A 72,089-nucleotide genomic window follows, 5' to 3' on the forward strand; every position below is an offset into this window, starting at 1 on the left:
AGTGCTGGGCTGGGCTAGTCTGCTGCCTGTGTAATTGGCTGATTCTGATATATTTCACCTGGCAGCTCAGCTAATTCTCCTTGGTTAACTTCCTACTACTTCTTTTCCTTCCTTTTGCCTTTCTGTTTCCGCCCGGGGCAGCGCTACGCAAACAAGCGCAAACATGCGCACATGCGTGCACACACTGTGTGCATGATTGCAAGGAGTTTTCTATCTTTTAACAGTGCGCACCTTTGGTTTGAGGCTTTCAAATAGGACAACTGTAGGCACACCTCTTGCAATCCTGAGCAACTCAAAGCAAACACAAGCCACTGTGCTCCAATTAGCTTACAGCCTGTCTGACACACCCCCTCATGATGTCACCTATATTCTAGACTTCTACTCACCTACTCCTACTCTTACACTCTTGGGGCATGCCTCACATGCTGGGGAAAATTGGGATTCACTATCTTTATCCTCATCTGCATAGGATTGCCTAGTAATGCATGGTTACATCTCTCACACTGAGCTTCACCCCCTTAGCAACCACTACTCAGTGGCCATGTTGTCTTCAGCCTGCCATTCACCTGCATGGCAGAATAAGCTTTTTAGTGAAAATGCCTATTTTGGGCTTTTTTTAAATTATTTTCTTGTTTTTATAAGCACCGCACATTTGCAAGGTGCTGTGCTATGCTTAAACATCGGAGATCAGGAAAAAAAAGTTAAATTGTTATATTTTTAAACATTATATAATGTCAATGGCCTTATATTTGGCCATTGGCATGCTTCCTCAACTGTATGCATCTTTTATTTGGAGCTGTCATAGCTCCGTTTAGCTATTTGCAGAAATGTACTCCGTTACCAATGGAGTACATTTCTGCAGTTAACACTAATCTTCCACGGACAGGTTAGTGTTTCCTGGATCGCAAATTTACCTCATTTGCATGGCTTTCACCAGCAAATGAGGTAATTTGCATACCATGACGCTGTCCGTGCAAGAGTAGCTTTAGCAGCTCTCGTGCATGCCCCTGCTGGCTGTACCTGGATCACATGGCAGACATATTGCCAGCGTGAGCTCCTACACTCTTCTTGCACTCTGTGCAAGCTTTCATAAGTCCAGGGGAATGTCTTTGTTTAATGGAGGATTGCTGTTCTTCCACAGGTTGTGGTATACTGCTTCTGCATTTTGATGTACTGTGCATGCGTATGGAACTTGCGTTCTTCATACCCAGTCCATCAAGGCTTTGAAACGGAAGCAATGGAGAAAAGAAAGTCTCTGTTGCTCCGTTTTCTCTCTCTCTTTTTTTTTTTTATTGTAAATAAAATTCAGTTTATACCAACAGAAAAAGTCCAGGTGACCGAACCTTTTTCTGTTGGTATATTGTAGGATTTACAACGGGCACACTGGCTGGGCTGGCCAATCAGCGTGCACGTTTTAGAATATTAATAGGGAGACATTGTATAATTAAACAATAATCTACAACTGTGCGTGGATATATCAGGATTTACCCACGGTTGGCTTGCTTTGATCACAGGAGAGAAGGCTGAGAAATTGCTTACCTTTCTTAAATAATGTCTTTGCCTAACAGAGCTGTAGTGTTCCTCTGCATTTTTCCTTGTTTACTGATGTACTGCACATGTGTATGGGACTTAAATTCCCATGCTTACACAGTACATCAGTACAGTGCAAGAGAAGCATTGGAGAAGAGACAATCTCCATTGCTGTTTTTATTTTAATTGTCAAGATTTTATTTGGGACAGTGCAGGAATACAAGGAAATCAGGTACGTTTCTGACTCTGATATTTTGCTCTGGCCCCCAGCATACACCAGTAGAAAATCTGGCTGCTCAGCAGTACTTCAGTGGATAGACTTTTTTTGGTATTTCCTTATTATAGTGGCCTTGGCCAATGCAGTGAATAACCACAAATGAACTGTCATTTAAGCTTTTATTATCCCAGACAAACACCCGTGCATATAATTTATGAACAATGAATTCACGCATCTTACTACAAGAAAAAAGAGCAAAACATACAAGTGTCATTGCTGTTCATTGCTAGTAGGTGTCATGCTTTTCTTTCAGCTGCAGGACTTGATGGTGTGTACTTGATGCAGTTAATTGCTTTTAAATCACTGCGACTGTTTGTATTATGGTATAGCAGCATCTGAAACTAGTTTGTTACATACTGTCTCCCAAATGAAACATATATTTGCTTTTATCTATTTGTATAAATAATACCCGAATCCTCCAAAGTTGAATTATGGCAGTTCTGGTTGTGCAGCTCTGAATTACCAGTTCAGTATTCTACACACAGTTTTTATCTTGCTCAGATAGTTTTCTTTCTCGTTTTTTTTTTTTCAGTTGTGGTGACTATACATTGTGAAATTAAGAGCTGTTTTGAAATACAACTATCTTTTGAGAGAGTGTGCTTGAATTTCGAAAATACTTTAACCATTCTTTAGGATTTAGAATCATATTAGTTCATTTATGGTTAGACATGCGAGAAAGCCAATACTCTTTACCTAACTATATTGCCAAGGCTGCTATAATAAGGAAGTACCCTTCCTTCTATTAGTATATGCTCGATTTAAAATCGGCTCACTATTTGGACTTTCCAATCAGCATGCTTGCTTTTGAATAGTAATGAGCAGCCATTGTATAAACTAGTACGATCAGTGCTGAATACATGGGACAATAACATCTTTAGATTTAGATGACATTCCCTTGGTATTCAGCTTATGGGTTTCCTACATGATGATCAAGACAGAGAATTATAACCCCCAGCTTCCCAGGTCACTGATTACATTTTCATTTCGAAGTGGGGTATTGTGAATGTTGTGTTCTATGGGGTGTTTATTTTTTTGCCCAATGTGACAACTTTGCATTTTAAGCATTCAATTTAAGCATATTTTCAAACACCTGACATTGTTAAGTGTCAGTTCCTGTTAGAGTGTTTCTGTGTAAGAGAGGGATTTGACAGTGATTACAACTTAATTAGCTATAGGTCTTAGTTTTTAGTTTGTAGTTCAGAGAAGTAAATACCAGACAAAGGCAGTCCCAGCACTGAGTCATAGGTGACACCACTGGTCACCTCTATGTTCCCTGATGCTGCCCCTATCAGCTGTAGCATGTAGACAGAACGTCTTTTAGCCAATATGCTATCTATCCTATCACATAGGGGTTGTAATACATTTAGTAGCTATGCTAGCATGGAGGATAGTGTCAAATTCCTGGACCAATAACTTGATACTGTAGATGGATCTCTACTTATGCACAGATCAAAGGCTGTGGTGTTTCTAAGGAACAACCACAAGTTGTCATAGAGCAGGCTGTAGCATCTTGAGTAACAGACATCACAAGGGTTTCACAATGATTTGTTCACAGAACCCTTGGGTACTTCTTTATTATAGCGGCCTTGGACGATGCCCATTACATTCCTTGTTCACTAGAATGTACGTATATGGTTTTCCTGCATAACTAGTGTGAATTACTCTATTATTGCTTACATTTCAGGAAAAACAAAAATTTAAATGTCCCTGATTCATTGACACTTGTTTATTAGCTATGTCATTAACCAGCACACACATCTCGACATCTTAGCATAAGAATTTTGTATGAAGCAAAAAACTATGATAGAGGGCAAAGGCTGAAAATCAGGGATAGCTTTTAAATATTGTTCTTGTAACTTAGAATGTTGGTAGAATAACGGGTTTTGAATTAGCATGAATTTTATGAAGTCTGAAACTCAAATGCAGCTTTTCTGTCTGTATGGATTGCTGTTTGAATGTGGGAAACCTCTTACTTGCACAGAAATCTAAACCAGAAACTCATGTATTTTCCTGCTTATTTTTGACTACGGACTCGATTAACTTTATTTGAAACTTGAAGTATCCAGACATGTTTAAAAGAACTGTCTGTCATCTACAGCAATTTAATGTTTTTAGTGTCTTAGTTCATTGATGCCGCGGTGCTATGGCAGTAGCGTTGTTACCTCACAGCAAAAGGTTCTCCCATTCGATTCTCGGCGTGGCTTGGGAGTGCCTTCTGTGTGGAGTCTACATGTCTTCCCCGCGGTTGGGTAGCGTTCGAAAGACATGCGTGTGTAATTGGCCGTGCCTTCATTGAAGGTTGGGCATCGAGCTGGCACCTCGCCGTTTTGTAAAAATCTGCTACCAATCATTAGTGGACCGGAGTTCCGCTGTGGTGACCCCTTACCGGGAAAAAGCCGAAAGACAAACAACAAGTGTATTAGTTCATTGGTTCATAGGTATATCATAGGATAACAACCACTGGAGCCTTTCTGGTAACCTTGGTAGTAATACATAATCCCTGAACTGCATTGCTCAAGACTGCTATCACCAGGGCCGCTATAATATGGAAGTACCCCTTTCTCTATGTACTTTGCATAAAAGATATATAGTAGTGCTAAAATAATACAGAACTATTTCAACATGCCAGTAACTCTGAATTAGTTTCTGTGTGTTTTGTTTTGTTGACTCTACTCTTGGAGAACTACAAGAAAGCTTCCTGTCCTTTGATACCTGTCTCAGATAGTCCACCTTGTATGACAAGTCAAGGATATATGGGGATAAAACCTTTTATGCACTAGAAATCACCTGGCAGAAAACGGTTCCACAATTAATATTAATTGTACCACATACCTTATAACCAAGAAAGCACTTTGAATTAGCTCATGTTCAGCTGAACGTACATGCACACAATTACAAGAATGATAACTGGACATAAATGTACTTGTTACAACAATTACTGACCAAAACCAATCAACTGCTGGGGAGAGCTGTAAAGGAAAAACACACTTGTTTCCCCAAAAAACAACATTTTGAAGGCAGACACAGACTTTGTTGCTTGGATATATTATACTTTCTGACCTTGTACATTAAAGAAGGACTCACTTCCTGCATTCTATAACAAAACAGTTTTGATTGGCAGCAGTTCCTCTTACCAAACACAGTGTTGCCTTATATATATATATATATACAAACAAAAAAAAAACTTATAAGGGTTAAGAGTATACTATAAAACTACATTTCCTCAGTTATGCTTTACTTGCTAAGTTGATACAAAGTCACTGTGCCTCTTTACTATTCATGTCTGTATAGTACATCTATCACAGGGTGCTATCTTCTGGGATTAAAATGTAGCCTTATAGTCCACATAACTTGTAATAAGCATGGTGACTGAGCTATAGCCACTGTGCACCTTGTACATGTAACATTTTCCTGTATGCTGTAGGAAGCAGTCAAGACTGTTTCATTAAAAATCCTCCTTTCAGATCACTTATTTGTTAAATAGATAGCTGGATTTGTCTGTGGACCTTTTTCAGCCACAACCATGGCAAAAGGCACATATTAATACAAGAAAGTAATAAGAAGGAAAATAATATAAGGAAACATTACAACACTTAGATTACATTTGTCAAAACTAACGTTGACTGCTCACTGTTTAATATGAAGCCTATTCCCTGTTTGTCCCTGCATATTTTCATCTCATACCCGACGTCTGTCGCACTGCACATCTTCATCTCATTCATGACCTCTGTCGCACTGCACATCTTCATCTCATTCTTGACCTCTGTCGCACTGCACATCTTCATCTCATTCATGACCTCTGTCGTACTGCATATCTTCATCTCATTCATGACCTCTGTCGCACTGCACATCTTCATCTCATTCATGACCTCTGTCGCACTGCATATCTTCATCTCATTCATGACCTCTGTCACACTGCACATCTTCATCTCATTCATGACCTCTGTCGCACTGCACATCTTCATCTCATTCATGACCTCTGTCGCACTGCACATCTTCATCTCATTCATGACCTCTGTCGTACTGCATATCTTCATCTCATTCATGACCTCTGTCGCACTGCACATCTTCATCTCATTCATGACCTCTGTCGCACTGCACAGCTTCATCTCATTCATGACCTCTGTTGCACTGCATATCTTCATCTCATTCATGACCTCTGTCGCACTGCACATCTTCATCTCATTCATGACCTCTGTTGCACTGCATATCTTCATCTCATTCATGACCTCTGTCGTACTGCACATCTTCATGTCATTCCTCACCTCTGTCGCAATTAATTTCTTTTCCTAAGGGTATGTAGCTTCTTATGAAGCTGATAACATTGATGAGTCAATTTCATGGTCTCTTTTCTTCAAGTGGTTGTCTTAATGAGACTTTCTGCTTTCCTACAGAAAGACATGGCACCCTTCTCCCTGTTTTAAATCATGTCCTGAAATACTGCCTTGGGATGGAGCATACATTTGTCACTACATTTTTTCCACCTTTATGCTTGGTCTTTGCACTAATAGCATAGATATTTCTTTACTCCTGTGGATCCTATGTATGTATGTTTGGTAAATACACATACGCTTGCATCATATAATGTGTGTGTGTGTGTGTGTGTGTGTGTGTGTGTGTGTGTGTGTGTAAATATATATATATATATATATATATATATATATATATATATATATATATATATATATACATGTGTATATATAATATGTGTTGGTGTGTGTGTATAATAATGCTTGTAAACTCCCATGTGTCTGTGTTCCACAGCTTGGCCTCTCACTCTCACTGCAGTAATGACTGACCATTTACTTATTCACTTGAAGGCTAGCACTGCATTTTGTTTGCATTACATTACAAGCTGTGCTCAGATGCATGCAATGCTAATTGTTATTGCACCTAATATGCACTAGAGGTCATTCTTAACAAATTTCTTGCATTACTTTATTCTTAGATACTCAGACTAGAAGTAGCTAAAAACAAAATCTGTAGATTTATATTTTTGGAAGCTTGACTTGCACAGCATTGCAAGTGAATTCTGGATGCTAAATGGCTGCACTACTATTAGGTTCACTGCTTTTTAAAATAGAGTTACTTCCCCATTCTGAAGGTGAAACTACCATTTAATGAGAATTAATGTTCTTTCAGAAACAACAAAATGACAACCTCTCTGGCATGCTCGCACTTCAAATCAGCTATGCCTTCTCCAGGCTAAATACAGCCATCTGGAATCACTTAACAAAGTGAAGGACCAGAAAACCGCAGTTGCTTTCAAAGAATATCAGAGTCAGAAAACCGATTCCTCTGCATCTGCTGACATAACAGTGATTAATTTCACTGGGCAAGGTCTAGCACAAAACAATGTAAGCAGCTGCCTAGGGCCTAGTGCTAGCTGGGAGGCCCCATGAATGTGAGGTGCACTACTACAAATCCAGGTCCACATTTCTTCACTCGGTTTTGATGTGTGACAGCTCTAATTTCTTCTTGCATTGACTCAAATGTAGAGCCAATGAGAGAAAGAGACTTTCTGGAGCCTGTCACAGTCAAAATGGAATGATACCAGACAAAACTGGAATCTAGTACTAGTACAATCTTTTGAAAAAGCCAGTATCATTCATTGCTGAAGACATTGCCATTTTTAATGTGAATCTGTTAAATAACAATCCAGAGGTGTGCCTGTGCATGTGTGTGGGGGTGCATCTGTGCGTGTGTAGAATGTGTGTATGTTTTTAGGTCTGCCCTCAGGTAAAGCTCTGCTTCAGTCCTCCTTGCTTTTGTATAATGTTTGTAGTTTTGGCTCAGTTTACCTTCACCCTTGTAAAATATTTTTTTGTTAAATGACTGAGGATTACTGTCATTACCACCAGTCATTGGAGCTCTATAATTCATATTGTTCAGAAATGCACATCTCTCTTATCTGTCCATAATTTTGTAGAACATTTCTGATATTGTCTCCATATGTTTGCCATCCCTCATAAAACATTTGATTTTTTTCTGGTAAATCACTGAGGATTACTGTTAGTAATGCCAGTAATTTAGTGTTTCATAGTTAATATTTCTCACAAAATGTATGCTCATGCAACAACTGTTGCTTTGTTAACTTTTAAACTGAATTCAAGTTGTCTGGCACTTATGCCTCTGAGCTTCACTGCTTCCTGTAGTCAAAAGTACAAGGTTTGGTGCCTTCCACCTCCATTTGCCTTCTGTGCAACTTTGAACAAGTCTCTTAATCAGGCAGTGCTCTGAGGTCACCCCTGAAAAGGAAAACTTTGTCCACTTGGTTTATCTTGTTAACAAATTGATAAACTCATATTTATTTTTTCCCTTTCTGGGCCATTGCCCCCATTATTTTTGCCTTTGCCTGGAATCCTTGAGCAAAGAAGTTCAGAGGTATTTTGATGTTCCTAGTGAATCTTGTCAATATCGGGCAAATTATTGTCGACTAAAGTCACTATATAATGATGAGAATGTGAATTTCAGACTTTGTATCCTTCAGAAAATGCTTGCTAATGCAATGCTGGTTCTAACAACTTGTTAAGTAGATAAGAGAAATTTAAAATCTGTTTCCAAGTTGGGCCTTTGTCTCTGATTCTTGTGCTAAGGAGTACAGAGGGCAGGGAGGAGTTATAATGGTTCTGACAGCAGTAAGTTGAGATACATTTCTGGGACATTATTTTTCCACTATGATTCAACTGAAGTGAGATTAGATACATTTCTGGGCCATTATTTGTGTATTCATTAATTCATTCATTCATTCATTCATTCATTTGACCTCAAGCATATATCTGAGGAGTGTACAGTCATAAGTGAAAGCAAATGATGGTCACGTGTATGTGTGAGCACCCATGGAAGGCATAGTTGTGAAGGCTGCCAGCCTATCCAGATAGAATTTTATAGATAATTCTGTCATTTGCAAATATTAATGTAAGCCACAGGCTTGTTGTCTTAAATGGTAAAAATAGTGTTACATGTGGAACTGCAAAAATGTAACAACAGTGCACTCTGCTGACCAAGTAAAGCATGTTTTGACCCTTTGATGTAAACACGGTTCCGGATGGCCTAGATGAAGGGATTCTTGCTGTTGTGTTGACCAGAGTTAATGGCCAGAATTTGCATGCATAAATGTCCTTTATTGCCCTGGTTTCTGCCCAGAGGTAAAGAACGTAAATGTAGTTTCTGTTAGGGAAATGTGAAGAATGATGTAATGTGAACCAGGAATGTGATTTTAAAAACAGAGAGAATCAGAGGGCATTAAGCATTTTTGTCTTGACCATCCAACTCATCAGCAGTCTGCATGTGTTCTATATGTAAGTTTATCTTAGACTTGTGTATTCTCTTAGAAATAGCTAGAAACTAGAAATATTATACTGTGTTTTTCTGTGATGTCAGAACTGAACTGCTGAATTATTTTAAGTATTTATCTGAGATCTCTGAACTCTTGATTAGCACTGTGTAGTAAAAAGTATTGTCTTGTGTTTTGACTATTTATTATTAAATATTTTTAAACCCTTTCAACTGTGAATGTTTTTTGTAGAGATAATGTAAGCTCTTTAGAGTACTTGCAGGCCTTTGGTAAAATTGTACAAAGCCACTCCTATAGCTTTAGCCCTGGGCTATACTACCAATTGGATAATAATATTGCACAGTATTAATTGGATACCCTTTTAAGGGCCTTTGATTAGCTAATAAATACTAGTGGGTGGTGGCAAGTGGTACTACCTTTTAGACTGGGCAGAAAAGGGGCACAGCTGGAGAACCTGTGCCAGCCTTCCCCAGGAGTGTCTGTGTGGTTGTATAAACTCTTCTCAAAGTGTGTGTGTGTGTGTGTGTGTGTGTGTGTGTGTGTGTGTGTGTGTGTGTGTGTGTGTGTGTGTGTGTGTCAGCTACTTGGGCAGGGACACAAAGCACTGGTTGGACAGAGAGGGTGCTGGAGGTTTTAGCTTGCCCACTAGGCTGAGATCTGGAACTTATAGCTGTGCCAGTGGGGAGTCTTATTGGGGACCTGGAGAGCAAGGGAGCGACTAGCCCCAGACTGACTGTGATCTCTGTGTGCTCTTAAGGGAAATTGCACTTTACTGTGTGTATTTGTTATCCTTTCCTCCTATATGAGATGCCCCTCACTGGTGTTAGTGGTGAGGATTGAGGCTCCTTGATTGCTGGGCCAGAGCATGGGCATCACATATTAATTGGTGGCAGCGGTGGGATATCCACACCACATATTAATTGGTTGGCAAATACTAATTGGCTTGTAGTGGTGTGGGTAGACTGAATTCCTGTAGCTTGTGTACAGTGAGCTCTGACGGTGTTTTGTACTCTAAAATCAGCCATGCAGTGAATACTCAGAGTTCAGATTGTTTTATTTTTTTTTGTTAGCTTAGTTAGTCAGGGTGAGCAGGCAGCATGTCATCAGAGGAGTATGGAAAGCTGACAAGGAGCCAGCTGGCAGAGATGTGCCAGGCTAGGGGACTGGTGCATGGAAACCTACTGCCCTGGGTGCAAAGTGTTGGGGGTGCCATTGTCCATCCATCATCCCATTTGGTCAGCTCTTTAGTGCAATACTAGCTTTTAAAAGCCTGTATTGTATTTGTGATCAAACCTGAGTGCTATAGCGCTCTGTGTGTTGTCTAAACTATAGCAGTTTGCTACAGTTTAAAGGTAAAAAAATCTATTTTTTTAATTAAAAAAGAGAGAGTGCTGTAGCACTCCATGCAGTGTGTAAATTGTAACAACTGTTTGCTACATTTTAGCAAGTAGTTTGATACAGTTTAAAAGAGGAATTATTTTTTAATAAAATGTGTAAAAGGTGGGTTGGGGCAGTGCACACAAACAGGACCTGAATGGCTGGGTGTCAAGCATCTGGCCACTGTGCCAGTAGAAGGAATGACTGTTTTGGCTCTTCACTTAAGTACTGAGAGGGTGGAGGACTTGTTCTTTGAACTGACACAGGGTACTGTTTGAGCCAGATATACTTCTGGCAGTATGCTCCATTCCCTGATATGTTTTTTACAAACTGAAACAATTGTTGTTCCTGAACATACATTGTAAAGTTCCTTACTAAAGTTGTCATAAATTTAAGTCCCTAGCTACAATTTTCCCTCCTGTGTTTCATGCATGAAATGTACAAATTCCTCCAGGTTATCAGCCCTTAACTTTGATGGTCTGTATAGTCCAACTATTGTTATCTGCTCCAGGGTTGTCTTTATTGTCACAGTTACATCATCTATTATATTGGTGTTTATCACTGAACATGTAAAGACAACGCTCATAACAATCTTTAATCCCTATCATAACACCTCCACCTGTTTTTTGTTAGACTGTCTGTTACAGTAAAAACATTTATACCCCGACAGACCTGGTTTCTAGTCATTGTTCTTTAACCATGTTTCGCAAACAATAACACCAGTCTTGTGGGAAAGTAGCACATTTTCCAATAAAAAAAATCTTTTATTACTAATGTTCTTACTATTAAAACCATCACAGATGCATCGAATGCTATCATCTTTGAACTGCTAAATTTCTTACCTGGCAAAAATCCTGTATTGCTTTAGTCAAATATTGCAATGTATCTGCAGTAAAAATTCTCTTCCATGCCTTGGCAAGTGCACAGCCTTAAAACTGTCTTTCTGCTTTTCCCGGTTAGGGTTCGCCACAGCTGAACTCCGGTCCGCTAATGATTGGCAGAGAATTTTTACAATGTCAAGTTGCCCGCCCGGCGCCCAACCTTCAAGGATGGCACATCCACACATGCACACACCTACCTGCATGTCTTTAAATTCATTCAACTGTGGAGAGGACATGCAGACTCTGCATAGAATGCACTTCAGCCAAGAATCGAACCGGAGAACCTCTTGCTGTGAGGCTACAACGCTAACCTCTGCACCACCACAGCATTCTGTCTAAACACACAAGTGCCCAAAACTAGGCTTGGATGCTCTAAACATTTCTACTTTTTAAAATGGGCTATTTTATATGTAGGTATTTACCCAAAAATGTTTTCATTCACACTGACCTGACTCTGCATTCTATATGTCATTTGTGAAAAGTATTTAGATAGCAATGCTCCCTACTATCAATCAGAGAGTCCTTGAAGATGAGATCATTTGAACCAATGTGAATAAACAGTTCCATACTTCCTTACATTAAGGAATTCTAAAGCCCTACTAACCTCCAGTATTTTTGTTCCTGGCAAGCATAACACAATATGATGTCCATTAGCCTCTCTGGAAACATAAATATCATATCCTTTAATAATTGAATCTCCAGTTACTAGTATGTAATTTCTGACCAGATCTGAAGAATCTCCCAGTTCTAATTTAGTAATGTCTGCTCTTTCAATTGTTACAAAGGAATGATTTTCATCAACATTAGTCTTACTAGTCCCACTGTTTGCATTGCTTATTACATTTGCAATCAGCTGTCTTTGTATTTCCACAGCTTGTGCCATGTTATCAGCTTTGGTCTTTTGCTTCTTTTTTTCTTAGAATAATGTTCTTCAATCCTTCCACTTTTGGCTTTCATTTCTTCCTTTTAATGTGTTCCTTGCCTCTTTTTTATCTACTTTTTTCCTATTGAAAAATTATGTCAATATTTGTAGACTGTTTTCTGAATAAACAATGTTATCAACCACTGTAATCTCTGTTAGATAAAGCAGTATCCTTTTTAATAATATTTTATCTTTGCATTATATATATATATATATTAATAACTTTCTTTTTCCTCCTAGTTATTTGCTGTGACCTTCCTTTTTTTCACCTCTTTTCTTCTACATGCCCTGAATCCTCAGATTACTGAATGCTTGTATCCTGAATTCCAAAGTTGTCATAGGTAGTATAATCTGTAATAGGGGTTGTGTGATCTTTACTAACAGTGGTCACCTAATTCCTAAATGTGTTCTGTTTTCTCTTTTACTAATATTATTTATCTCATCAGCACAGTCATTAATATATATGACAACCATTTTCCAAACTGTGTCTATCGCACAATTGCAATCATCACTCAGTGAGTTGAGATTACCTACAAATAAAGGTAAGCAAATCATCCGGCTTTTGGCATGAGGGACAAGCCCCCCCCCCCCCCCCCATGTACTAACTGTTACCTTTATATACAGTGGGTATAAAAAGTTTACACACCCTATTAAAATGCCAGGTTTTAGTGATATAAAAAATGAGACCACAATAAATCATTTCAAAACTTTTCCCACCTTTAATGTGATCTATAAACCTGTACAATTCAATTGAAAAACAAACAAATCTGTTAGGGGAAAAATATATATAAAAAAAAAAGTATAATAAGCTGGTTGCATAACTGTGCACACCCTTAAACTAATACTTTGCTGAAGCACCTTTTGATTTAATTACAGCATTCAAACTTCTTGGGTAGGAGTCTATCAGCATGGCACATCTTGACTTGGCAATATTTGCCCACTTTTCCTTGCAAAAGCACTCCAAATCTGTCAGATTGCGAGGGCGTCTCTTGTGCACAGCCCTCTTTAGGTCACCCCACAGATTTTCTATTGGATTTTCATCTGGGCTCTGGCTGGGCCATTCCAAAACTTTAATTTTCTTCTGGTGAAGCCATTCTTTTGTTGATTCAGGTGTATGCTTAGTGTCATTGTCGTGTTGAAAGGTGAAATTCCTCTTCATCTTTGGCTTTTTAGTAGATCCCTGAAGGTTTTGGGTCAAAAGTGACTGGTATATGGAACTGTTTGTAATTCCCACCACCTTGACTAAACCTCCAGTTCCAGATGAAGAAAAGCAACCCCAAAGCATGATACTGCCTCCACCATGCTTCACTGTGGGAATGGTGTTCTTTGGGTGATGCAAAGTGCTGTTTTTGCACCAAATGTGCCTTTTGGAATTGTGGCCAAAAAGTTCAGACTTGGTCTCATCAGACCATAACACATTTTCACACATGCTTTTGGGAGACGATGTATTGTTTTGCAAATTTTAGCCAGGCCTGGATGTTTTTCTGAGTAAGAAAAGGCTTCCGTCTTGCAACTCTACCTCATAGCCCAGACATATGTAGAATATGAGAGATTGTTGTCACATGTAGTACACAACCAGTGCTTGCCAGATATTTCTGCAGTGTCTTCAAGTGTTGCTTTAGGTCTCTTGGCAGCCTACCTTACCAGTTTTCATCTTGTCTTTTCATCAATTTTGGAGGGATGTCCAGTTCTTTGCAACAACACTGCTGTCCCATATTTTCTCTGCTTTTTAATGACTGTCTTCACTGTGTTTCATGGTATATCCAATGCTGTGGACAGTTTTTTGTACCCTTCTCCTGACTGATACCTTTCAGCAATGAGATCCCTTTGATGCTTTGTAAGCTCTCTGTGAACCCTGGCTTTTGCTGCAGCAGACAACTGAGTAAATGTCAGGAAAATCCTACTAGGACAGATGAAGTTTATTTGGGGTTAATCAGAGTCTCTTTAATTGATGGCAGGTGTGTACCCAAAAAGACTTATTGTTGTGTCTTTCGGCTTTTCCCAGTTAGGGGTCACCACAGCGGAACTCCGGTCCGCTAATGATTGGCAGTAGATTTTTACGTGCCGAGTTGCCAGCCCTGATGCACAACCTTCAATGAAGGTATGCCCATTGGTTTACTATCATAAATTCGAAAATCAGAACAAAACGTGTCTGCATTTTCGAATTTATACATCGGAAATTAACATTTCCAAATTTACCTAAAGTCGAAAACAGCTGTGTATTGTCGAAAATGTCGCTTGCGACATTTTCGGCAATACACAGCACTCCCACCCGTCCCGTACCTACCTACCTAACCAGCCTAAACACACAGTTATGCAGGGGGGCAAGCCCCCCTGCACCCCCAGCCCCCCACACCCCCCAACTTAATATTCCAACTTCGAGATCGCACTACAGTGAGGAAAGGGATGTATTTCCCTAACCGCACTGTACCGCGATCCCCTCACATGAGCGAACGTTAGAATTGCGAATGCACAGTCCATTCGTAATGGTAACGTTCGCTCACATCACCTGCCGAAATATGAATTATTCGAACATCTGTTGTTCGAATACTTCATAGCCGTGCAAGTGCACGTCGGCATTGTGATAGTAAACCCGCCCATTCACGCATGTCTCCACACAGAAGATGCTCTAGCTGAAAATGGAACAGGACAACGTCTTACTGTGAGGCGACAATGCTACTGCAGCACCACCAGTACCCAAATAGACTGAATGCTGTAATTAAATCAAAAGGTGCTTCAACAAAGTATTAGTTTAGGGGTGTGCACAGTTATGAAACCAGCTTATTGTATGTTTTTTATTTTTTATATTTTTCCCCTAACAGATTTGTTTGTTTTTCAATTGAATTGTACAGGTTATAGGTCACATTAAAGGTGGGAAAAGATTTGAAATGACACACACACACACACACACACACACACACACACACACACACACACACACACACACACACACACACACACACACACACACATATCATTTGGTACACTGTGCAAGATACTTGTACTTCAGAAATCATTAATGATACACTCATTTAAAAAATCCATTTTCAGCTACAAATTATTAAAGAATTTTAAAAGAATAATTGAAATCAGTTACCATAGAATTCAAAGAAATGAGGAATCACAAAAACCATGTGCAACTGAGTATTAAATGAAGTACACTGCTCTAAACTTGTACAAGGGGAAGTACTTCATAAAGTCATCACTCTGACCTCCTTTACCATTTGTGCCAGTCATACTAAAATGCTGGATGTCTTTTACATTGTGTGCAGTAGCTTCTGCTCACCATCAGTCACAGTCACATCTTGTTATAACAGGAAAAAAAAGATGTAAAAAATAAACTATAAATCAAAATATTTTCTTACCAAGAAGTTGCACAATAAATCACAAATTAGCATCAAATTGCTTCAGGTAAGCTCTGGATTGTCCTGACTACCACCTGAATTTATACATGACTCTGCCCCTTGGGATGGCTCGAGTTTGCATGTTCATAGGCTCATAGGTTCATAGGTAGGTACTAGGCTATCTGCCCAAAGGCATTTATAAGCCTAGCCAGAATGTGTTGGCTTTCGCCACCCCCTTAGATTAGTTCCCTGTGCCTTTGTCCAGCAGAGCCACTGAAGTGATCCCCGGGGTAAACTTTCTGTTTCCCATCCACTCGTCAAGATTTCTTTTGAAGAGTGTTAGCAAGGAGCTCTGCCTAATGTAGATTGGAATCTTGTTCCAAAGCATGGGAAGTCTCTGGATCAGGAATCTATCCCTCCAGCACATCATATTTATTGTTGTGGTGAGGTTTAGATCCCTAGAGTGTGTGGCTTGAAGGGATAAGGTTTTCTTTAGGTGGAGCATGTCCATCAATTTTGGGTTGAACATGGCCTTTTATGTCAGGCAGAGATCACCTCTGAGTAGGTGGTATGCAACCGAGTACAGCTGGAGTTTCTTCAGTCGAGCTGCATAAGGCATCTGTTTGAGGTCAGTGATCCTCTTGGTGAGGTACTTCTGTGGTCTTTCCAGCTGTTGCAGCTGTCTTGTAAGGTATATCCCAAATGGGGTGTTGTATTCTATGATGGGTCTGATGAGTGATGAGTAGAGGGGCACAATGACCTCTTTTGATCTGGATGCAAACCCTTTTGTGATTAGGTGGGCCACGTAGAATGATTTTCTAACCACTTTGGCAATGTGATTATCAAAGGTGAGATTACTATCTACTTCGGTCCCCAGATCCCTTATTATGTCTTCCGTATTTAGGGGACTACCACCTATGTGGTAGTTTGTGGGTACTTTGTTTTTTCCAAAGGGGATGACTATGCACTTTATGGTATTTAGCTTGAGGCCATGATTTTGACACTAGGTATCCATCTCAGTGAGACCCTTTTGGAGGATGTCTGTGACAGCCAGAGAGTCAATGATAGCCCCTAGTTTGCAGTCGTCTGTGAACTTTGTCAGCCATAGTCCTCCTGTGCTTGCCTATACCTCTGAGAAGTATATGCCGAACAGGAGGAGTCCTAGGACTGAGCACTGGGGAATGCCACTTGTAACCGGTTTAGAGTCGGACCTAGCTCCCGCAACTCTCACCATGTGGGTTCTGTCCAAGAGCCAGCTGGCAACCCATCTTGTGACATAGGGGTTTATGTTCAGGCTGGTGAGCTTGTCTATAATACCAAAATGGTGAGTGGTGTCGAAGACCTTAGCGAGGTCTAGGTAGGCTGTGTGTACCACCTTTCCCATGTCTATAGCCTTGGTAACTATCTCAAAGAAGTCCACCAGGTTTAGGAGGCATGATCTGCCCTTAACCAAGCCGAACTGAGTAGGGTCCAGTGTTTGGAGGTTCCCAATGACTCTGTTAATGAGTTCCATGATGATGCGCTCCATAGCCTTGCAGACCAAGTTAGTCAGGCTTATAGGGCGATAGTTCCCGGAGTCTGTTGTGGCTCCACCTTTATGGAGCGGAATAACCGTTGCTGTGCACCACTCAATGGGTACGTAGCCTGTGGAGAGGCTGAGTTTGAACAGTGTGTTTAGGTGAGGGGTTAGTTCATCTTTGAGCTTGTGTAGGATGCAGCCTGGGACACCGTCCGGTCCCATTGATACTGTATTTTTGGCTTTGGAGAGGGCTGTTTTAACTTGAGTGTCTGTGACTTCAGGGACTCTACATTCTTCTGGTATGGTTATGCGCCCTTTTGGGGGTGAGAGGGGGGTAAAGTTTCCTCTGAACCTGTCTGCCAGGATGTTGGTGATATCGGTCGGTTCAGTGTATTTTGTGCCATTCTGCACTAACTCTGAGCATATCTGAGCCTTGCCACTTAGATTCTTGACATAGCTAAAGAATGCCTTGTGGTTATCTTTGGAGTCCTTGGCAATTTTTCTTTCAAAGCTCACCTTGGATGATTTTATGAGGGATCTTAGTTTCTTGCTGATACTGATCAGGGATGTCTTCCCTTCTTGGGATTTTACTCTTTTCTGTACTAGTTTCCTCCTTCTATTGTATAGCTTGTTTGTGGCAGGAGTCCACCAGACTGGTTTCCTTTCTTAGAGGAGTGAGTCTTGGTTTTGCTTGGGATGGCATGATCCATGCATTCTTGTAGGTGCCCGTAGAATGCATTAGTAAAGGATTTTGCAGCTTGGACAGCGTTATCCTTCAGCATGGGGGCTTTGAAACTTTCCACCTCAGTCTTAAGTAAAGTGAAGTTTGCTTTTGAAAGGTTTTTCACGGTGGTTTCCTTGTCTGGGGGTGGGGGTGTAATTTGGATATCAAAAGCGATTTTTTTGTGGTCAGATCTAACCAGCGAGTGGTTGACCTCCGGTGTGGAACACCCGGTCGCCCATGTTGGTGATGACCAGGTCCAATATGTTGTCAGCTCTGGTGGGAGTGTTGACCAGTTTAACAGGGTTTATAAATTCTAGAAATTGTTGGGCAAGGGAGTTAGTACTTGAGTAGTTCTCCCAGTTAATGTTTGGGTAATTGAAATCACCCAATATTAGGGTATTTGGTAGGACCTTTATGTTTCCCAGTGTTTCCAGAAATGTGAAATGGGGGTCCTGGGACATGGTGGGTGATCTGTAGCAAGCTACAATTTGAATTGCAGTTTTGCCCGTTGTTAGTTGCACGTGGATGATCTCTGAAGCATCGTGCTGTGCCACTAACCTGGAGGTGTGGGTATCCTTGATGAATATGGATATGTCCCGGCCTTTTGTATTTCAGTTTGGGTTCTGTGGCCAAAATGTATAGTATGAGTTGTAGCCTGGTAGTGCTGAGGTGCTCTCTGGAGCCTTAAACCAGGTTTCTGTTACTGCACATATATCAATTTTCTCCATACTGAGGAGTGCCTCGAGTGCATGCATTTTGAGGTTTAGACTTCTGGCATTGAGTAGCATTACCCTCAGTTTTTTGTTACTTGTGCTATTTATGGAGGTGGGTTTGTCTTTTGAGCCTTGCCTAAAAAAGGCACTATGGGGGTGGCAAAAGCCTTGGTCAGTATTCAAAAGCCTAAGGGTGACAGGTGCAAGCCATCTCTAGCGAAGCAGCGTGGCTTGTTGAGCATGTCATCCCAGGCAGACAGACACTGGATCCCCTTTGAATGACACCAGAAACTTAGCCAATTGTTGAAATCGAGAATTTTTTCTTTATACTGTGGTATCATTCTTGTTGAGGGCAGGATGCTACTCAGGGTCAGGGTCATACCGGCCTGGGCTACGTTATCAGAGAGCTCTTCCATGTCTCTTTTCATATAGTCCAGGGAGGTATGATTCAGGTCATTCACGCAAACATGGACAAGGACAGAGTCATATTTGTACTTGTTCTGGAATGACCTGAGTGCTTGTGTTATGTGGCGGATCCTGGCACCCGACAGGCAACTAACAGTAATGTTCTCCTTATGCAGCCTAGTGAGTGGGACGTCAGTGTGCCTGACTATAGAGTCACCTATTACTAGTATGTTGGGTATGTTATTTTGCCTTAAGGGCTGTGATTGCATGGCACACTGGTTTTGTGAAGTATGTGTTTCTTGGCTTGTGTTTGGGGGGTGGAGGTTGCTTGTATGTTTGCTTTGGAGGTCTCTGTTGGTTTTGCAGATTTTTATTTAGAGCCTTCGACTATGTTTTCATATATTTATGTATGTTATTTTCCGGCGCTGGTTTAATGGGTCTATGTGAGACTGGTGGTGTGATGCAAGTGTTTCCCTTCTCCTCTTGAATGTCTGATCCAGTCTTGGGTTGAGAGAGCCTAGCCTTCAGTTTGGCTGTATAATTGCATCTCTCGCATGTATTAGTATTTGGTGGTAGGAGGAGAGGGTTGTCTGTGTACATGAGGCAGTTGTAACATTGCCTCAAAATGTCCAGATTCACCAGTTGGACTGGAGAGTACACCTGAAACTGCCCTTTGGACATGCCTGGATAGGTACAGTGAACTGTTTTACTGGATGGCTGGTAAGGTCGAATAGAGAGCCTTGTCCTTCTGTACAGTACAGGAGGGTCTAGTGCTAGGGCTTATAAGTGCTTGCTATAAGTTTTGAGCAAGTGCCGGGCTGAGAAATGAATGGCTTGAGTACTTAAGTTGAAAGTTTGTCTAGTTCCAAGGGAAAAATTGAAGAGGAGACTTTGTGGAGCCGGGAATAGTTTTACCCTAGCTAACCAGTGCTGCCCAGCGAGCAAAACCGGGAAAATACGATATTTATAGCAGGGAAATGAAATATATAGAAATTAGCCCAAAATGGCCAATAAACTACTCATTTCCTGGCTGAAACCACTCCTCCAGGGACAGATAGGCTGCTCAAAGCTCCCATCTCTCACAGGTCTGCAGTCTATTTCTTTCTAACAAGAAACAGTAAAAAACAGAGGTAAAATATAATTCAGCATAAATCTTCTCATAACAAGCAGTTGCACAATATTTATTTATTTTAGTTATTTATTAAACATTTGTTTACCAGGAAAATCTAACTGGGAACAAGCCAATTTTCAATAGAGGCCCGGGGAGAAATGCTCCAGACACATGTCTTTGTAATGTGGGAGGAAACCGGAGCACACAGAGGAAACCCCCAATTGCTTTATTCTGTGCTGATTTCTACTGTAATTTTGCACATATAAGTCAATATATCTTATTTGAAACTGTAAATTCATTTCTTCTGGCAGTTGTAAAGCTCTGCTTTGTGTTTTAAACTCATTCTGTATATTCTTTTTAAAGTCTATACAATTTACTGGCTGAAAGTGATCAACAGACCAACTCACGTAACTTGTTTATAAATATTAATTCATTAATTAGTAATTAAATACAAGCACATTGGATCATATACTGTATTCTTTTCAGCTGCTCCAATAAGGGTAATCATTTCTTGCCCTCTATATTTACTTTGTAAGCTGTATTTCTGCTGAAATGTGATAATTCCATAGACAGAAATATTGCATTTCTTGTCAGTCAAAGCTTTAAGCAGCCATTTGTAGGATGTTGTGAAGAAAAGGCTAAACAAGCATGTATATAAGAAGCCTTGGGTTTGCGTAGTGCTGCTCTTTCTGCAGTGGTGGTTAGCAGTGCCTTTGTAGAAATGCAAAAGCCTAAAAGCTCAGTTCTTCCCTAAACAGCTGTCATTGAAATCCTTTCAAGCTTTTCTGCTGCTCTAGGAGCAACTCAGTTGAGCACTGAGCATCTTTGCCTTATTGATCGACCTTAGCCTACAAAAAGTATAGGTTCCTGTTGTAGTCTGGGCACTAACAGCACAGTCCTGTCAAATTAACCAGTTCCCTTCCCTAATAATACATACATTAAGAGCTTGTTATCATGGATGAGCAGTTTCCCATCATCTCTCTGGCAAACCTGATAACCTGATAGACATAGGCATCCTGATGCAATATAGCAATTGCCTCATGTATACTGACAACCACTTATTCCTGAAACAAACAAATACTTTACTTGAGAGATGTAGTTACATGATGAAATTGGCGCGTGTGCACACACACACACACACACACACACACACACACACACACACACACACACACACACACACACACACACACACGCATGCACACACTTCCCACACTAAATAAGGACATGACACATAAACCCAATTATAGGGAGGTACTCACTAGTAACTTACCAAAAGATGAGAGGCCTCCCAAATGGAAACCACTTACACACATAGTAATTCAAAAGTCAACCACAAGACATAATAATACACACATCAGTGTCAAAATAAGCCCATAAGGCATAACACCACAAAACCTAATGTATTGGTTATAAGTGACTCCATAATGAGATACACGGATGTTCCCCTCATCAGGCTGGATAAAGGAGTGGGTTATGGTTAACTGCCTATCAGATGCCAGGATCTGTCAAGTCACTGAAGCACTCGTGTCACTCATCCACAAGTACTGGTATGACTCCGTCATATTCCATGTGGGGTTGAATGACTTAAGATGTAGCTCACTGGACTAAATGATGAGGGACATAACTGAGCTCTCAGATTATGTGTCACAGGCAGGTATACGTCTAGCCTTAAGCAACATTCCAGCTTCTCCAAGGATGATGCCACACAATACAAAGATAATTGACTTTAACAATTGACTTTACTTCTGGTGTCAGTCAAAGGGAATCCAGTATCTGTCAGCTTGGGAAGACATGATCCTCAGGCCAACCAGAAATGGTCTGCACCTGTCTCCTCTAGGCTTTCTGATACTGGCAAAGGCATCAGTCATCCCTGTTGTGCCTTTTTTAGGCAGTGTCAAAATAACCAACCTCCCAATGTAACAAAATCCTCTTTAGATAAACTCAAGATACTGCTGATTAATGCTAGGAGTCTAAACAAGAAACTGCACTCCAGTCCTTGGAAGCACTCCTCACTTTGGAAGATGCTGACATCTGTGCAGTCACTGATACATGGTTCAAAGGCACAGAAAGCATCCTGGTCATGCAGGGCTACAATGCCCTCCATAAGTTCAGACCACAAACTGAACCTGAAAGAACCAACGGAGAAGATGTATCCATCTTCATTATGGATAAGTACACCTCAAGACTGGTCAAACAAGATGACTGTCTTGAGCTACTTCATGTCCAATTAACTGTAGGCAAAGCACCCTACCACATCATAGCTAGCAGTAGGTCCTCCACCATGAAACAAGAAAAGCATACCACATACCTGGACTTACTGGAGTCGCTTGCCATACAGCCCAATACCTTACTCATGGGTGATTTTAATTATCCTACCATTGACTGGGAAACATACACAACCACAAAAACGCTGACACAGAGGTTCTTGGACTATGTCAATGCAAATGTTCTGGAAAAACTACCTAGTCAGCACATCCACAAGAGGATCAAATGTCCTGGACATAGTACTAACATGGGAGAGCACTGCACTCTCACCCCCCATGTGATGTCCTCCCTGGTAAGATGGGACTATAAGTCAGTTTCATTCGATATAATTATAAGACCAGATACCCTATCATGCTCAAAAATTCTTAAGAATTTTTCTAAGACAAATTACCTCCTACTAAGTGATGGTATAAGAGGTTATAAAGCCCCCTTGAATGCATTTAGCACAAACTGTTATGCATAGGTGTACACCAATGCCCTTTGTGAAGTCCCTCCTCTGGGCCAGTAATCAAAGAGTTTCAATGCTAACCACTGACACCGTGAGGGACATTCACTTGGAACAAAAATAAATGCACACAGTATTTCCAGATGCAGCTCTCTGCACCAAGCATGATTTCCCTTAAGAGCATTAACCACAGCCCAAGAAATGGCTATGATCCAGCATAATGGAGAACAGCAACAGTAATCCCTCTGCACAAAGGGAGACTATCAACTGACCCTGGGAATTATAGGTCCATAAGCTTAACTAGCCTCATCTGGAAGGCCATGAAAAGCATCATTATGACCTTATTAACAAGGACATAGGTAATCTCCAAACCATGGACCCAACCCAGTTTGGATCTGTTAGCTCTGTGATGGTCGTAACAGACTTTCTAATAAGGGATTCAATCAAATAATGCCAATAGCAGAGCTCTGTGAGTTCAGAACCTGTAGCAAGTCATAGTTCTGTTAGTCCTATGACTTTGAGCTACAGGTTAATGACCTCAGGTAGATTAGAATTTCAGAAACTTTAGTTTGTCCCTGTGTCCACTGTAAAAACTAATTAGTGCACAAGCAGTAGGGTGCAGCAGGGAGAGCAGTACTTAATTTATCAATGGGGATAGTGAAGACACAAGAACAGGGGAAAATAGTAGCAATGCATCTTTAAGCAGGAAAGTGGTGAGCAGAACATAAGAATCTAGCAGCAAAACTAGAACGTAAACAGCTGTAGAAGCACAGAAGCAGAAATCCTGCAGCAGAAATTACAACACTGCCATTATTCAATCAAAACTACAGTGTAAGGCACAAGACTAGGCAAAGATTTACTAGTAATAGTGCTTAGGGAAGAATGCAGTAATAAATGACTAAATGAGGTTCATATCCTGCATTACTTAATAATTCTCCCACAACTGTAATTTGCAAAACTAAGATGCCAGACTGAGTTAAAAATACAAACAGCTAACTTTTACAAGTAATTCTACTTATGGAGATATAAGTGCAGTATAAGGCTCAATACCGTTTGAGATACATTTGGGTTGCACAGCTAGGCTTACAAAGGCCAAAGTGGTCATTAGCCTTGCATAAACCTGTGAGCCTATAATGTATAAATTCTACTCAGATCTTACAGTAATTCATAGTTTTCCCATAACTGCAAATAAAGCTTTAAGACTAATGTCTTCTAACAAGTTAAAAAAGATGCAAACAGAACTTTTTTTAGTTATAACATGGAAAACAGTAAAAAAATAAAAAAAGCACCTCAAAGGAAGGCCGCAATGCAACTTAACATACTCATGTCAAATTTAAGTAAAAGTTTTTTTTTCTTACTATTTTGAACTGCAGAGCTGCGAGACTCCTGGTCTCCATTGGAGTTTACAAAGACAGCAGTTATTCCCAATCTTTTCCCCACCCAAGGATTGGAGAGAGAGAGAGAGAGATCCATTGGCAACCTCATCCTATTCCACCCATCAATCCTGGCAGCCCTGGCATATTCCTGACCTCAGGTCAACAGCACCGATGATGCCTTTCCTATGTGTCACCAGGCCAGCCCTAGTAGTCACTGTACAGATTTGTTTTGCTGGCATATGGAACATTAATTTATCTGCTAGTTTTACATTAAATTATGTAATAAGTGGTATACACATTATCACTAAGATCTAACCATAAATCAAGTTTGTGCAGTTCAGCAAAATGGAATCCATCACCAGCACTCTTGGCACAGTCTTTTTAGTCTCCTTCATTTGACAGGTTACATGCTGAGGAAGAAATGTAGCCATGTTAATGGCAGGCCATCTCATAGTTATGAATATGTTTGCATTTTTGGTGCGTCTATGTGTGGCTGGTGTATGCAGTTTTTGTGCACATGAAACTAATATTGGAATCCTGAATTAAATAATGCGTTGTAACATACTTGTGATGCAAAGTCTTATTTGGAGTGTAATTGAAATTCTGTGAATGAAATGAAATATATTTAAATACTATATAATGAAATGTTGCTCCTTAGAGAGCTCAGGTCATGGCAGAGAAGGGCCTTTAAATCAGTACACTAATATGGATATCAGATAAATAACTACATAAAAGTAAATTCCCAAATGATAGGGTTTCTCATGCTATTGTATAACAGCAACATCTAGTTGTGTTCTTTTTTTAATAGCTCATGTTCATTAAAAGGTCAGGAAAAAGTGGCAGCAAGCACTTACTGGACGGATCAGCCTCTACCTTGCAAACGGGCCTTCCATTCTGTTGTTATGCAGATAACATCTGGGTAGAACCCAAGTTGTGACTTTGCATTTGCATCTTTCATTGCAGTAAAATGGACATTTCGTATTGCTCTTTGGAAAATTGTTAGTCTGTCACATCTTGGAGTGAGTGCCAATAAAATATACTCCAGTCAACAATGAATTTCAATATGTTCTGACATAATTGCAGGCAATGACCTAACATGGTATTTAAAGACGTTTTTTTTTTTTTTATCCTTTTTACATACCAATCAAACTTGACTGTCTGCTCCTTGGTGTATTCTCTACTACCCTTGGGTTTGGGACTGCCACAGCCATGAATGGATTGGGAAGTAGAAGTGGAAACCTGGAGATGAGTAACTTGCCAGCATCATTTAAGATGTCCTCATATGCCAGGGATTTTTGTTGTACCATAACCGTCTGTTTGATGACAATTATTTTCTTAGTATGACTGCAGAGAAAGTAAACAAAAAAATATCTACAATGTTTTATGAAACCAACTTTTTGTGACAGTCGTTAGCCTGCAGTACCTGTAATCTGTGCACCCCAGCATAATACAGATCTGTCACATTAGTGCATCCAGCTTCAGAATGCCATTGTAGCACATTGTTTTTAGGGGTACTTTCCCTTTGACAGATGTGACTAGAATATCCATTAACTCACACATCAGGATGTGGAGTATGGAAGACAGCCAAGTTAGAATTTCCCCGGTGCATTTCCAAGGCCTTAGTTGTTATGTTACATGTCAGCTTGGGGGGACAACAATGACTCTTTAAAGCATCTTGGATATAAAACTTCAGTCTTGTGCAATAGCAATGGAGAAGAAGCCAATCACTGCAAGTTGGTAAAAAAATGAACTCTATATTTGTTACTGGACATTAAATAAATACAATTCAAAACAGTCAGCTGAAGCTGGTATACCACTGTTTGTTTACACATGTATATAATTTAGTTTCTTTTATAAATGTGATTGAAAAAGTATTGCAGAAAGAATATAAATGTGGTTTGATGACCACTGTTTTCTCATATGGTAAGCAACATCATTTTCTGATCTGTACACTAACTGAATATTAAGGGAAGAAGTTTAGCTATGTAGTACTGAACACGTGTACAGTAACCTGACTTATTTTACATTAAACTTTGTGACCGTTTTCAAATTCACTAACTGCTGCAGGAATATTTGATACTCAGATGCTTATACAAATAATTGTAAAAATGTTTTCATTTCTTTTTCAAAGTCATTACAGTTTCCCATTTAATAGGCCAAATGTGTAATATCTGACCTGCCTCTTCCGTGCCTTGCTTCCTGACCCCCCCCCCCCAATCAGTCTATTCAACTATGCACAGCATCTTGGGATTTTTCACATTTTCAGCACTTGTTATCACTTTCTTGACAGGCTGATCTACCTGCAAATCTTTAGCTGCTCATTTTAGGCAATCTGTTCCAAACAAGTGTAGTGTTCAGCGCTTGCCAGAACTGTCCAATGAGAACGGTTCATTTCATGTTTGAAAGAAAATACTGATTAGAATCTGTGATGAAGGTGAACAGGAAAACATGGTTCCTGTACTTCTCTTACAAGAACTTTGCTGCAGCCTTAAATCAGATACTTTAGTCACAAATTGTGATTTGTGCTTATAATCTTTTTAGAATGCTTAAATATATATCTAAGCTCTAATTTTGGCTTGATTCAATAATTCATGCAGACAGAAGAAGATTTTCATAATTTCTCTTTGCTCTCAGAGTTTTCCTCTTTTAAGCTACCACTTGCAACAGTGTAAACACTGAAAGAGTTAAACAGAAAGAAACTAAACTTGAGCCAAAGAAGAATGAATCATAGCAGTTACCAGGTTACTGGTTGCATTTTTTGTCTGCTAGTGAGCACCTGATAGGATACATTTTTACTGCACATATAAAAGGCTGATTATAGCTTCTTTAAACAAAACAAATCACATTTTTTTCTTGAACTAGGAGTAAAATGTCAGAGTAGAGGAACAAAAGGAACAACACAAGTATTAACGCATGTTTCAAAGATCATTCATTTACTTGGAGTCAGGTTTCCATGAGCTTCTGTTAATACTATCTACATTTTTCAGCAACACCATGCCAAAACTCTATTAGTCAAAGGAGAGCTCTGCTTTGCTAGGTGTGTCTTTTTATTCTAGAAGGTTATATGACTGAATATTTTTGGTTGCACAACGTGCATGTAGCAGTTCTGAGAATCAAACTGAAATATGCATTATTTACCAAATGTCTTTACACAGAGCTGCTTTAGCCTTCAGTGTATGCAACAGCTCCTTTGAAAGATTTTGCTTTGACTGGAGGTGAAGCTCAAACTTTTTAGAAGTGTCTGATACATATAGCTTGTGTCACTTGAAGATATTTTCTTTAGTGCCACCATCCTACGGACTGAACAGGAATGAATTACTTATTCTTTCCCCTAACCCAGAACTGTCCACTGCCTGAACTTGTCAGCCATATGAGAATGGTTTGCAAATGGACTGTCAACTCCTCTGAGTTTGAAGTAAATATGGCATCCCTATCATACATGCAAATGACATTACAAATGTTCTCTCCTAGTGCAGCTTAATGCACCCCCAATGTAGCCCACTCTACTGTCTTTGTACTCAGCCCCACTTTAAAGCACACAGTGGCCTGAATACTGCTGAGCACCACGTCTTAACCTGGGTAACTACAAACCCCTCCACTTTGGCTAGGATCATATACAGAATTATATTCTTAACCTTAGATGTTCAGATCTCCTGTAAGTACCCAATCTCTCTCCGCTCTGTAAACTGGGATGTCACAGTCAGATCCTGGCAGATTCAGTACCCACATAAGTTCAGTCTTTTTACTCCTATAACCCCACTGCTTTAATCTCTCCTCAGTTACTCTTGATCATGATTTGACATGTCTGGCAGGAAGGAAGGCACAGGTGATACACTGCAGCAGCCATTCTGCACTCCTCCTTACTCTACCTTAACTTACACAGCACTTCATTTTATTTATTTTTATTTTTATTTTACATTTGTTAACCGGGGGTGTCTGACTGAGCCGAAAAAGCCCTTTTTCAGCAGAGGCCTGGGGAGAAAAGCTATAGAAAAATTACAGATACAATTAGATATTTAGACATGATCAGTATACACACAAATTACAATAGACATGTTTTTACAGTGGTATGCAGCACATCAACAGTTACAGTGGAGAGAACAAACAAGAAAATATTAATTTAAAAGTAAAGGTGATTAATAGATTTGTTGTGCACAGCTGAAATTTGGAACATGGGTAGAATACAGACATAGTACAGAAGTACAGTACATACATTGTACATTAGCCAGTGTTTGTGACTAAGAGTGAAAACTATTATCAAGTACTCTAGGTTTAGCATGTGTTACTGTATGTTTCACTGCTTCTTCACTGCATTCATGGAGTGATACTCCTTTTTTCTAAGCTGTCGGAGGATTGAGGCTTTGGCATGTTAATGCACTGCTGATTCCAGCCAGTGGTACAGGGTTTAAATTTTTCCACCTTAATTTACCTACTGCGGGACTCTAAGTCACTTAACCAGATAGGGCTTCTGGGTTGCCTTGGCTTACTCGATTAACAAATTTTGGTGAAGACATGGGTCCCTGGTTGTAGTACTTGTGAAAATATTGCACTTGCAGAAGTTCAGGAGGTCCAGGGCAATCAAGTGTCTAAACTGCAAGGTAAGAAAAATGGAGACCTTTCTACAAAAGTCTATAAAGCACTAAACAAAGATATAGAGCTTCCCAGGGCCATAGCTCAGTCATTTGGCACGTCGTGCAGGAAAAAAGTGCTTTCTGCTCCTAGAAGTAGGAAGCTGCTAGGTAAAACTGTAACAGGCAGCTTGCTGCAAATAATACTACAAACTTCATTAAGCCATTCCTGCATATAGCACTGTTTATTTTTAAGTGAAATATTCTCACAAGTGCTCTTAACTTTCAGTCCTAATGCTTTTCTTATTAGCAGTTAAAGATGCACAATTATGATTAGTTAAGTTTTGTGACTGTGTTTCTTTAACTAAACTGAATCAAAGATTATAGCAGCAATTTGAAAAACTAAAAAAGTACATTTTCTATATTTTTTAAAGAAGTTAACTGGTCAAATCCCCCAGTAACTGCATGACTCAGATTGCATGCAATGGCAGTTTATTAGAGAAAAAGTGAGAAGGTCACCATCAGCCCTAAAATCCAAATTTTTTTAGTTTAAGAGTTCCTTATATATTTTCAACCTTTTTCTTTCAGAGAATATTGACGCTCTCTTTCTCTGTCTGCCAAACCTCTGCATTCTCCAGTCTGTTTCCAGCCATTCACCAAGAAGAAGCAAAGGCATGTGAAATCCTCCACAGTCTAACAAATCTCATTTTGAGGTATTTGTAAAGCTCTAGAAAGAACTTGCTTGAATGTCCTACCAGTCCTTAAGTTCCCGGTTACTAGAGTTTTATGGGCAGGTATTATTAAGGTATGATGAGCAGTTTTCCTGGCTGGTGTTACTATGTTGTCTGTCTTTTTGGCTTTTGCCGGTTAGGGGTTGCAACAGCGGAACTCCGGTCCGCTAATGGTTGGCAGTAGATTTTTTATAGTGCCGAGTTGCCAGCCCAACACCCAACCTTCAGCGAAGGCATGCCCATTCACGCATGTCTTTCGAGGCCACTTGACTGTGGGGAGAACATGCAGACTCCACACAGAAGACACTCCAGCCATGAATCGGACAGGAGAACCTCTTGCTGTGAAGCAACAATGCTACCACTGTGCCACCGCTGCTTTCTATATTTACTGTAAAATGACAAAAAATGAAAAAAAAAGTTTTTGTATTTTATTATAGTATATTTATTCCACAGTAGTCCATATCTTCACTTCCAAACCTGCCGATTGCACTCCGGCCCTAACAACTTGTATTTGAGGCAGATGCCTCCTTCACGTCTCTTGATAGGTTAGAGACTTTGTTTTGGGTCTTTTTAATTATCAGATAAGCCCAGCTATTTGGAATTTTGTAAATAATTATCTGTCATTTGTGAATATCAACATGATTTATGTATGGTTTTTGTGTTACAAATGTATTAAAGCTGTATGTCATATAAGATGGTTTGTATAGATGTGTGCTGAACAGGTATTTTACAAAGTGCTGTTTGAAATGTATACATGGTGTACCCCAATAGAAGAGAACAGAAATGTACATACACTATTGTAACTGTTTAAATTTATGTATTTTAACAGGGGAAACTGGAATACAGGAGGGTAACTGGCAAAACTTCAGAAAAATAGCTGTAATTAAATTACTTTATGGCTAGGCCATAAAAAATATGTTGTCTTTTAGTTTCAGTGCAGCAAGGGGACACAATGTCTAAAACAAAGGAGCTTTCTGTATTGTGTTGGAAGTGTTTTATTGTTTCATGACTTCCACCATTTGCCAAATATCTGAGGAATAGCCCTTGTCTATGTATTTTCACAGATGGATGCTAAATACTGCTAGCTTTCAGCAGTGGAGGGTTTACCTGGGATAGAGTCAGATGACAAGAAAATATGTCATTCTGCAAGCTATCCCAGCAGTAATATTTGAATTATTAATTTGAGAACTCTCTGAGAGAGAAACAGCATTCTGTATTCTGTCTTTGACCTGACAACAACTACAGAAGATCCATTCACCACACATCTGCCTTGTTCTAAGTAAGTTTCTAGGTTATAGTATTATCTTAGATATAGTCAGAAATATAGGAAAGCTCAATTTAGATGTTTTTCTTTATTTATTTGAGACTGTCCTGCAATGTTGTTTTAAACATTTCCTGTGATTTTGAACTCTGCTGTCACTGTAAATATATATTGAGTATTTTCTAGTTCTTTTAATATTTATTATTAAATATATTTAAAGATTTCATTGTGGCTAATCTGTCTAGAGATATTTAAGTTCTGAGAGTACGTGCATATTTATTAGGTGACACTGTGGGCCACTCCTAATAGCCTTGCTCTTGGTCAAACTACCATTTGTATTGATAGTAACACTACACAGTAAGATTGGACACCTTTTGTTAAGGGCCTTTAAGTAGTTGATAAGGAGCTGGCTGGTGGCAGTTATAGGTACCTTATAGTCTGGGCAGAAGGGGCATAACTAGTAAACCTGTGCCAGCCTTTCCCAGGTGTGTGTGTGTGTGTGTGTGTGTGTGTGTGTGTGTGTGTGTGTGTGTGTGTGTGTGTGTGTGTGTGTGTGTGTTTGTGTGTGTGTGTGTGTGTGTGTGTGTGTGTGTGTGTGTGTGTGTATGTGTGTGTCTGTGTAAATCAAACCTCAAAGAGTGTGTCTGTCAGGTACTTGGGCAGGGTCACGAAGCACTGGTTGGACAGAGAGGGTGCTGGAAGTCTTATTGGGGATCTGGAATAAGAGGGCGAAACCTGTCCAGGACTGACTGTGGTCTCTGTGTGCTCTGAATGGAAATTGCACTTGATGCAGAGAGCTGCATCTGGGAATACTGTGTGTGTACCTGTCATCCTCCCAATGTATGTCCCCCACTGGTGCTGGTGGTGAGGATTGAGGCTCCTTAATTACTGGTTCAGTGGTGGGTCATCACACTATGTACATCTTCAGATATTGAAGTTTTACCCTTCTAATAGAAACAAATGTTCCACACTGACAGCTACACACATCGGCCTGAGATAACCTAAAAAAAAGGTTATCCATGCTAAGATGCATGGTACACTCTGTGTTCTACTAAGTTCTGTCTGGCTTTGTCTTATCTTTATAGATCTCTCAGCTGGGAAGACACTTGAATGCTTTCAGAAAACATTTTCTCCAAGCCATTTCTCTTTATCAGATTGTCTACTACAGATGTGAGAACCAGACACAAAACTGCCAAGCATACATTTGTTTAATAGAAAAAAGCTGTATAATATTATATATTCTTTTTCATTTACTTGCTTTCTCTTAAAACTTATTTCTAGATTAAGCTAATGGCCTTAACCCAGTCATTCTCCTATGCAAGAATGAGAAAAAATCACACATCTTTTTCTTTTGTTGTGCTCATTCAACTAGATTTTTCTTATTCCTCCTCTTTTTTTTCTTTTCTTTCTTTTTTTTACATTGCAATGCCTATATTTCTTTAAACTGAACAAGGAAAAAGAATAAAAGAAAAAAAAACAGGAGCACATATTTACATTAGTGTCCCCATTACACTTAAAAATAACTGAGAAAACTTTATAATTAAATAAGATGCTTAATAGTAACAAGATGATTTAACTACAGGTGACACAGTTCCATAGTGTCAACCTATTATTAAGGACTAAAACCAAAAACCAAGCCAAACAGCAACCAAGAAAAAACAGCAGTTTTCTGTAGAATGTCACCAAGCACAATAGATTCCACCACAGTTAGAAACAAAGTGCAAAAACACAATTTATATCAAAAAATAAATCATCCTTTATAAGCCCCTCCAATACTTCTATATAATTTTGTAACACAATCAAATTTCTATTTTTTCCTTAATAATTAATTTTAAAATATCCAAACCACTATTATTAAAAACTTCTAACAATTCCTTGTGAAAAGTAGAACCTATTTGCACATTGTTAGGATGTTTATACATTCTAAGACCTTTTGGAACAACATTTCTCTTGATACATTCAGAAAGATATACATTTTCAGTATGTAAACTTTTATATTTAAACATATTCTTTGACAGGTTATCAATCATTTTACTATATGAATCACCATTCCTTTTTCCTTTTGGGCAATTCATATCAAGTTTAAAACAAATACTTTTGTTTAACCAGTCTTTTGTTAAAATGGGTCTACCAGGAGAAACAGTACCTGAAATTGTATCACCCATATGTTGCGAGTTAGCGCCAACACTTTCCGCTCGATTAATTCTGTTTTCACAGTCATGTAACACCTCTGGTGTGAAGGCTGGATTAAAAGTTCCACCATTCGGTTCTGAAGAGTCACCGGCGTGTAACCTATCACCCATCAGCTCTCTCTTCCTCTTACTTTTCTGCCCTCTCAGCTCATCATTTCTGCTTCCTGTCCCCTGGGACGCTTGCGAATACCTTCCTACCAGCGTGTAACACAAAGGCGTTAACAAGTCTATCAGCTCAGTCAATTGCCCAACGAGCTTCCTGGACTGGCCAAGCTCATCTTGCCCTGTATGGGTCGGGGTTCCATTCTCCATAATAACCGCTAATACAAAAACGACCAAAACCAAAAACCAAGCTAAATAGCAACCAAGAAAAAAACAACAGTTTTCTGTAGAATGTCACCAAGCACGATAGATTCCACCACAGTTAAAAACAAAGTGCAAAAACACAATTTATATCAAAAAATAAATCATCCTTTATAAGCCCCTCCAATACTTCTATATCATTTTGTAACACAATCAAATTTCTATTATTTTCCTTAATAATTAATTTTAAAATATCCAAACCACTATTATTAAAAACTTCTAACAATTCCTTGTGAAAAGTAGAAACTATTTACACATTGTTAGGATATTTATACATTCTAAGACCTTTTGGAACAACATTTCTCTTGATACATTCAGAAAGATATACATTTTCAATATGTAAACTTTTATATTTAATCATATTCTTTGACAGGTTATCAATCATTTTACTATATGAATCACCATTCCTTTTTCCTTTTGGGCAATTCATATCAAGTTTAAAACAAATACTTTTGTTTAACCAGTCTTTTGTTAAAACGGGTCTACCAGGAGAAACAGTACCTGAAATTGTATCACCTGTATGTTGTGAGTTAGCGCCAACACTTTCCGCTCGATTAATTCTGTTTTCACAGTCCTGTAACACCTCTGGTGTGAAGGCTGGATTAAAAGTTCCACCATTCGGTTCTGAAGAGTCGCCGGCGTGTAACCCATCGCCCATCAGATCTCTCTTCCTCTTACTTTTCTGCCCTCTTGGCTCACCATTTCCGCTTCCTGTCCCCTGGGACGCTTGCGAATACCTTCCTACCAGCGTGTAACACAAAGGCGTTAACAAGTCTATCAGCTCGGTCAATTGCCCAACGAGCTTCCTGGACTGGCCAAGCTCATCTTGCCCTGTATGGGTCGGGGTTCCATTCTCCATAATAACCGCTAATACAAAAACGACCAAAACCAAAAACCAAGCCAAACAGCAACCAAGAAAAAACAGCAGTTTTTTTGTATAATATTCAATATTCTTTTCCATTTACTTGCTTTCTCTTAAAACTTATTTCTAGATTAAGCTAATGGCCTTAACCCAGTTATCCCCCTATGCAAGAATGAGAAAAAAGCACACATCTTTTTCTTTTGTTGTGCTCATTCAACTAGATTTTTCTTCTTCCTCCTCTTTTTTTCTTTTCTTTTTTTTTTTACATTACAATGCCTATATTTCTTTAAACTGAACAAGGAAAAAGAAAAAAAGAAAAAAAAACAGGAGCACATATTTACATTAGTGTTCCCATTACACTTAAAAATAACTGAGAAAACTTTATAATGGAATAAGATGCTTAATAGTAACAAGATGATTTAACTACAGGTGACACAGTTCCATAGTGTCAACCTGTTATTAAGGACTGCACCATAATTATACACTTGACATAAACTCAAGACAGTCAGCAGTGTGAATTATGCAAAAATAAAGGGTCCAAGGCATGAAGACCCTCAGTGTGAAATGGATTACTAAGGCCTATGTTTCTGTAATGTTGGGATTTAGATGACTACATATCAGTCATTGGTGGATACTATCCATATTATATACACATAGTATTAGCAGTTTCCATCTATTGTTGTGAAATGGAGAAAAATAATTAGATATCTGCAAAAAATAATACTGTTAAGCCTTTCCTGTTAATAATATCAGTCAGTGGAACTATGTATAGTGACCATTTTATGATTCAAAAATGAAATCCTGTACTGCTCTACCCTCAGAAAGATAAGAGTACTTATTAAGTGTGGATGCAGCTGTCTGAAAATATCCTTGCAGGAGGCAGGTAAACTAGCCAAAGACAGTAGCAGAAATGCCAACTATGGACACTGAAAGTATATCATGGAATGATGGAACTAATTTAAATGGTATCTAGAGCTTAAGGAGAATCCAATGTAAATAATAATAATGATCTGTCATCAGTCTGAGATCATTAGGCACTCAAACGAGAGCAGTTCTAATACCATGGTGAGTCTAAGATCAGGGCTAGCACAGATCTAGAAGACTCTGCTCCTTTAGAAACTCCTTGAAGTGCACATAAACAAGCATTTGTTTTAATCTTAGCTATGAAATGAAGGTTAGGGATGAAGTGAACATTATTAAGAAGGCTAAGGTTCCACGATGTTTTCTTAAAGACTGGAATTTTCAACTTCTCCATAAATGAAGATGGACAAACTTCAATCCTCAGAGAAGCCACAAATGGCCTGACAAATAAAAAGAATTTGAACGTCATAGCGAATAAAACCAGTATGACTCCACTCGGATCCAGACTGCAGGATGTACAAAGGTAGGGATATAGACTTACATTCAGAAGTCTAAATCTCTCACCTAGTCCAGTCAATAGTCATGTAGCTCAAAACTCTGCAATGTCCCCTTTCACAACTGTGGTAAGTGTCCATTCTAATGCAGGTAATCTTATCAACAAAAATAAATACAAAACCTTTTTCACTTGGACTTTCAGTGTCCAAAATATCATTTGGAAAATGCCAAATAAAACTAAAATATTATTAAAGAAATACTCTTGGCTTCCACTTAATTGAAAAACTTATTTAATTTAATTTCTGAAATAAAACTAACACTTCAGCTTAATGCCTTCAAATATTCCATTAATATCAGTTTAATTCAAACTTTGTATTAGCTGCAGTTAATTGATCCAATCTGGCTAAGAAACAGATTATCTAAAAATCTTACCTAGATATCAGTAATAATCATTATTTTTTATATTTACTTATTTATTTGTCGTTGATTACTGGGAAAGTCTGACTGGGTAATTCACATTTTCAGCCGAGGCCAGGGAGAAAAGCTTCATTTGCATACATTGCATTATACTAAGTTCCATTTAAACACAAAGTAGTTAAATTTCTAATTACATTTATACACAAAAAAGACGTTGTGCACTCACCATAACCTTTCAACTGTGTTGTCCATTTTCATTCTTCCTCAACTGATGGGTTCGGACCTGATATGTCGGATCCAACTCAGCTGCTGCAAAAGCTCGTGGCAACTTTGAGCTCTCAAGTCTCTGTCTTGCCTGTAATGCAAAAACTCCCATTCCCTCAGAACTTGTCTGCAAGCTATTAAAGAAAGACATATGTCTTATACAATCATATATTACTGCAAATCCAAATCTGGAGCTCTGGAAAGTTGAGAAGAGACAGACATTTTGTTTTATTTGCTCAATTTTCTATAAACCATAAGGTTGGGGGTCAGTGGGCGGGAAGTTGAATGTACAACACAGACGGAATGTTATTGTGAGTACATAACTTCTTTATCTGATGTTGTCAATTTGCATTCTGTCCTCAACTGATGGGACAGAGTCCCCAGCTACCTAAATCCCAGGGTGGACTAAAAGGAAGGATATTTATAAGCACCATTGAGTGATGTTTGCTTTGAGAGTGTTGGTGAAGTACAGAAAATGTCAGAAGGAGTTGCATTGTGTCTTTGTGGATATAGAGAAAGCATATGACAGGGTGTCTAGAGAGGAGTTGTGGTATTGTTTAAAGAAGTCTGGAGTGTCAGAGAAGTATGTAAGAGTGGTACAGGATATGTATGAGGGTAGTGTGACAGCGGTGAGGTCTGCGGTGGGAGTGACGGATGCGTTTAAGGTGGAGGTGGGATTACATCAAGGTTCAGCTCTGAGCCCTTTCTTATTTGTAATGGTGATGGACAGGTTGACAGACGAGATCAGACAGGAGTCCCCGTGGGCTATGTTTGCAGATGACATTGTGATCTATAGTAAGAGTAGGGAACAGGTGGAGGAGACCCTGGAGAGGTGGAGATATGCTCTAGAGAGAAGAGGAATGAAGGTCAGCACAACTAAAACAGAATATATGTGTGTGAATGAGAGGGAAGATAGAGGAATGGTGAGGATGCAGGGAGTAGAGGTGGCAAAGGTGGATGAGTTTAAGTACTTGGGATCAACAGTTCAGAGTAATGGTGAGTGTGGAAGAGAGGTGAAGAAGAGAGTACAGGCAGGGTGGAGTGGGTGGAGAAGAGTGTCAGGAGTGATTTGTGACAGACGGGTACCAGTAAGAGTGAAAGGGAAGGTCTACAAGAGGGTAGTGAGACCAGCTATGTTATATGGGTTGGAGACAGTGGCATTGACAAAAAAGGCAGCAGTCAGAGCTTGACGTGGCAGAGTTGAAGATGTTAAGATTTGCACTGGGTGTAACGAGGATGGACAGGATTAGGAATAAGTATATTAGAGGGTCAGCCCAGGTTGGAAGGTTTGGAGACAAAGCCAGAGAGGCAAGATTATGTTGGTATGGACATGTGCTGAGGAGGGATGCAGAGTATATTGGGAAAAAGATGCTAAGGATGAAGCTGCCAGGTAACAGGAAAAGAGGAAATCCTAAGATAAGGTTTATGGATGTGGTGAGAGAGGACATGCAGGTGGTTGGTGTGACAGAGCAAGATGCAGAGGACAGGAAGAAATGGAAACAGTTGCTCTGCTGTGGCGACCCCTGACGGGAGCAGCTGAAAGAAGAAGGAGATTGAGCCAAATGATGCCCTACCTCTGGATACCAAATCCAGCTTGTGTTGTGGAAGTGTGTGGGGGAGGCCCAAGTTGCTGCTGCAAAAATGTCATCCATGGAAGGCCTTGAGTGAAAAACTGAGGAAGCTGCTGCAGACCTGGTTGAATGAGTACATATTTTCCTTTGATAAAGTTATTCCCAATTTGTTTTAAATGAAAGAGATGCAGTCAGCAAGCCATTTGGCTAAAAGTGATTTTAGATACCAGCAAAGGATATAAATAATTGCTCTGTACTTCTGATATATTTTGTTCTATATAAATAGAAATGTAATTGCCTATGAACATCAAGTGAATGTAATAAGTATTCTCCCTTGTTCGAATAATTTGGGAAGAAAACTGGTAGGTTAATGTATTGGTTAATTTTTGAGTATAACACAACTTTGCACAAAAAGGATGCATTAGTTTGTAAGGAAACTCTATCCTTATGAAATATCAGATACGGAGGTTTCACTGACAAGGCCTGGATTTCTGAAATTTGTCTGGCAGAAGTAATGGCAACCAAAAATAAAGTTTTCCAAGACAGAAATTTAAGATCACAAATTCACAATCATGTGCAGATTCAAAGGGTAGAAGGACCAAAGATTGCAGTACCAGATTTAGATCCTATGGAGGCATGGGATCTTTAAAAAGAGGTCTGAGTAGAATTGTGCCCTATAAGAATGCTTTACATAACGTATGAGAAGCCAGTGAAAAGCCATCAAATTCAATATGAAAATGAGAAATTGCTGCCAACTGGACTTTAACTGTTGAAGAACTAGCCCCTTGGGTAAAAAGCAATGAACATCATGGATAGGGGCAGATAAATGATCCACATGGTTTTGAAGTGCCAGTGTACAAGTCTTTTCTATTTATTAGCATAACATTTCCTTGTGGATGGTTTAAGGGAAGATAACAAAATTTGGCTGACAGGGGATGAGAGCATCAGTTGTCCAACTATTATTGGAATTGGAGAAACCAAGCTGTCATTTTGAGATTCAGAAGGTCTGGATGTATCATGCCTCTTGGGTGAAACAGGAGATCTGGAGCTGGGTCCAGAATCCAGGTTTGATGAATTAAATGAGGCCACAGGAATGAAAACCAAATCTGTCAGGGCCAGAAAAGTTCAATGAGAATGACTTTGGTTTTCAACCTGGCAGCTCCCTGAAGGAACTTTGGAATCAGAGGGATTGAAGGATATGCATAAGTAAACTGGGGGGAGGTCAAGCCTGAAAAAGAACATTCCTCTGTGACTCCTCCTGTGGGGGGATGAGGACAAAGTAGCTGCTGCACTTGTTCAGGGGAGATGCGAAGAGATCACAGCAAGTCTGGCCCCACTTGCGGAAAATCAGTTCCGCTACATTTTGGTTGAGGGACCATTCATGACGTAATAGAATGTACCTGCTCAATTTGTCTGCTAGCACATTGGATTTCCATAGAATGTGCATTGCTAAGAGAAAGCGGTTGGAAGACATTGCCCATTGCCACACCCTTAGTGCTTCTTGACATAGGGGGTATGATCTGGTCCCTCCTTGTTTGTTGATGTACCAAACCACTGACATGTTGTCCATTTGTATTGTAATTGTTCCTGATGGGAAAGCATCCTGAAAGGCTTGCAACGTTAAAAACACTGCTGTCAACTCTAGGATATTGATATGCAAATTGGCTTCTTCAGGGGACCATATGCCTTGGAATGTCTTTCCCAGGTAATATTCCCAACAACCCAGCTTGGAAGCATCCATGGTCACTATGGCCTTGGGCTGAGACGGGAAAAATAAGCAGCCCTGTAGAACTTGCTCTGACTGGATCCACCACATCAAATCCTTCTTGCACATGTTGGTGATTTGTATCTGACTGGATAAAGGAACCTGAAGTATTGACCATCGAAATGCCAACATTCATTGAAGAATCCTCACATGAAATCTGGCCAAAGGAACTAAGGTTATTGCTGCTGCCATGGGCTGAGACTCTGGTACTGCAGATTATCTTTCTTACTAGTGATCTTAAAGTTTGAATTCTGGAAAAGGGAAGGGAGGCTATTGTTGATTTTGTGTCGAGTAGCAGATGAGATTTTTCATAATTTATGATTATTCCTAGCAGTGCATAAGTCTGGATAACTTTTCTCTTGCCATAATAAGCTGATGCTGGTCAGGGCAAAAATGAGCCAGTCATCTAATTATGGAAACACCCGGAATCCCTGCAGTCTCAAGTGAGCTGCTACTACTGCCATGCATTTGGTGAACACCCGGGGGGGCTGTGGTCAGACCAAAGGGTAGTGCTCTGAACTGGTAATGCCGGGCTCCCAGCCAGAATAGTAAGAACTTCCTGGATCATCTGTTCATTTTTATATGATAGTACGCATTCTGGAGATCTATTGAGCACATCCAGTTGTCCTTTTCCAAAAACAGAAGAATGGACTGAACCATAACCATTCGGAACTTGGTCTTTTGAACAGATTTGTTAGGATGCTGAGATACAGAACTGGCCTCCAGTTCTGTTTTCTTTGGCATTAAAAAGAATCTTGAGTAAGTTTTGGAACCTTTCTGGTATGGGGGACCTCTTGGATGACTCCTTTGTCTAGCAGCTTTTGTATTTGAATTGCTGCTTGTTCCTTCTGACTAGGTGAAACATCATGGACTCTTCTGGAATTGAGAGGAGGAAGGGAAAATGGTATTATATAAACTCTAGAAATGATCCTCTGCACCCAAGTATCTTATTTTATTTCTAGCCAGGCTCTCTGGGTGCAAAGACAAATGACCCCCGATTGCCTCCAGAGGGGGACAATCGGGCTTCCTTTTAGGAGCACAGGAAGGGTTTGCCAAAAAATGATTTTCTGGACCCTTGATGTTGGGGGCCTCCTGTGCTGTGAGGGTGGCATCTACCATTTGAATTTCCCCCTCTGCCTTTGGGGGAATACTCTCCACTTGTGTCCTGGAAAGATCCTTGTGATTTCTTGAACCACATCTTTTCACCACCTCGATGATGCCTCAAAAATATTTTTTAAGGGGTGGAAAAACATATGCCCATGGCAGAAAGGGTCTTTCCATCCTTTTCTCATCTGGATAAAGTGTCTTTTACTCTAGGGTCAAAAAGAGACATTGCATCAAAAGGAGCATTGATGAATGAAGACTTAAAAGGCTCCACTAAGCTATACAAGTGCACCCAGGTGTGTCTCCTAATGGATATGCCCGAACCTGATGCCCTTGAGGTCCCTTCTGGTGCATTAGAAATGAGCTTCATGGAAGAGTTGGATATCAGTTGTAGGGTCACCAACTGAGAAGTGACAGAAGCCTTCATCTCTTCTGAAACAGTTCCTGCGATGGTATCTGAAAGTTTCTTAATCATATCCCTCTGTAGTCTGGTGAAATGTGTCAAATAGTTCAGAGACCTTAAGGTAAAGGCTGATGAAGCATAGAAATGCTTCTTGAATCTGTCCATCGCCCACAACTCCTTGTTGGGGGAATGACCAGAGGAACTTTCCTCCACAAATTCCTTTTTAGTGGTAGCCACCACAACCATGGCATCAACCTTGGGACCTTTGGACAAGAACTGTCTATCTATTAATAAAAATGGTAGAATTCTCATATTTCCTCTTCTTAAAAATAGAAAAAGTTGGGTCTTACAATGAACATGGGTTCCATGAAATTAACAGCTAAGATTAAATTAAGCACCGACAAACAATTATTTAACAGTCATATTAAGATTCTTTTCTTTTTAAATAAAATTTTAATTGAGCAAAAAATAACTTAAAGAACCTAACTACTGCATTGCAAGGTAAAAAAAAAAAAAAAACAGTTTCCAAAATAAATAAACTAACATAGTGGTACAGATATAAAATTTATTTCCAGTTCTCCACAAAATGGACTGTCAAGCTTGGATTAATGAAAGCTCCTTAAAACAATCTATACATTTAAGCTCCAAATTTATTACACCCAACCTTTTCATACACCATGATAGTTAATAATGCTCACTCCATTTAAGCCGTCATCACATAATTCAAAATATTTTACAGAACCTGTCACTTGAATGAGGTCAATATATTGGACATACTACATATATTTTGGCATTGTACTTACACAAAACATTTATAGGATTCTCTGTAATGGACTTCAGTCTTTAGGTTAGAATAAGGAATGGACATAGCAATTTATAATTTTACATGTACATCTAAGGGGTGTAAATTTACTAGAATTAAGAATACTGCTTATCCCATTTTCCTTGGTAAACTTCTAAATCTCTAAAACTGATTAGATTTAAAATGGAAGCCTTTAAAAACATGTATTTTAAATCCATCCAGGCTTGTAAGTTGATAGCTCAAGACAAGAGAGTCAAACCATGTTTACTGATATGTTGGGAAAAAGTTCTAAAGATTATTTACTGAACGCATTTTTCTTAACTATATCCATTTATTTAGGTATTTCAGATACAGGGTTTGTAATTTTATTTTATACATATACTTTTATTGTTTAAATGGATACCTCACTGTTTATGTTTTAATATTATATATTTTTCTATTCTAACAGAAAAACAGGCAGGATGTTAGGTCTCTGTTATATACTATGTTTATCTACCATTTATTGCACACTTTTTAGATAGTTTTATAGTACAATGATTAATGTTTCTAGTTTTAGTTTTACTAAGTTGTTACATATGTGTTATATCTTTTAAAGTTAATAAAATGTTTTTGCAAAAAATGTATTCAGTCATTTTGTAAGACCACAAGTTAAAATCAGTCTTGATAGTTTTTTTTTTTTTTTTTTTTTTTGCTGGAGGTGGAGGTTAACTCCCATAGTGTATACTGCACTGTCTACAAACTGTGAATGAAAGCTACAATCAGATTAATAGTGGAACTGCAACTGTTTCTATACATTTTTACTTGGGATTCAGTTATTACACTGTATGTCTTGCTCTGCAACTGTGCAAAGCATATGTATAGATAAAACAGAGAAATTTTGCTAAACTGAAAGGATCAGGAAGAGTAACTTTCATTGTCTCAAGGCACAATATTTTATTTTGTCATAATTCGTGTTATGATAGTTTGGGTGATACTATATTACTTGGTATTACTAATGTTGTCAGATGGATGCCATGTCTGCAATGAGAAAGAAAGAATATGTCTATTTTAATGTACAATGCAATGTTCGTTTTTCTAAATGTATAAACACTAATTTTAGCTGGAAGCATTTTATAAGTTAATTAGCCAAATGTTTGTTTACTGCTTTATTATGGTTTAAGTTCTTGTTACTTGCTTTTATTTCATTTGAAGGCTGAGGTGCCAGGTTATTTTCTGTGACTAAAGTTGTTTTTTTTTTGGTATATAAATTTTTGCATAGTGCTGTTAGTTATTAATTGCAAGGTGACCAAAACATATTTAATTATAGTTGCTTTGTATCGTAAGTCACACTAATATCCTTTAGTCTTGGTGACTGACATAATTCACAGTATTAAATAACTATTATTCCTAGTGCACCCTCTGATATTTGAAATCTGGCAGAGTATGGGGAAAAGTACTGATACAGGTACTCCTACCAGACCTCCTGGCTTACCTTTCTTCTTTGAAAGAGAAGGGGTAAAAGGTAAAAAAAAAATTCTTATGTTGGTTGGGCAAGACTGAGTAATAGGTTAAACTGAAATAAGGCTGGAGCTTGCCTGTTCTGTGATGGGCTAGGGTACTAGTACCTTGTGAAGGAGGCTGTAGAGGCCTAGATAACTGCCTGCCCTCACAGTAATTAATTAGAAACAGGACCTCCCTTTAAGGCGTTGGTTCTCTGAGGGGGAAGGGACCTGCACTTTGGTAAGAAGAGATAGGAATATTTATTTATTTATTTATTTGCAGTTGGTTTACCAGGATAGTCCATTGGGCCAAAAGAACCCGTTTTCAATGGAGTCCTGGGGAGAAAAGCTCCAAAAACAGTTAGCAAGGTTACAATAAGGTATTTAGTTTCAATTATACAATTCCTATAGACTTGGAAATACAGTAGACTAGTGTACAAACATATACAAATATTACAATCTAGTATCGCTGAAAACAATTTACAATATAGAAACTGAGAGGCTTTTATAACTTAGGGTGGGTTACACTGGAGATATCTTTCATACAAAAAGAGAAATCCTGTCACTGATAACCCAGAAGTGCTTTTAATCACTGAAATAGTCTTGGAAGGCTTTGATTGCTTCAGTCTGAGGAGAAGAACCAGTTAGCATATACTAGTAGTTTTCAGTATCTTGAACACTTGCTGGATAACAAGAAGCCTAAGGTGGGGTTATCCTTATGGAAGTATGAATCAAATCAATATTTGCTACTTAATATGGTGTTTTTTTTCTTAGAGGGTTTAAATAACTAGGCAGCTGTCAGTGTATAAGCTCCACTTGACTTTCACTAGGAAATAGCTCAGCCACACATTTCTGTTTTTTTTTTAATTCTTGAACATTTGCTTTTATTTGTTCCAAATTACTATCCTGCTCTGTGTAGCAATAAATACACTATTAAGTATAGTAGTCAAAAGTATGGAATGGAGGGTCACGTATACTAGGGCCATAAAACTGTGAATGGTATAGCTGAGTAAGGGTCCTGGCATTGAAATTCAAAAGAGAAGACATGTTCCAGAGTCAAGCAGGAAGAAAAAGCTAAACAGTTTAGGTAGCTCCCATACTGCAAAGATGTGTGGAAAAAGCTAACTACTGCCAGGGTAATATTAATTGTAGGGAAGAGGAAGTTCTGCTGTTGTTACAAAACCTGCAGATGTGACTTCCCATAAGCACACTGTGCAGACATTATTACCAAAACACAATGAGCAGCTTATTCATAATACTCTAGAGAAATTGTAAAACAAGCAACAGTCATTACAACAGAACATGCAGGATGAGAACCTGAAAATATACTTTCGTAGGGGTAGAATGGAAAGCAGAGGAATTTGAAATGTTTTAGCTACAACTGCTCAGTTCATGTTCATTGATGTTAGTGTTTGTGGTTTGATTAAAGCATTTAGCAGAAAATGTCTGCATGTGCGTATGTATGCATTCATTTATTTTTGATAATTTCAACAGGTTCTTTTCACTTTTATAGCACATTATATCAGCAGTTCTGTACAGAAAAAGGTTTAGTCCTCCCACTGCTGCTTTTCTTAGGTAGCATCACTGTTAGCCTCTTTTGTCAAGCATCAAGGAACAATCCCAAAAATCGAGAGAAAGCAAAATTGGGGAAACAGTTATATACTATTTTAGGAAGATGGCATAATAAGAAGACAGGAATTAAAATGCACTTCTTAAAGAAAATTAACTCGAAGTGTATTGCCTGCCATTATCTGTTAAACTTCAGCTCTATCCTTTTCCTTAAAATGTCATGCATTTCAGGAAGGTAAAATAGAGAAAATCAGGGAGAGTGGAAGGTTATCAGGAAGACTTTCTGTAGCAATGTTGCAGCGATTGTTTTTTTTTTCTTTTATTGACAGTTCTGTTGTCCCCCCTCCCTTAAATCGATTTTATGCCTTCTTCATTCCATAACGTTCCCAGTATGTCTTGTGCTGATTATCTAAGTGACATCCTTCAGTATTGTTCCCTGTCTACTAAGGATGCATTCTAGTGTGGCTGGGCTGAAGTCCACCCTGCTCTCAGTCTCTGTCCTCATGTTTTGAACTCCTGGCATCGTCAACCCCCTCTATTTTCTCTCATTTGCATGAGCATCATCTCAGTGGTGTTTTGATTGGTTTTGGATCAGTTCTGCTCCAGATAATTTCTGGTTCTGATCCCAGTTCTATAAGAGCCCTGACAGTTCTCTTTGGCCAGGTATTGTACAGTAGAGTGACATTAATGAGGTTCGGTAGGATTCTTTGGCCAGGTATTGTACAGCAGAGTGACATTAATGAGGTTCGGTAGGATTCTTTGGCCAGGTATTGTACAGCAGAGTGACATTAATGAGGTTCGGTAAAATTCTTTGGCCAGGTATTGTACAGCAGAGTGACATTAATGAGGTTCGGTAGGATTCTTTGGCCAGGTATTGTACAGTAGAGTGACATTAATGAGGTTCGGTAGGATTCTTTGGCCAGGTATTGTACAGCAGAGTGACATTAATGAGGTTCGGTAGGATTTTCTTTGTGTTTGGGTGCAGTAACCCATCTGCAGTATGAGCTGTTCTCTGACAGTAGATTCCAGGCTCTTTCTTCCCCCAGAGGAACCTAACATTTTGGGGACTAGAGGTCCTACATGTACCCATTCCCAGTGTTATCTACTTGTTCTGGCTGTAACACTACTACTACATGTTCCCCACAAAACAACCCACCAGCCAATATGTTCATCAATGGTTTGAAAAACATGTATTTTTGTGCGCCTGTTTTTGTACTTCTTCCCAGCAGTAACTTTGGTCTGTTTCATTGATTCGCACCAGCCAGAGTTTCTGGTTAAAATGATTGTGTATACATTGCGCATTCACTATTAGTTAATAACTATGCCGATACTTAACAAAAAGTAAAACATAACAGTCACTGCAGCCTGCAAGACACTGGTTTGTGCCAAATTTAAACGTTTTCAGCATGCTATCACCTGCAGTCCTGCATCTGCTGTATGCATATAAAAATGTGGAAGTCCTCTTTTGTTTGCTGAAGTTATTCGGTGCATAAATGGGCCGGTTCTACAATAGTCAAAGCAGTTGTAAAACAGCCTGAAAAAATAAAAACAATGAAAGGGATGGAATGTGGAAGCAGTCAAGGAAAATGCAGTTTATTATGGTTTAATAATGGATACACAATGTGGAACAGGACTATCTGCCTCTATATCCTTATTGGTTTATTAATTTGCCTCTGCCTGCTAAAGATGTTATGCCTACACTGTCATGCTCAGTTCTAGCTGTCATTCTTTCAATTTTCTCTGGATCATCTCTCAAGTGGTCAAAAGTTTATATAGTGCCAGACATCTCCTTGGAATGCAGCACCTTTTAACTGACATCCGGTTTCATTTCTGTTCTGTTTACAAAATGTTGAGCAATTAAGTTATCTGTAAATAATATACTATGCCACATTCTAAGAATTCATCTATTAACTGCACATCAAGGAAGGGCTGTGGTGACTGATTAAAGGTCACACTGAATACAAAGTGTATTGCTTTCGATTACTATGCATATGGGCTTGAAGCTGCTAATAACATTTTGGAAAAGTCATTATATTTACAGCATTTAGACTGTTATGCATTTCTGAAGTAGTTTCTGTATGTGAGGTACTGCAAAGGGCCTCAGATTAATACTTAGAAACACTGCTGGAGCACCACATACTGCCTAATAAAAGCTTCTGTCAAAGGGTTGCGTTACATTAAATCTTAGTTCTTCTTTTGGCTTTTCCCGGTTAGGGGTCGCCATAGCGGAACTCCGGTCTGCTAATGATTGGCAGTTGATTTGTACAATGCCGAGGTGCCAGCCTGACATCCAACCTTCAACGAAGGCATGCCCATTTACGCATGTCTTTCGAAAGCCACTCGACTGCGGGGAGGACATGCAGACTCCGCACAAAAGGTGCTCCAGCCAAGAATCGAGCAGGAGAACCTCTTGCTGTGAGGCAAAAACGCTACCGCTGCACCGCCGCGGCTTCTGCGTTACATTAAATCTAAATTTGCATAATTCTTACTTTTCAGTTTTTGGTAATCTGGTTGTCCATTTGCATTGGGGCCAACAGCACTGTCTTGCTGAGTGGTTACTTGGTCACATAGTAGGCAAATTGAGACTAAGGGAATCAAAAATAGGACTACAGGATAAAACTTGTTAGCTCTTTACAGCCTTAAACTTCAGTTAAACTGCCAGTCAAGCAGTGTTCCCATCATGTATAACTCACCTTGGTTAGTCCCAGTCCAGATGTTGTGTCTTCAGTTTATACAGGAAATATGGCAAAGAAGACCAACTAATGGTCTACTCAACATATTTAAGTGATTTTGGAATTTGAAACTTGCACATAGGAAGTATTCATTGTTAGATCCTTTACTGGTGTAGATTTGGAGTAGTAACTCTTAGGTGTATTCTTCATTTCAGCTCACATATCATTTATATTTTCCCTAGCAATAGTACCACATTATCCCAAAGACTATGCCCCCCCTAAACATCATAGATCATGCAGACTACAGGAAAAAAGAACCACCCCAAATCTTGCTCCTCTTATTCCGCCCAGAAGCAGGCCTTATTTGTTGATCATGGTAATTCCTCTCTGTTTCATTACTATTGATTTTGGCAGTCTGTTGCTGCTTTTGCTATGCACTGTTTTACAGTGTTTGTTTTGGTGTTCCTCTGGATTCTTGTCTAAAATTTGTGTAATTGATATATTTAATTCTCTCCCTCTGAAATGTCTAAAATTTGTGTAATTGATATATTTAATTCTCTCCCTCTGAAATGTCTAAAATTTGTGTAATTGATATAATTAATTCTCTCCCTCTGAAATGTCTAAAATTTGTGTAATTGATATAATTAATTCTCTCCCTCTGAAATGTCTAAAATTTGTGTAATTGATATAATTAATTCTCTCCCTCTGAAATGCTCCTCCAGTACAAGAAGGTCTGTGGAAAAAGCAATGAGTTTACTCTTACCTCTGGGGCGGTGTAAAGACTTGTTAGCTGTTTGTTGCTGTCACACTGGAGAGGACCCTTCAGATACATCTCTTCTATAGTTCCTGTACTTTTGTTTATTGCTGTTAAACTGTTACATATTCACTGCGGACCCTTTAGCCACTGAGTAGCACTACAGCTAATATTGTTTTTAACTGCTGCTGACCTGCTGTGAACTTTTCAGCTATGCCATTCTACAACACACAATGATGTTTAATGCTGCTCTTACACTGTAGCAAACTGTCAGACACAACTCCAGTGATTTAATGTTGTTTGGTTACTGCTAGAAAAACAATTGTATGCTCTGCAGCCATTGTGTTTTGTAGCTGTTTGCACTGTTTGTTGCTAGTAGCTACTGTGAGCACTTCTACCATGCAGTTCTTTAACAGTCTGTATAGTTTTTCTAATGACATATTAGTTGGTAGTTCTGTTGTAATTGTTTGTTTACTGCTAGTAAAACTGCTGTGGGTTCTTCAGCTGCAGAGTTAAGACACTGTATTTATTTACTTACATGTTTATTCATTTATTTCTTGCTAGCAGAATGCTTTGAGCTCTTTAGGGCCACAGTCCTGCTACAGCTGGTGTTTCTGGTTGCTGCAGGTTTAGTGCTGGGGCCACTCTACCCAAGCAGTACTGTTATAGTCTGTCTTTTGTAAGCTACTGTGGATGCCTGCTTCAGCACAACAGATTGTGATGCTGTTAGTATTGTTTGATGTTACTAATATGTGGCAGGTTCTTCATCTGTGTATTCCTGTTAATGGATCTTGTTGCTGTGACTTGCACAAACATTTAAAATGGTACAAAATTAAGGGTCATATTTAAATGGTGATTGCTTCATGTAGCTTACTTCATCCTGTTAGGACTGGGATTTTAGTTACAGTCACTTCCCTGTGAGCAAACTGACACCGTATCATGCATGCTTATAAAATTATAGTAGAAGGAATTTGATACAAACAAATTCTGCACATGTGGTCCCTCCTCCTTTAACGCAGGTGTTCCTTCTACTAGACTTCTGTGGTTGTAATACCTAAAATAGCTAGGCTAAGAAAGACCAGAAGCACATTTTATCTGTGCCTTGGTCTTAGATCAGCTGTACTGATCATTTTCCACTGCTACATTTGTGTGAAATCCCTGCTCCACTCAGCCATATTACATGAGGCTTTGCTTTGCTCTTCACCAATTCCTACCACCTATCATTACACTTCTACATCCCTTGCTATGTCTACTTCCTTATTCCATTCTCTCACCAAACAGCACCTTCTGTATTCAGCTCATATGACTTTATAACTACTCCTGCAGTCACCTATGTGTTGCAATTACTCAGCAGTTCTCTTACATGCATTGTTCATATATTTTATACCACTCATTCCAGGATACAATTTCTTGTACCTTGTTTATCCCATCTCACGACTCTGTCACTCTACGTTGTCATTGCTATTTCTTCCCTTACTTATATCACATTTTATTCAGCTCTGTGGTTATCATGGTCTTTCCTCTAACATTGCTAATCATACATTTCTACTGATCTCCAGCCTAGGTGGTGCATATGCTGCATAGCTATCAATTTCTGCATTTTTTCCACTTACACACAGCCCAGGTGGCAGGCCATATGCACATCCTCTATTTTATTTCCTCTTATCACTTCTGTACGTATATTGGTTGATCTTAGCAGTTATCCTAGGGGATGCTACTTATCCTTACCTCTCAAGATAGCCTGTTGGTGGGTTGTATGTATTACATTTGCTCTTACCTCCCAACATAGCCTGTTGATGGGTTGTATGTATTACATCTGCCCTTACATGTCACCATATATTGTGGATAGGTTGTATGTATTACATTTGTCCTTACCTGTTAGCATAGCCTGTTGATGGGTTGTATGTATTACATCTGCACTGTAACCTCTGGCCTAGATGCATATAAGCTGCATTTTCTCTGTCATTTCTCCTCCACATTAAGATGCGGTGGTGCAGCGGTAGCGTTGTTGCCTCACAGCAAGAGGTTCTCCCATTCGATTCTCGGCTGGAGCGCCTTCTGTGTGGAGTCTGCATGTCCTCCCCGCGGTTGAGTGGCGTTCGAAAGACATGCGTGAATGGGCGTGCCTTCGTTGAAGGTTGGGCGTCGGGCTGGCACCTCGGCACCATAAAAATCGACTGCCAATCATTAGCGGACCGGAGTTCCGCTGTGGCGACCCCTAACTGGGAAAAGCCGAAAGAAAAAACAACAACAACATTATAGAGACTGTATTTCAACAGACCAGCCTAGATAGCACAAATATTGTCCTTAGTTAATTAAACAAACATTTTTGTATACTTTTTACACTTACCTGTCAGGGCAGGTTTCAGGTATGCCTTTATCTGACATAAACAGCTAGCAGTGCCTTACCTTCCATCTGGCTTTATTCCTAACACTTCTCACTGACTATCATGCCCCCCAGTAAATGTATACTTGTCCTTTTTATGGTTACATTTCTCTAATATGTCTCCACATTACAAATGCATGTCCCATTGGCTTTTGGTACAAAGCAAATTGAAATCATGAAAACCTGTCCATTTTCAAAATAGCCCCTTCATGTCTGCTCATCCACTTGGCACCTCCTCTAAACTTTATGTAAAGTAAGACAACTTAGTATACAAGTACATTTGCAACAGAATTATGGCATCTCAATAACCCTCTCTTGATTTTAAAAATCATGCTGTCAAAAGACATTCACAAAAAATCCTGGACCCATCAGCCATATACCAAATAATACAAACGCCTTGTTGTTAACGAGAAATAGATAACTAAAACTTCTTGTTTAAACACTGGTAGTATTAAAAACATATGGGCCACTATTAAAATATGGCTTATCACTAAACAGCACCATATAATGACTATGACAGAGACTTAGCTAACGGATTCCCTACCCCGCGTGCTACATATGGACTATCTACACTATGTTCCACGGTATCAGGAATGATGGAGGTGTGGTGCTTCTTCTCTTTTTAATGTCATCATTGTCACAATAGACTACACTAATGATGACAGAAATCTCAACTAGATTAAGGCACAGCTAGTAATATAGCAATATCCATACTCATATTCACATTGGCGGCATCTATATTTGTCCTCTGTCATGCAACGGGTACTTACAGAATGTTTCTAGAAGGCATCAAAAAGAATAAAATCAATCTAGGAAAATGTCAGCATTAATGCAATAGGCCGTAATACTTATCAGGTGATCAGAACACTGCAATTATTTGGATTAGAACAAACAGTAAAAGAACCAATAGGGCCAAATCATCTTACAAGCAGCAACTCATTACCTTATTATAAAAATATAAAACAATGCAGTTGAGAATCCTTTCTAATAACCTAAGTGACCACAGCCCTATTTTTCCTGTTTGTTCAGTCAAGACATAGAGAAGGCCATCTCAAATTGCTATAGGTAAACTCATTTCTGAACTAAACAAGCAGATCTTAATGACCAGTTGCATGCTATAGAGTGGGCCCTTTATACTGTATAACAGATCCAAATACAGCTCTGTCTTACTACTTCATCTCTAAGCTTTCCTTTATACAAGATAGACTATTTCCAGAGATATGCAGGAGATTTGGGGGGGGGGGGCTGCCTATGGCTGACAATAGAGCTTCCTATTGAAATGTCAGGACTCCAAAAGCCAAATCCCAACATGCCAAAAAATAAGATTGTAAAAGCAGAAGAGGAGAGAACATTAAACATAAGTAAGTCCATATTGTTGGCCATTCAGTCTCTGCTTCTTGGGACTCTGCAAAGTGGGTCTCAATATTTCAAATAGTTACCATGACAACCAACATTAAACATCTAATGAAACTTAAATATACTGAATAGAAATAAAACCTCCTCAGTCAGAAAAAAACCCTCTTCAATCAGCAACTTCAACAACATTTTGAGAAAACAATTAAAGTCTCAATTAACACAACAAAAGCTGCCCGTCTTACAGACTGGATGCACTCTTAGCTCTTCAAAACAATACAGGCAAAATTAAAACAATTAACAGGACACATCACTTATCCCAACATTGTAGACTGCCCTTAATGATAGTTCAACTTTTGCCAAAACTTGTAGGCGTTTCTTATTTTCTCTAATTAAAAACTTGGCAGATTTTCAGGATAAAACACTATGCAGTATGTACCAAATGAAGCAAGTAACATGTAACTTTGACCCCTTACAGCATACTGCCCCACTTTAATAATGAGGGGTATTCTGAATTTCCCCCTCCATCTTTTACTAGGGTCAAAGCAATCCATTTGTGTGAATTAGATCAAAACCATGAGGGACATCTGTAACCTTTCTTCCTTATACCTCTGAAATGCTTGTGCCAAGTTGTTGGTAACAGTGTTAGCCAAGAAAATTGAAGGGAATATTTGCAGTCAAACTGAAGGTCAGAGAGATTCTGCATAAGGATGTACAATAGACAGACAGTGAATGTTGGAGCAGTTCTTGGAAGAAACTGAGAAATGTTTGCTAGTAAGCAGATGTAATATTTGATATACAGAAGACATGTGCCTTGAATGAGCGGTCTTTCCTTTTTGAAATTTTGAAAGCCATAGGGCTTGGATAGAAATTCATTAGCTGGTTATCAGTGTTGTATTGGAACCCTAAGGTTAGGCTGGTAATACGTGTGGATCTCTCAAATGAAACAGCAGTAGGAAAAGGTACAATCAAAGGTGCTCTTTGTCACTCAGCCTTTTCATTCTAGTCATAGAGATAGTAGCACTATGGGTCAGATGGGAAGATGGCAGGTCTTTTGTCTCATTGCTGGCAATTATTTGCTTATCTCTGATAGACTGTTTATAATTCTTCCAGGAATCTGGCAGATGTTTGAGAAATGCTAACTGGTTTAAGGGTTGGAAGGTAATTAGATTAAGATGTTTCAACTGAGATTTGGAAAATACAGACATGTTGGCAGGAGAGAATAGCCAGAAAAAATGGAACAAAGTATTTGGGTCTTAACGGTGTGGGACACATGCAAGGATACAATGAAGAACATCTATGAGGGGTTATATGCACATTTCTTGCAGCTTTCTGAGAAGTGATATATTCAGGAAAATGCTGTGATAAAGAGTAACTGCACCGCCTAAAGTATTTTACTTTCTTAGACATTTGCATTTACTGTTCTCCAATGAATGAATTCAGAAATGGCAGGCATGCTGTGGTAGGTATGTGGGAGAGAATGATATTAGGCTGGGGTAGTTCAGACTTGGGCTGTGGATGAAGTTAATGATGCTGAGGATGCTGGATTTCTAGCTCTACGTGCTTGAAGCTATAATGAGTAATATAATAAAGGAGAATGAAACTATACAACTTTGCAGGACAGTTGTCAGAATAGATATCAGATGGTATAGCGGCAAGGAAAGTGGGGACAATGAGAGAAGGGAGGTCAGATAATCAACTTTTCTGCATGACCGTGAGGGAGATTGCTCTGAGGGAGTTCAAGAGGAAGAGGTGGTGAGTGAAGAGTTTATTTTATAGTGCACTTTACAAATTGGCATAACCCAATAATTACAATCAGATGATGGAGTGGGATAGTGAAAGAAAAAAAGGAGTTGTTCCTATTGGGTGACTTTCTGTAGAAAATGAGTGTGAGAATGGACATAAGAAATTCTACTCCTGGGATAATTTCAGCCCTTGCTTTGATAACCCAAAAGGTGACTGTTAAATTTCAGCAATTAAAGATTTCCATAAAAAGGTGATTAGAGAGAGGGGTGATTCTGTCACATATCCATAATGAGACGATTATGCTGGCACAATTATTGGGGGGGCTGAAAATTATGGAAGGTAGCAGGACTGCTTGTAAAAGGTTATGGCCTACCAAAAATACAGGCAGATAACTAAAAACCTCCAGATTCCGTGAGAGACAGCAGGTAATGTCAATTTTTTTCTATTACTTGCTGGAAAGTGATTTTAGAAGATTCAGCAGTACCACTTTCATCCCGTCACATAAAGACACAGAATCAGTGAGTGTCTCTGGTGCACAAGTAGTTCTTTATTTCAAAGTTCATTTGTAGTACTTGGAAGTTTGGGTCTGGACAGTGTTGGAACTGTGATTTTCTTAATGAAGTATGCTACACATCTTTGAGGATATAAGGTAGTAACTGACATTGGGGTAGAATGCATCCCAGTGTGGGAAGGGAATTTTGCCAAGCACTGCAGTAGCATTGTCGCCTCTCAGTAAGACATTGTCCTGTTTGATTCTCAGCTAAAGCGTCTTCTGTGTGGAGACATGCGTGAATGGGCGTACCTTCATTGAAGGCTGTGTGTCAGAGCTGGCAAGTCGGTACGTAAAAATCTACTGCCAATCATTAGCGGACCGGAGTTCCGTTGTGGTGACCCCTAACCGGGAAAAGCTGAAAGATACAACAACAACAAGGTACCAAGGGATTGAGTTTTTTTCTTGTTTGGTTTGGTGGGGTAAAGAGCAAGGTCGACTGAAAAAGAAATCCCATGTACTCCTGCTAAAGAGTTGGTCAAAGAATTTGGTAGCTAAAGATTGGAAAGGTGAAGTGCACTGGGATACAATTAGTGTTGAGTAAAAGTAGCCTTAGAACTAATAACAAGGTGATATTTGCTCAAATAGAGAGAAAACAGAAAATTAAAGCCAAACATAGTTGAACAAATCTTTGGCAATGGTGGCATGAGGAAGATACCCTATAAATGGTAGAGGGTGACTTAATGGGTAAGAAGACAGACTATTTTGAAACAATGGCTGTGATAAGGATGTGTGTCAGTTGACATATTTTAATCCTGCATTTTTATGGAAAGTTATCTATATTATTATTATTTTTATTATTATTATGATGACTATTATTATTATTATTATTATTATTATTATTATCAATATTATTGTGAAATGTTAAATGCTGATGTTATGGTTATGTTTATCTTGATGTTTTTGCTCTAAATTTATCATTATATATAATGGGCTTTCTAGTCCTCAAAATAAAAAAAAATCCTGGCTGAAAAAAGCAGATCCTTCAGTCTGGCAAATAGTTTTTGGGGAAGGAGTAAGTGGTACTAAGACAGTTAGCAGTATACATAGAGGAGCAATCTGTTTTCAAGATGAGAGAGTAGTATGGTTTCCATGTTCTGTGAGATAGTGAGACTAATTACACATTGAGTGTATGTGTGTAGGAAGGGGCAAAGATTTGGTTTTAAAAGACCATTTGGACAGAACAAGGCAATGACCATGGAGGCATTTTGTATGTACAGAGAAGCCTCTGTAGCTGTATGGAATGGTTGCAAGTATAGGATCCATAGTTGAGTCTTATCCCCCTATTTTGTTGGGCCTTGAATGTTTTTTTTTTCACTAGTTAAAAGCCCTCTAATTAAAGAAATCTACCTTGGTGGAGGCTGTCAGGGCCAATAGCATTGAGAGCTGTCTGACTGAACAGATCTCTAGCATGGTGTGTTCAAGCAGGGTTACACTGGAAGGGGTGGTTTGTATAATATACCTATACATATTACACTGAAGGGGTGGTTTGTATAATATACCTATACATATCTTAATTTTTTCCCTAGTTGAAAGTCAACTGTTATCCAGTTTGGTGAGTCATCTTCAGTAATGCTGGATTTTGAAATATCTCAAACACAGATTGCTATATTTTTAAGGATTAGCAAAAGGGCACCCCTCACCTAACCTAACAACAGGCCTGTTATCAGCATACCTGTGGTAGTTATCAAAAATATAGGCTAAAGAGTAGAAGGTCTCTTTTAGTCATAATTTGTTAATAGCATTCAGTGAGTGTCAAGGCTTTTATCTGAGACCATTTGTTTATGATATGTATATTAAATAAGACAATCTTAATACTGTTTAGTGTCACTGTAACATGATAAAGTATTTTTGCGAGTGTGACCTTGATTTTTTTCTGTATACGTCCTGCTCTAATTACTTTAATCATAAATAAGTAGAATTCAGATAGTTTTTACTTTTATTATTGCTGGGCAAGCTTATCCACTATGGTGCAACGGTAGTGCTGTTGCCTCACATTAAGAGGTTCTCCCATTCGATTCTCGGCTGGAGTGCAGGGAGTGCCTTCTGTGTGGAGTCTGCATGTCCTCCCCGTGGTTGGGTGGGCGTTCGAAAGACATGCGTAAATGGGTGTGCCTGCGTTGAAGGTTGAATGTTGAGCTGGCACCTTGGCGTTCGTGAAAATCTACTGCCAGTCATTAGCAGACCGGAGTTCTGCTGTGGTGACCCCTAATTGGGAAAAGCCAAAAGACAACAACATTTCTGGGCAAGCTTAGTAGCTTTGTACAGTAAGTATGTAAGTGTGCAATTATTTCTGTTAATATAGGAACCTTTGGAGGGATTATGGCTATGAAATGAAAAGGATGAATTTTGAATTGATGTATGTCTCATGAGTTAAGTTCTACATCTTGATAGGGTAACTGGATGGCACAAAATAGAGACAGGCATGAATAGAAAAGCAGGAAGAAGAAAACAGGAGATAACAGAAGTAGTTTCATCATAAACTGAATAAAAGCTAAGTTTGGGAAGGACTTGTCATTCTTGGAGGAAAGAAATTTAAAAGATGAGATATGTCGTCCTGATTCTGTCAAATGCTATCAAGTAGCCCAATCCTGAAATACAGGAGGAGGACAGTAGGGATTGGAAATGTGGGTAGTAATTGTGCATATTATAAATAGTTTGTTGGCTTTTGAAATTTGCAATGGAGTTGGGAGAAAAGGGAATAGAACAGATTAACCTTTTCTAGTTTAAGAACTGACTGTGGGTGGAGTTATCTTCATCTGGAGTTTTGGACTGGTAAAAGAGAGGGGAGTGGTTATGTGATGGTAAAAAGAGGAGGAGTGGTTATGTGACTGTAAAACAGAGAAGGAGTTGTTATGTGATAGTAAAACAGAGGGGGCGTGGTTATGTGGCAGCAAAACAGAGGAGTAGTGGTTATGTGGCCTACTAAAGTTGTCACCACACAGACTGTGTATGTATATTACTCAAGCTAGAAGGCAAAAGGGTCTCTTGTGAAAACCCCAAAGTCAAGCATTTTACAAGATCCATCACTGTGAACTTCTGCATCAGGTTTCTACTAAAAAAACAGGGCATTTCTTATGTAAACCCAAATGTAAAGCATTTTGCAAGGTTCTTGTATTGTAGACTTACTGTTTAAGCTTTTACCAGCCAGAAAGCTGTCCCTGCATAAACCTAAAAGCCAAATATTTTTGCAATGTTTCTGTTCTGCATACTGTACATATAAATTGCACAAGCTACTTTAACTTTTCTCTAGCCAGAGAGCTGTCCCTACATAAACCTGGAATCCAATCATTTTTGTAATTTTTCCTGAGTGTGGACAGAGAATATAATTGCATAAGCCACTGCATCAGCTTTCTCTGGCCAGAACGTTGTCCCTATATAACCAAAGGCCAAGTATTTTTACAAGGTTTTCTCACTGTGGACTGTGCAAATACATTACTCAAGCCACTGTATCAGCTTTCTCCACCAGACAGCTGGTTTCATTACTGTGGGCTGGTCTTAAGGTGCCCTGTCATCTTTCTGTTTGAAGACAAAGAGCTGTCCCTGTGTAAACACAAAGCCATGCATTTAGTATATACTGGTGCCAGATGGACTCTTATAGTAAGTGTAATTTAGCCTCCATACGGTGAGTGTCAGGACTGTAGCAGTTTGTTAGATAAGGCATCTGTATAGTATTAGATCCCCACTTTTGAATGAGTGCTGAACTGCAGTTCAGTTTTGTCAAAACAAGTTAAACACCAAAAAGCTGTGCTTAGAAAATGCACTCACCTAATGATGCTTCTCATTCGCAACCTCTCAGGCCAGGTACTTTTTCCCACTCTATGGATCCAAATCTCACTCGTCTTAGATGTATTATAGTTAACTTACTCTTCAATAAAGTACTCAGTTACCTGCCTAAATGCAAATGCTTCAGCCTTTTCCCCTTTCTAGTTATCTGTTCTTCACTTCATTTCTAACTCCAGCTCACCACAACAGTCCCTCCACAATTCCACATATCTAGACCTTCACTCCTCCAAAGCTTTTAGAAACACTAACATCAAATAACTATTTATTTCACCTTAATGAGTATGTTTGCAACCCAGATACAGAAAGTAAGCTTTATCTACTGATTATATTGTAGCACAGAACCATTCCAATGAGCTAAACTCAGGTAGTCACGTATTGCTTAAAAGCAAACACTATAGTAAACTGCAACTGTTGGACATACTCTCTAATCAATTTTAGCAAAAGTGTTGAGACTTTCTAGCATATATTATTTATATATTCGGGGCCAAATGGTTCTGCAGTTGTGACCTCAACATACCTCTCAAACTCATAGCACAAGAAAATCTGAACAAAGCCATAAAAATGAGGTGACAAGGGTCCAAAAATAGGGACAATTTTTAAATATTGCTCTTATAAACTTAGAAAGTTGCTAGAATAAAAGTTTTTGTTACAATGGAGTTCTGAAAGATATGAAGTCTAAAACTCAAATGTATGTCATTATTTATTGAATTTAATCCTCACTGATTTGCCAGAAAACCACAAATTTTATGAGGAAGAGACCAAAAATCTTGACATTCTATGAAAATCTGGACGTTTGAGAAGTATGGGCCTCATATAATTCTGGTTAAAGTTATTTTCCAGTATCTCTTCTGTAATAATCTGCAAAAAAAAAAAATGAATAATAATAATAATTTGATTAATTTTTGACCATTTCCATAATACTCAGCGAACTTGCCCCTAAATTTTTTTTCTCCAGTACTGATTTTTTTTCCCAGGGTTGAATTCAGTATTTTAGCTGTAGTTTGTAATATTACTGTATTTTATGTACGTTTAGAGAGCAGGTAAAGTGTACATCTTCACCCTAATGTTAGAATGAATGTCCTTAAGTAGTAAAAAAAAAAAATCTACCACTTTAGGGCAACATCTTAAGCTGCCATGAAGCAGTGACTGAAAAAAAAACTAATTAATGCCATATTTACATTTGCTAAATTGGGGCTCTGCTGTTTAGTGCAAAAAAAAAAAGTAAGTTAAAAAAAACATGCATGCGTGTTTGAGTGAGTATGTGCGGTTGTACTTCTGTGTGTGTGTGTGTGTGAGAGACAGAGAGTGTAAGTGAGACAAACATTGCACTTCTGTGTGTGTGTGTGTGTGTGTGTGTGTGTGTGTGTGTGTGTGTGTGTGTGTGTGTGTGTGTGTGTGTGTGTTTGTGTGTGTGTGAGACAGAGAGCATAAGTGAGACAAACATTGCACATACTAATGTCTATTAACTACAACAGCAGTTGTTCAGCACACATTCCTTAACTGACTCCTCCAGTTGCTTCTGCAGTTAACTCCTACTGACGCCTCTAGGCGCCAAATATTTTGTTCATATTTGCATCAATAATCCCAAAACTCATGCTATGTACAAGGTTTTAAATGATTTCATCTTAAAGCTTACACAATGGCAAAACTGCAATAATATCTGACCTCTGTCTAGTGCAGGTAAAGAGATATTAACTGTTGTTTTTATGATATTAATTTATATAGATATAATTTTCACATTTTTCTAAATATCTCAATAACCACGTAACACACACAGAACTCCTTAGCCTCTTATGAAACCTCTCAGCCAGATGAATAAAATGCTGCAGGTAGTATGTATGTAACTTGAATGGTTGCTGAGATAATGTAAGCTGTTTACAAAATATTACAAACTTAATAGTGTGTTTACTGTGACTCATAAAATTAAATTTAAGACCTAAAATCTAAAGAATACTGCCACTGTAAAAATAGCTTGTGCTGAAGGGATTGCAATTTATACTTCTTTCATAACCCCTATGGTTCCAGAGATATGAACATTTGTTTGAAATGTGAGTCCATAATTTGATTCTTTGAAAAGGCTTAGGCTCCGCCCATTAGAATTTACAGTGCAAACTTCCTGAGCTCCATTGGAGTGAATGAGTTAAACAATAAGTTCGAGAATCTAATATCTGGCATTACTGAGTCACTATTATACTTGACAATTTACCAGCAAATAAATCAAACTACGAGGGACAGAGATGTACTATGTGACAAAATTAGGGACAGTAAAGAGGCATGGGGGGAGGAGTTGCACTGTCTTCCATTCTATAATGTTTTTCCCATTCATTTGCTTGCATTGATACATTGGAAGTGATTCACTCAACAAAGCAGCTGTGTTTTTTCTTTTCTTTTTTTTTTTTTTATTATTGCTAAAAAATGGAAAATTTTATGTAATTCATTTCTTTATTCAAATTTTTAATAAAATGTTTTTTTGGAAAAAACAAAGCAGCTCTGTGTGTGTGTGTGTGTGTGTGTGTGTGTGTGTGTGTGTGTGTGTGTGTGTGTGTGTGAGAGAGAGAGAGAGAGAGAGACAGCCTGTCTGTTCTTCTGAATGTATGTGTGTGTGTTTGTGTGTGAATATGTGTAGACATTTAAATAATTACATAACATATGCAGGATGTAAAGTACTGCAGGATGTAAAGTACTTTCAACAACAATTAATTATGCCACACCAAGTTTGAAACATTAGGCAAAACTGTTTTACAACACAAATAATAAAATATATAGTAATAAATTATTTTGTATTTTTTAACAGACAGCCCATTCTCTATACACACTAATGTCCTACATGGTATGTGTTATTGGTGAAACTATGACTTTCTAGGGGTATAAGAACAATTGGCCAGCTCTTGGTTCTCACACCACCACTATTATTTCCCCAGTAATACACACACCCTCACAGTCATTACTACTTTATTAAGGGTAACCACCTGTCCCTCTTTGTGTGGGACAGTCCCTGTTTGGGCACCTGTGTCCTCAAAAAAAATATTTCCTAAGTTTTCTTCAATAGTTGCATAAAATAATTATTTTGTATCTGAAATACTGAAATGTTATATGAAACAGCATAAGTAACTAAAATGCTGCAAAAATAAGCTTTTAGTCTGGCAAAAAAGTGAAGTGCTCTCCTTTGAACTGACCATAGGTATATTTTATCATGCAAACTCTCACATTTCTACAAAAAAATGTCACACTTTGGGCATTAAAAGGGTGGTAATCCTATGTATATTTTACTGCATTTTCCTATGTTTTTATTGGCTGATTTTATAAATGTTTTTATTCATTTTTATTATTGCTTTTATTTTTGTTCACATATTTTTCTGTTTTGAGTTTGATTTAGTTTAGGGAAGCTATGCTGGCTAATTGTGAGAGAGTAGCTTGAGTTCTTGTAAGTCTGATTACTGTTTTCCTCCATTGCAGTTGCTTCAAGAGATTGTCTGATTTTTTTTATTGCATTCATTTGCATTTCTGTTTGGTAATTGGATTTAGTATTTTGAGGTGCACGTTTGCAATGTACTTTTATGCGTTATTTTGTCTTTTAGTTTGATTGATTTTATTGTGTTTTCCCATTGTAGTTTAAAGGAAGCAGATGCCTCATGGTCAGTTTACTTTTGTCAGGATGATGATATCAACTTATAAATATTTTTATTTGTTTTTGATTAGGTAAAAATACAGATTTTTTTTTACTATTTTCAGTCTGCATTAGAAATATGTTTTTATTCCACCCCTATCATTCCCAAGAAAAACAATTTCCTATATTGACTGCCTGACCCAGCAAAAAAAAAAACAAAAAAAAAACAAAATTAAGGCCTGCACCCCCACACAATACCACACACATTCAAGTCTAAATATACTGAGTCTGAGATTTTTCAGCAGTGGGATAGATACAAACTTCCTTACCCCTTTATTCAACAGTCTTGCCATTACTAACACAAATACAAAGAGAAATGTTATAGCTTCTGCACATAAGATCACAGGCCTGATCCATTACAAATAAAACGAAAAACACTCTTCGCCCAAACACCCAAATTTATAAATAAATAAACTGCAACATGGCACAACAGTGCAGCAAAGTAAACCTTTATAACCCTCACTAATCAAAACTGCAAGAACCATCCAGCAAAGCTAGAGTCTTTACTGTGTAATATCTTAAACCTCTTGTAGTGCAGACCCATAGGATATATGCAGTGACCCCTTAAGGACATACCAATGTTTCATCTACATGACTTCTGAATACTCATGGGATTTGGCTTTATTTGACTGAATGCACCAGTAAAAGACTTTAAAAATGTAAGTATAAAGTCAAGTGCATTTAGAAGTCATATAGCAAAAACTTTAGTATGTCCTTAAGGCGTCATTTGAAAACATCCCATGGGCCTTCATTACAGGAACTTTAAGATATTGCACAGTGAGGACTCTAGATTTACTGGTTCTTTCTGATGTGTGTGTGTGTGTGTGTGTGTGTGTGTGTGTGTGTGTGTGTGTGTGTGTGTGTGTGTGTGTGTGTGTATTATGCGCGTATACACAAACACACACATATCTATCTATCTATCTATATATATATATATATATATATATATATATATATATATATATATATATATATATATATATATATATATATATATATTATATATATATATATATATATATATATATATATATATATATATATATATATATATATATATATATATATATATATATATATATATATATATCTCCATCTCATTTTGCAACTAGTTTTTACTGACGTTATATGTTTCAATGTATTTTTAATGGATACACATGTATGTAATAGTGCATAAACTGCAATTATGTGGGGGGTTGTGCCCCCCCCCCATTTTATATTCTCACTCCAGGGTCGCACTGTCGACCAAATGAGCTTTCAATAAAATGTGCCTTGAGTGAAGTGGGCTGACTGAAATCATTTTCAACCAAATGTAATTCGACCAAATATAGTAGACCCATTTATATATATATATATATATATATATATATATATATATATATATATATATATATATATATATATGGGCCTACTGTATAAGTTCAAAAATACACTTCTTCGAACTCACACAGTAGACCCTGGGTTACGCGAAAGTGTGCTTAATCAAAAGTGTACTTTTGCGAAACCCGCTTCAGCGAACAGGCTACTACTAATGTTTAGTGCATTAGTTACAGACCTTAGGGTTAGGGCACGGGTCATGGTAAGGGGATAGCTAGTAGGGCTATTCCCATGCCATGACCTGCGCCATAACCCTAAGGTCCGTGACTACCGCACCACAGAGGAGGATAGCCTGTCCTCCACTGTGTTGCGGTAGTCACGGACCTTAGAGTTATGGCATGGGTCATGGTAAGGGGATAGCTAGTAGGGCTATCCCCTTACCATGACCCGCACCCTAACCCTAAGGTCTGTAACTACTGCACCACAGTGGAGGACATAGCACATTTTCCTGCTGTCCTCCACTGTGCTGCGATCTGTTCGTAGAAGCTGAGTTTGTGAAAGTGCACTTTTGAATAATATATATAAATTGCCCAGGCACCATGCCACCCAATGTTAGTTCACAGTGCCCATATCCAGTAGTGCAACTGGAATGATCCCTGGAGCGAACTTTCTGTTACCCATCCACTCATCAAGATTTCTCTTGAAGAGTGCCAGTGAGGTGCTCTGCTTGACATGAATGGGAAGCTTATTCCAGAATATGGGCAGTCTTTGGGAGATGAACCTACCCTTTCAGCATGTTCTGTTAATTGTGGTAATGAGGTTGTGACTTCTGGAGCATGTGGCACGGGGGGGGTGTTGGGATTTGTTTAGGTGTATTTCAAGTAGGGTTGGGTTGGACATGGCTTTGTAAGTCAAGCAGAGTTCATCTCTAAGTAGATGATAAGAGAATGAGAACTGCTGAAGTTTCTTGAGTCTGCCCATGTAGGACATGTTTAAGGCCTAGGATTCTTTTTTGAGGTACTTTTGTGGCCTCTCCAGCTGTTGTAGGTGTCTGGTCAGGTACTTGCCAAAAGGGGCATTATATTCGATGATTGGTCTCTTTCTTCCCCACCCCCCTCATTGTGGTTTCTATTGCTTGTGTGTTGTTAACTCAAGGTTCCCTTAATTTGAACTGTTAATAGCAGCAGTCTGCATTTAAAGTGGAACAGCCTTACAAGACTTTCTGCAGATATATAGAGCTGAGTATATTTTTCTGCATTATTCTGTATTATAGAGCTAAATTGTTGCTTAGATATCTGTTGTCTTAGTGTTCTGGAAATATACAGAGATCAGTATATATTTTTTGGGTTTTATAATGTGCACTCTGATTCCTCACATCTCTGTTGAAACTTTCTTCCCCACCCCTCCCTGTTCTTGCTTGTAGTTTAAATTTGGTGGCTTTTGCAGTGCCCGCCCCACTGTAGATTTGATCTAGGACACTCCCCGCATTCTACTTAATAAACTCTTTCTGCACTTACTTTTAGTCCTTTTTAATTTAATTACATTTTTTCAAACTGTGTGTGGACTAATATTGCTACATACTCAAGTGTACAGCGATGCGAGTCCACAGTCTAGGTTTAATATAAAAATAATAAAACAAACAAGTTAAGCGCTTTCATCAATAAGTCATACTTATTGATGAAAGCGCTTAACTTGTTTGTTTTATTATTTTTATATTAAACCTAGACTGTGGACTCGCAACGCTGTGCTCTTATTTTTCTTGGTTTGGTGTGAGCACTTGTAGTACCAACTTGTTTTACATACTCAAGTGTGCCAGCTCGCACTGCATGTGAATTGTTTTTACTACTGTTTTTGCTACTTTTCTGAAAAAAAAAATTGTAAGCCTGTTTCGTACCTTTCCTGTAATTAGTGTTCCAGATACAGATTTGCTGTATCCAGGATTATTTGTAAGTTTCTGAGCCCCCAAGCCTTTCTGTGTTGGAGGGAAGCCTTCTAGCTTATCAGTGGAAGTGGTAAGCACTAGGTAACCTGTCTACCACATAAGGAGTGGTTCTGGCCCAGAATTTGTAGTTATTGGCCATTTGGGTGGTCTTCCATCTCTCTCAACTTTCTGATTTGAAGGCCTGCATTTGCACTTGTTTCTGTCCTGTATCTCCTGGGCCCATCTCATTTGCTCACTCAAAAAAAAAAAAATCTGCTTTTACTGTATTTGTGTTTCTTCCTACTTTATTTTGCTTTTGCGTCATCTTAAAAGTACTCAATTGTATTTATTACTGCTTGGTGTAACTCATTCTAAGCCTTTTAGTTTAAGCACTTGGGCTTCAGACCAGTTGTTTTACATTAGGAAGGTTTGTGGTCTGCACTGTGGTGGCAGGACAGGTAGCTTACATCCTTCTAAGTTGGGAACTGCTGATTGAGAGCTCATTGTCTGTTATTCTAAAAGTGTATTAATTCTGTTTTAAGCACTTGGGCTTCAGGCCAGTTATTTTACATTAAAAGGGTTCATGGTCTGCACTCTTGTGGGAGGAGAGGCTGGACTCTGCCCTTCTAGCTGGGAATTTCTGGTTAAAGGCTTATAGTGCCTGCATATCTAAACTGCTTCTTACTGAAATTGGTACACCTTGTTTGCTGTAGCATAGACTAGATCCAGGCCTGCTGAATCTAGCTTTGTTTGTATAACATGAGCACTAATCCAGGCATTCTTTAAAGTATTCAATTTTATTTATTAGTGCTTGGTAGTAACTTGATTAAAGTGTAGCTATCATTCTTAGTCTTTTGGATTAAGCACTTGGGCTTCAGACCAGTTGTTTTACATTAGGAAGGTTTGTGGCCTGCACTGTGGTGGCAGGACTGGTAGCTTACATCCTTCTAAGTTGGAAACTGCTGATTGAGGGCTCAGTGTCTGTTATTCTAAAAGTGTATTAATTCTGGTTTAAGCACTTGGGCTTCAGGCCAGTTATTTTACATTAAGAAGGTTTGTGGTCTGCACTCTTGTGGGAGGAGAGGCTGGACTCTGCCCTTCTGAGCTGGGAATTTCTGGTTAAAGGCTTATAGTGCCTGCATATTTGAACTGTTTCTTACTGAAATTGGTACACCTTGTTTGCTGTAGCATAGACTAGATCCAGGCCTGCTGAATCTAGCTTTATTTGTATGCTGCTTGTTTGTTTGCTTGTTATTTCCCTGAAACGCTAATTCCACCTAAAACGCGGCTTTTCAGTGCTTCTGTGGATCCCTAGTGATATCTGCATTGCTTACTGTACTTATTTCCTTGTTTCACTTGAAAGAAAGTTGCTGTTTGTCATTTTTGCATTTAAGTTACCTGAAACACATTGCATTTAAGTTACCTGGCACTTGCTCACTAAAACAATTATATAAGTCAGCACTAAAATATTAAAAGCACTACACCCTCACAAACTCCCCTTGAGTACCTTGTTCCCCATTTACCCTTTTTTTTCAATTATAAAGGAATTCCCAATACTATTCTAGCATGTCCAAAGGTCAGTTGTCAATCTCCTCTCACAACCAAACACACAAACACACAAAAACATACTCGGAGGCTCTAAATAAAAATCTGCCTAAGCAGCAGAGACCTCCAAAGCAGACACCCAAGCAACCGCTACCCCAAAACAAAACCTGTGCAACACATAGCTCACAAAGCCAGTGTGCCGAACAGTCACAGCCCTTAAGGCTAAACAACTCACCTGATACACTTGTAATAGGTGACTCTATCATCAGGCACACTGACATCCTGCTCACCAGGCTGAACAAGGAGAAGGCCATGTTGAGCTGTCTGTCGGGCGCTAGGATCTGCCACATAATACAAGCACTCAGGTCACTCCAAGGCAAGTACAAATATGACTCAGTCATTGTCCATGCTGGTGTGAATGACCTGAGACGTACCTCCCTGGACTACATGAAAAGAGACATAGAGGAGCTCTCTGAGCATGTAGCCCAGGTCGGTATGACCCTGACCTTGAGTAGCATCTTACCCTCACCAAGAATGATGCCACAATATGAAGACAAGATGATCAATTTCAACAATTGGCTTAAGTATTGGTGTCATTCAAAGAGGATCTAATGCCTGTCAGCCTGGGATGACATGCTCGACAAGCCACGATGCTTCGCTAGGGACAGCTTGCACCTGTCACCCCTGGGTTTTGGATATTGGCAAAGGCTCTTGCTACCCCCATAGTGCCTTTTTTAGGCAAGGCTCAAAAGACAAACCCACCTCCATAGGTATTACAAGGGATAAGAAACTAAGAGTAATGCTACTGAATGCCAGAAGTCTAAACCTCAAGATGCACACACTCGAAACTCTCCTTAGCATGGAGAACATTGATATCTGTGCAGTAATTGAAACCTGGTTCAAGGCTCCCGAGAGCACCTCAGCACTACCAGGTTATACCTCATACCATGCTTTTCAGCCCCAAAACTTGGACCGTACTACAAAAGGAGGGGGAGTATCAATATTTGTCAAAGATACCCAAACCTCCAGGTTGGTGGCACAGCACGAAGCATCAGAGACTATCCATGTGCAACTAACAGTGGGTAAAACTGCCTTCCAGTTTATAGCCTGCTACAGACCACCCTCCCAAACCCAGGAACCCCACTCGGCCTTCCTGAGAACACTGGAAAATATGAAGGTCTCTCCAAACACCATTATATTGGGCGACTTCAACTACCCAAACATAGACTGGGAGCATTACTCTAGCTCCAACACCCTAGCCCAAAGGTTCCTAGAATTTATAAACTCAAATGCTATGGAACAACTTGTTACCACTCCCACAAGAGGGGAAAACATACTGGACCTGATCATCACCAACATGGGGACTCTATGCTCCAGACCAGAAGTGTATCCCTCACTGGTAAGATCAGACCATAAACTAATCTCACTGGATGTTCACATCCCGACTCCACCCCCTGCCCTGAAAACCACAGTGAAAAACTTCTCTAAAGCAAATTTCACACTCCTCAAAACCAAGGTGGAATCCTTCAAAGCCCCCGGGCCTGTGAAAAATATGGCCCAGACTGCAGAATCCTTTATAAATGCATTCTATGAACACCTTCAGGAATGCATGAATCATGCAATCCCAAATAAAACCAAGACCCAATCCTCCAAAGGCAGACGTCCTGTCTGGTGGACCCCACCCATAAACAAACTATACAATAGAAGGAGGAAGCTACTACATGATAGAGCAAATCTCTCTGATTAGTATTAATAAAAAACTACGGGCACTCATAAAATCGTCTAAGGCCAGCTTTGAGAGAAAAATTGCACAGGACACTAAGGAAAATCACAAGGCTTTCTTTAGTTATGTTAGGAACCTGTGTGGGAATTCCCAGATATGCTCAGAATTAGTCCAAAATGACAAAAAATACACCGAACCCACAGACATTGCCAACATCCTAGCTGACAGGTTCAGCGCAAACTTCTCCCCCCACTCCCCACCAAAAGGGCAAATATTTATCCCAGCAGAGTGCTGCCCCCCTGACATCTCAGATGCTCAGTTAAGAGCTGCCATCTCCAAAGCAAAAAACACAGTATCAATGGGACCAGATGGTGTCCCGGGCTGCGTCCTACATGAACTCCAAGAAGAGCTAAACCCAAACCTAAAACTACTGTTCAATCTCAGCCTTACTACAGGATATATACCCAAAGAGTGGCATACAGCAACAGTGGTCCCTCTCCACAAAGGTGGTGCCTCAACGGATCCTGGAAACTATCGACCCATAAGCCTGACTAGCTTGGTCTGCAAAGCTATGGAAAGGATCATCATGGACCTCATAAATAAAGATATTGGGGACCTACAGACACTGGATCCTACCCAGTTCGGCTTTGTTAAGGGCAGATCCTGCCTCTTAAACCTGGTTGATTTCTTTGGAACAGTCACCAAGGCCATTGACGAGGGGAATGTGGTCCATACAGCCTACCTGGACCTCGCAAAAGCCTTCGATGCAATACCCCACTCAGGCATTATAGATAAGCTCACCAGCTTAAATATAAACCCCTATGTCACTAGATGGGTTACAAACTGGCTCAAGGGCAGTACCCACATGGTTAGAATTGCTGGAGCCATGTCAGACTCCAAACCAGTTACAAGTGGCGTCCCCCAAGGCTCACTCCTGGGACCTCTCTTGTTTGATATACATTTCTCGGAGGTACAGGCCAACACAGAAGGACTGTGGCTGACTAAGTTCGCAGATGACTGCAAACTGGGTGCCATAATCGACTCTTCAGCCGACAAAAGCATCCTCTAAAAGGGCCTTATAGAAACAGACAACTGGTGTCAGAGCCATGGCCTCAAGCTAAATGCCAAAAAGTGTATAGTCATCCCCTTTGGCAAAAACAAAGTGCCCACAAATTACCACATAGGTGGTAATCCGTTAAGTACAGAAGAAGTAATTAGAGACCTGGGGAACCAAGTTGATAGCAATCTCTCATTTGACAACCATGTGGCCAAAGTGGTTAGAAAAATATTTTATATAGCCCACCTAATCATGAAGGGATTCACATCTAGATCAGGGGAGGTCATCATGCCTCTTTACTCATCCTTCATCAGGCCCATAATTGAGTACAATGCCCCTTTTGGGATGTACCTAACTAGACACCTGCAGCAACTGGAAAGACCCCAAAAGTACCTCACCAAGAGGATCATAGGGCTCAAACAGATGCCATGTGCTGCCCGGTTAAAGAAACTCCAGCTCTACTCAGTGGCATACCGCCTGCTCAGAGGCGATCTGTGCCTGATGTATAAAGCCATGTCCAACCCGGAATTAATGGACATGCTGCACCTCAGAAAATCCAAATCCCATCGAGCTACGCGCTCGAGAGACCTGAACCTCAGCACTGAAATAAATAGGACATGCTGGAGGGACAGATTCATAACCCAGAGGCTCCCTTCACTCTGGAATAAAATCCCAGTCCAGGTTAGGCAGAGTCCCTCATTGACTCTCTTCAAGAGGAATCTTGATGAGTGGATGGGAGATCGTAGGTTTACCCGGGTATCACTTCTGTGTCACTGTTAGACAGAGGCACAGTATACTAACCTCAAAAAAGGGCATAGCAAAATTAATTTAAAATGGGTGGCGAAAGCCAAACACACTCTGGCTAGGCTTATAAATGCCCTAGGGCAGATAGCCTAGTATGAGCCTATGAACCTATGAACCTATGAGAGAAGAGTAAACAAGGATGATGACCTCTTTTTACCTGGATGCAAAACCTTTGGTTATAAGATGTGCCACATAGAAGGACTTTCTGACCACAGTGGCATTGTGGTGATCAAAGTTGAGGTGGCTGTTGACCTGGCCCACAGATCTCTTGTCTCTTATCTCTTATCACTTCAGTGTTCAGTGGGCTCCCACCTATGTAGTAATTCATAGGAACTGAATTTTTTCCAAAGGGGATGATAACCCATTTTTTGGCGTTAAGCTTCAGGCCATGGTTCCAACACCAGTCATTGGTCTCAGAGAGGCCCTTTTGTAGGATGTCTGAATCACTTGGGGAGTTGATAGGGACTCCTAGCTTGCAGTCATCAGTGAACTTGGCCAGTCAGAGTCCTTCTGTGTTGGCCTGGACTTCTGAGAAGTAGATACCAAACAGTAGAGGGCCCAGGACCGAGCACTGTGGGACTCCACTCATGACTGATTGAAAGTCTGACTTGGAATCCGCAACTTTCACTCTGTGGGTCCTGTCTGTTTGCAACCCACCTAGTGATGTAAGGATTGACGCCTAGTTTGGTGAGTTTATCAATGATACCTGAGTGGGGGATGGTATCAAAGGCCTTGGCCAGGTCAAGGTGGGCTGTATGCACTGCCTTACCCTCATCCACAGCCTTGGTGACTGCCTCAAAGAAGTCAACCAGGTTCAGGAGGCAGGATCTCCCATTGACAAAGCCAAACTGTGTATGGTCAAGAGTTTGGAGATTGCCTATATCTTTGTTAAGCAGATCCATAATGATGCACTCCATAGCTTTGCATATCAGGCTTGTCAGGCTAATGGGGCAATACTTCCCAGGGTCTGTAGTTGCTCCCCCTTTATGTAGTGGGATGACAGTATCAGTGTGCCATTCATTAGGGACATAGCCTGAGGTAAGGCTGTGACTGAACACGGCACACAGATGTGGTGCCAGTTCATTTTGTAGCTCATGTAGGACACAGCCAGGGATATTATCAGGTCACATGGATGCTGTATTCTTGGCTTTGGACAATGCAGCTTTTACCTGTGTCACAGATATGGTGGGTACTAGGCTTTCATCTGGTATTGTGATGGGGCCCTTGGGGGGGTGGGGAAAGTTGGTACTGAATCTGTCGGCCAGTATGTTTGCTATATCTGTTGGCTCAGTATAGGAGGTGCCATTGTGCAATAACTCAGAGCAGCTCTGGGTATTACCTTTGAGGTTTTTGATATAGCTATAGAAGGCTTTGTGGTTGTTTTTTTTTTGTCAGCCACAATTCTGCCTTCATAGCTGGCTTTAGAGGATTTGATAAGGGATCTCAGCTTTTTGTTGAGACTGATAAGGGAGGTTTTCCAGTCTCGTGAGTCCATTTTTTTCTGTAACAGTTTCTTCCTTCTGTTGTAGAGTTTATTGATGGCTGGAGAACACCAGATTGGCTTCCTTTTTTGAAGGAGAGTCTCTTAGTTCTATTTGGTATGGCAAGGTCCATGCATTTGTGTACATGCTTGTACAGTGCATTGGTGTATGATTCGGCAGTCGTGCAGCTACTTTCCATTGGCATGAGTGCCGAGAAGTTAGCCACCTCTGCTTTTAGGAGCCCAAAGTCAGCTTTAGAGAAGTTCTTTAGGGTGGTCACCTTAGCAGGGGATGTAGGTGAGATTGAGATTTCCATGGTGATCAGTTTGTGGTCAGATTTAACCAGGGAGGAGCTGACTATAGGTGTGGAGCAATGGTCTCCCATGTTGTTGATAACCAGGTCAAGGATGTTGCTTTCTCTAATGGGGGTCA

This window comes from Protopterus annectens, chromosome 7.part0, assembly GCF_019279795.1.
Source record: "Protopterus annectens isolate FY-2018-M chromosome 7.part0, PAN1.0, whole genome shotgun sequence".
NCBI lineage: Eukaryota > Metazoa > Chordata > Ceratodontiformes > Protopteridae > Protopterus > Protopterus annectens.